At 43.2% G+C, this 72089-nt stretch overlaps 1 protein-coding gene and 1 pseudogene across 2 annotated transcripts; both read right to left on the reverse strand.

Moving 5' to 3' along the window:
* Positions 1-23793: 23793 nt before the first annotated feature.
* On the reverse strand, positions 23794-26577 carry LOC103649927 (chaperone protein dnaJ 20, chloroplastic). 2 transcript variants are annotated; one of them, XM_008675612.2, is made up of 2 exons: positions 26007-26577; positions 23794-24394 (listed from the first exon to the last, which is right to left on the reverse strand). In XM_008675612.2, the coding sequence occupies exons 1-2, from the start codon at positions 26478-26480 to the stop codon at positions 24248-24250; spliced, it is 621 nt and encodes a 206-aa protein (XP_008673834.1). In that variant the 5' UTR covers positions 26481-26577; the 3' UTR covers positions 23794-24247. The 2 variants fall into 2 exon arrangements, with proteins under 2 accessions (XP_008673834.1, XP_020405761.1); XM_020550172.3 differs by having other exon boundaries at positions 23794-24418; positions 26007-26541.
* Positions 26578-28669: 2092 nt separating this feature from the next.
* LOC103649928 (demethylmenaquinone methyltransferase-like) lies at positions 28670-30063 on the reverse strand (annotated as a pseudogene).
* Positions 30064-72089: the final 42026 nt, after the last annotated feature.

Below are 72089 nucleotides of genomic sequence, written 5' to 3' on the forward strand. Positions count from 1 at the left end.
TGGCTTGGGCGGCGCCGCCGTCCCGAGCTGGGGGTTGGGGGAACACGCGGTGGCCGTCGATCTCCCAGTGAACGGCTCAGATTAGAAGCAGGTGTACCCCTTCGTCTCGTTGCTCGGGTACCGTCGATCTCAGATCTAATGGATGGGGTTAGATCTAGCATAATTAAATCGCGACCGTTGAACTCAGATCTGACGGTGTAGATTATGTACCGTTTCGGCCGGGTGTGGATCTAATCGGGGCCGTTCGTTTGCGATCCATCGGCCGAGAATCGCCCGTAACCCTTCGCCGTGGCAATTTTTCTAAAGAGACCCTATAGTTTTAAGTATTCAACCCGCCGTCCTCCCCACTGTTTCCTGAGTCTTAGGAGTTTTACCCCGTAGCCCCTGACTTTTCTAGAAATCGAGGCCCAGTCCAGAGACAATTAAAACAGAGAATTTATTATAAAAATTTGTTTTTAATACAAAAACAAATCTAGAAACTTAGTTAATTCATAGAAAATTCATTTTAGCTCCAAATTGAGTCATTCCAATTTCTAAAATTTTGTAATAATATTCTTCATCATTTAGTGTCTCTGTTTTGACAAGAACTCTGTCAGAAAATTTATTTATCATCTAATCCTATTATAATCACCTTAAATCTTAGGAAATTCATAACTTAAATTCTAAAACTCCAAATTCAGTGATTCCAGTTTCTATGGTTTCATTTTAATGTGTAGATTTTTACTGTATATTTCATTCATCTGTTTGGTGTGATGTTGATTTTGGCTATACTATGTATGTATTGTGTTGATGCGAGTAGACGAGCAAGCTACTGTGGAAACTGAGGTTCAGCAAGTAGAGGTAGCTGAGCAGGAGCTCATTGAAGGCAAGTTGTGCCCTTGATCACTTACTTTCCCAGCCATGTTCTTATTAATTTTAATGATCTGCATAGGATAATTTTGATGGGAGCCTTTATGTTACCCCAGTTTTGATTACCTCTATACCTTGTTCACCCCTGAAATATTTTTGGGTAGTACTTGCTATTGCTTTATGTGGATTGGGTATGGAGATGCACTATTCATGACTATTCTGTTATTAACTTGTTATTATTATTGTTCATGTTAAGATCATTAAATTAATGGGAACATGGAGCGACCACCCGGGAAAACAGTGCTACCACAAGGGTATAATGGGACGCCCTTGGCTGACTAATTAGGAAAGCTAGTGGAAGACTACCTTACCTAAAAGGGGCAAGGGCAGTAGGGGAGAGGTCAGTGCGGGGAGGTCCCTGGTTGATTTTGCTGCGATGGCGGTCAGCCAGGAACCCTGTACTGGATCTTCCTATAAACTGTAGCGGGTTTTCGGAAGCTAGTGGAACTTTGTAAAGGCCTCGTAGTGGATCCCTAGCCATTCACCTCGGTAGTGTCTAAGGGCCTTGCAAACCCAGGCAACATGGGATACACGACTTGTGGGTAAAGATGCGCAACCTCTGCAGAGTGTAAAACTAGTATACTAGCCGTGCTCACGGTCATGAGCGGCTCGGACCCTCACATGATTAATTATGGAACTTAAGTTTAATTTGACATTTGCATCGCATTTGGGAGTATTTCATTATTACTGTTCTTTATTATTATTAAGGTTTGGTATTTACTTACACTTAGTAATTGCTAATAAAATTTTGACCAACTTATAAAAGCAATGCTCAGCCTTAACCCCTATTTCATTGATCAGCCTTACACTTCATGAACTCCCACCTTTGGTGAGTTCATGCCACATTATTCCCCACGACTTGTTGAGCTATGATCGTATGTGAGCTCACTCTTGCTGTCTCACACCCCCCCCCACAGGAGAAGAACAGGTTGTTGAAGAGGAGCTGCCTAACACTGAGGAGTTCGATCTGATCTAGGTGGCGTTTCTCAGTCGACATTGGCGCCATCGATCCTTAGTTCGTTTTATGTTTATCTTTATTTTGTAATAAGACTTCCGCTATGTAATAAATACTCTGATGATTTATGACATTTATCTCTATACACTCTGTTATTATATATGTTGTCTTCTTGGCGCATGTATGAGATGCACCCGGCTTTGTTCTTTAAAACCGGGTGTTACATGCTTCCTCAATGCCTTAGGCCAAGTCCACTTTGCATCTTGTGAACTGTAAACATAAACACTAGCAAACATATTAGTCCACATGATTATGTTGATCATCAAACACCAAAATCACTTGGCCAAATGGGCCGAGGTTCATTTTCCTTACAAAGGCTTCTTTAAGTTCCTTGTCCTCGACAGTATGGTGACTCCTTGTGTTCCCCTCCTTCCAGTCCTTGATGTTAGGTCAATATCTCGACCATGTCTAAGTTCAAACGACGTCAACATTAGGAATGAAAACAAATGAGATCGGTCGTGAGAACATATCTATTGTTTTTTTATTTATCATTTTATTTTTGAAATGAGGCCATCACAAATGAGGTCAAAAACAAGACTAGTAGGATGACAAAATGAACCAAAGCGAATGGAACATATCGATAATGGATTGGAATCAGACATAAAAAGAGAAAACATCATCATATAGAGTATAAAAATAAAGTAGTATTACAATCAATTGAAACATCTCATTTTGACATATAGAAGTAATATAGTATAATATACGTATGGGTACCAAATAAAATAACCAGTTATGGTTTAATTTGTTGGCATATGACATAGTCATCTATGATTTGTTCATTGTAGTATCTAAAATGAGATATTATATGTGGATGGAAATGGTATATCCCCGACTAAAAACTAAAAAGTGAAAATGGTCAGAAAGCACCCATATCATTTTCGTCCCATTTTCACATTTGTAAAAAATGAAAACAATTGGGATATCCATAAATACGAATTCGAACAGAAACAGAACGAGATATATCTCGACCGTTTTCACCCCTAGTCGATACTCTTCGATGATCCTGTCAATAAGACTAAATGTAGCTTCTGATGAAATTGTAGAGATAAGCATAGTTAGAACATCCTTAGCCGACACAAAAAGAGCAGGGTAAGTAAGTTTATGATCTTGCCACCAAGTCAAAAGATTAAAATCATCATCACATTTCTAGATAGTGTCATTATCCAAGTATGCTGACAACTTAGAACTGAGAGCACCTAGAGGGGGGGTGAATAGGTGATCCTGTAAAACTTGAACTTAATGCCACAAAAACTTGGTTAAGCGTTAGCACAATATTGCCAAGTGGCTAGAGAAGAGTCTTAGCGAAACACAATAACCACAAGAGAATCAACAAAGGTAGACACAGTGGTTTATCCCGTGGTGCGGCCAAGTACAACACTTGCCTACTTCCACGTTGTGGTGTCCCAACGGACGAGGGTTGCAATCAACCCCTCTCAAGCGGTCCAAAGACCCACTTGAATACCACGGTGTTTGCTTTTTCTTTTCTATATCCCGTTCGCGAGGAATCTCCACAACTTGGAGTCTCTCGCCCTTACAAAGATGTTCAAAAAGAAGCACGGAGTAAGGGAGGGATTAGCAACTCACACAAGACACAAAATCACAGCAAATACGCACACACAAGACCCAGACTTAAGCTCAAAAGACTAGCACACTAGAAAGGAGCTCAAATCACTAGAATGTCGAACAAGTGCGCAAGAATGGAGTGTGAGTGATCAAGAGTGCTCAAGGAATGCTTGGTGTTCTCCTCCATGCACCTAGGGGTCCCTTTTATAGCCCCAAGGCAGCTAGAAGCCGTTGAGAGCAATCTGGGAAGACAATTCTTGTCTTCTGTCGCCTGGCGCACCGGACAGTCCGGTGCACCACCGGACAGTCCGGTGCACCACCGGACACTGTCCGATGCAGATTTCCTTCCTTATTTGGCGAAGCTGACCGTTGGCAGCCTTGGAGCCGTTGGCGCACCAGACACTGTCTGGTGCCCCTACTAGTCGTTGGCTCGGCCACGTGTCCCACGCGGATCGCGCGGCCGACCGTTGGCCCGGCCGACCGTTGGCTCACCGGACAGTCCGGTGCACACCGGACAGTCCAGTGAATTATAGCCGTACGCCACCTATGAAATCCCGAGAGCAGCGAGTTCGCAAGAGCCAGTCTGGTGCACCGGACACTGTCCGGTGCACCAGCGGACAGTCCGGTGCACCCAGACCGAGCTGACTCTGGCAGAACATAGCCATCTCATTTCCAATTCAATCTTTCCTGTTTCCAGCACTTAGACACAATACATTAGTCCATAAAACAATGTACTAAATCTAGAAACGTACCTTTTGACATGATTTGCACTTTGTCTACCACATTGCATAGATCAACACAAAGGCGCTTGCGTTGGCACTCAATCACCAAAATACTTAGAAATGGCCCAAGGGCACATTTCCCTTTCAATCTCCCCCTTTTTGGTGATTTATGCCAACACAACATAAAGCAACTAGAACAAGTGCAATATCAATGCAAATGAAAACTCAATATAGTTTTGATTCATATTTGGCATATATGGATCACTCTTTGCCACCACTTGGTTTGTTTTTGCAAATCAAACTCAATTTCCTATCTCTAAGTCAAATTCACTTGTAGACATTGAAAGGGAAATGTGCCCTTGGGCCATTTCTAAGTGTTTTGGTGATTTAGTGTCCAACACAAGTGCCTAAGTGTCAAATGGTGGACAAAGTACAAATCAAGTATAAAGGTATGTTTCTCAGACTTAGTACATTGTTTTAGAGACTAATGTATTGTGTCTAAGTGCTGGAAACAGGAGAAAACAAATTGGAGAGAGATAGCTTTGTTTCAGCCAAAGCCAGCTCTGTCTGGGTGCACCGGACTGTCCGGTGGTGCACCGGACAGTGTCCGGTGCGCCAGGCTGGCTCAAGCAAACTAGCTGCTCTCGGGAAGGAATTAACGGCGTACGGCTATAGTTCACCAGACTGTCCGGTGTGCACCGGACTGTCCGGTGAGCCAACGGTCGGCCGGGCCAACGGTCGGCTGCGCGATCCGCGCGAGACACGTGGCCGAGCCAACGGTCGGGAGGGGGCACCGGACTGTCCGGTGTGCACCGGACAGTGTCCGGTGCGCCAACGGCTCCAAGGCTGCCAACGGTCGGCTTCGCCAAATAAGGAAGGAAATCTGCACCGGACAGTGTCCGGTGGTGCACCGAACTGTCCGGTGCGCCAGGCGACAGAAGGCAAGAATTGCCTTCCCGGATTGCTCTCAACGGCTCCTAGCTGCCTTGGGGCTATAAAAGGGACCCCTAGGCGCATGGAGGAGCACACCAAGCATTCCTTGAGCACTCTTGATCACTCACACTCCATTCTTGCGCACTTGTTCGACATTCTAGTGATTTGAGCTCCGTTCTAGTGTGCTAGTCTTTTGAGCTTAAGTCTGGGTCCTGTGTGTGTGTGTATTTGCTGTGATCTTTGTGTCTTGTGTGAGTTGCTAATTCCTCCTTTACTTCGTGCTTCTTTGTGAACATCTTTGTAAGGGTGAGAGACTCCAAGTTGTGGAGATTCCTCGCGAACGGGATATAGAAAAGAAAAGCAAACACTATGGTATTCAAGTGGGTCTTTGGACCGCTTGAGAGGGGTTGATTGCAACCCTCGTCCGTTGGGACGCCACAACGTGGACGTAGGCAAGTGTTGTACTTGGCCGAACCACGGGATAAACCACTGTGTCTACCTGTGTTGATTCTCTTGTGGTTATTGTGTTTCGCTAAGACTCCTCTCTAGCCACTTGGCAATACTGTGCTAACGTTTAACCAAGTTTTTGTGGCATTAAGTTTAAGTTTTACAGGATCACCTATTCACCCCCCCCCCTCTAGGTGCTCTCAATTGGTATCGGAGTCGTTCTCTTCAAGTAAGGGACTAACCGCCCAAAGAGATGGATCCTAAGGGCAAGGGGATTGTGATCAATGACAAGGAGAAGGAGTCATTCGTCAACGAGCCCAAGGATGACAAGCCTACCGACTCGGGCTCGGGCCACAAACGCAAAGATGGGAAGAAGAAGAAGACAAGACGCATCAAGGAGATCGTCTACTACGACGACAGCGATGAGTCCACTTCTTCCCAAAAGGACAACGACGACAACGACTACGAGAAAAGGAAACCGGTTAATTCGAACTTTTCTTTTGACTACTCTCGTATTCCGCAAAGTACAAATGCTCATTTGCTCTCCATTCCACTTGGCAAACCTCCTCACTTTGATGGAGAGGACTACGGATTTTGGAGCCACAAAATGCGTAGTCACCTATTCTCTCTCCATCCGAGCATATGGGAGATTGTGGAAAGTGGAATGAAATTTGATAGCTCGGATAGTCCTATGTTTATCAATGAATAGATTCATAGAAATGCACAAGCTACTACTGTGTTGTTAGCCTCTTTGTGCAGGGACGAGTATCATAAGGTGAGCGGCTTGGGCAATGCCAAGCAGATCTGGGACACCCTCAGGATCTCACATGAGGGGAACGACGTCACCTTACTCACAAAAATGGAGTTGGTGGAGGGCGAGCTTGGAAGATTCGCAATGATCAGGGGAGAGGAGCCAACCCAAACATACAACCGGCTCAAGACCCTTATCAACAAGATAAGGAGCTACGGAAGCACACGATGGACAGACCACGACGTCGTTCGTCTAATGCTAAGGTCCTTTACTGTACTTGATCCACATTTGGTGAACAATATTCGTGAAAATCCTAGGTACACCAAGATGTCGACCGAAGAAGTTCTTGGGAAATTCATAAGCGGGCGAATGATGATCAAGGAGGCAAGATATGTCGACAACGCGTTGAACGGTCCAATCCATGAGCCTCAACCCATTGCTCTCAAGGCAACGAGGAGCAAGGAGGTGCTACCTAGCAAGGTGGCGCAAGTTGAGGCAGCCGGGCTCAATGATGAAGAGATGGCCCTCATCATCAAGCGCTTCAAGACGACGCTAAAGGGTCGCAAGGGGCAGCCAAGCAAGACCAAGACAAAGGGGAAGCGCTCATGCTTCAAATGTGGTAAGGTTGGTCATTTTATTGCTAACTGTCCCGACAATGATAGTGACCAGTAAGAAGGGAACAAGAGGGAGAAGAAGAAGAATTATAAGAAGGCAAAAGGCGAGGCACATCTTGGCAAGGAGTGGGACTCGGATTGTTTGTCGTCCGACTCCGACAACGAAGGACTCGCCACCACTGCCTTCAACAAGTCATCCCTCTTCCCCAACGAGCATCACACTTGCCTCATGGCAAGGGAAAAGAAGGTTTATGCATCCGGGGGTTCAAGCTGGATTATCGACAGCGGATGCACAAACCATATGACGGGGGAGAAGAAGATGTTCACCTCCTACGTCAAAAACAAGGATTCCCAAGATTCAATAATATTCGGTGATGGAAATCAAGGCAAGGTAAAAGGGTTAGGTAAAATTGCTATTTCATCCGAGCACTCTATATCTAATGTGTTTTTAGTTGAGTCTCTTGGATATAATTTGTTATCTGTTAGTCAATTATGCAATATGGGACATAATTGTCTATTCACAAATGTAGATGTGTCTGTCTTTAGAAGAAGTGATGGTTCATTAGCTTTTAAGGGTGTATTAGACGACAAACTTTACTTATTTGATTTTGCAAAAGAGGAGGCCGGTCTAGATGAATGCTTAATTGCTAAGACTAGCATGGGCTGGCTGTGGCATCGCCGCTTAGCACATGTGGGGATGAAGAATCTTCACAAGCTTCTAAAGGGAGAACACGTGATAGGTTTAACTAATGTGCAATTCGAAAAAGATAGACCTTGTGCAGCATATCAAGCAGGCAAACAGGTGGGAAGCTCTCATCACACCAAAAATGTGATGACCACATCAAGACCTTTGGAGATGCTTCACATGGACCTCTTCGGACCAGTCGCCTATCTAAGTATAGGAGGAAGTAAGTATGGTCTTGTTATAGTGGATGACTTTTCCCGCTTCACTTGGGTATTCTTTTTGCAGGATAAATCTGAAACCCAAGGGACCCTCAAGCGCTTCCTAAGGAGAGCTCAAAACGAGTTTGAGCTCAAGGTGAAAAAGATAAGGAGCGACAATGGGTCCGAGTTCAAGAACCTTCAAGTGGAGGAGTATCTTGAGGAGGAAGGGATCAAGCACGAGTTCTCCGCTCCCTACACACCACAGCAAAATGGTGTGGTAGAGAGGAAGAACAGGACGCTTATAGACATGGCGATGACGATGCTTGGAGAGTTCAAGACCCCCGAGCGTTTTTGGTCGGAAGCCGTGAACACGGCTTGCCACGCCATCAACCGGGTCTACCTTCACCGCCTCCTCAAGAAGACTTCGTACGAGCTTCTAACCGGTAACAAACCCAATGTTTCGTATTTTCGAGTTTTTGGGAGTAAATGCTACATTCTAGTAAAGAAGGGTAGGAATTCCAAATTTGCTCCCAAAGCCGTAGAAGGGTTTTTGTTAGGTTATGACTCAAATATAAAGGCGTATAGAGTCTTCAACAAATCATCGGGTTTGGTTGAAGTCTCTAGCGACGTTGTATTTGATGAGACTAATGGCTCTCCAAGAGAGCAAGTTGTTGATTTTGATGATGTAGATGAAGAAGTTCCAACGGCCGCAATACGCACCATGGCGACTGGAGATGTGTGGCCATAGAAACAAGATGAGCAAGATTAACCTTCTTCCTCAACAATGGTGCATCCCCCAACTCAAGATGATGAACAGGAGGCGTGTGATCAAGGGGGAGCACAAGATGATCATGTAATGGAGGAAGAAGCACAACCAGCACCTCCAACCCAAGTTCGAGCAATGATTCAAAGGGATCATCCCGTCGACCAAATTTTGGGTGATATTAGCAAGAGAGTAACTACTCGATCTCGATTAGTTAATTTTTGTGAGCATTACTCCTTTGTCTCTTCTATTGAGCCTTTCAGGGTAGAAGAGGCCTTGCTAGATCCGGACTGGGTGTTGGCCATGTAGGAGGAGCTCAACAACTTCAAAAGAAATGAAGTTTGGACACTGGTGCCTCATCCCAAACAAAATGTTGTGGGAACCAAGTGGGTGTTCCGCAACAAACAAGACGAGCACGAGGTGGTGACAAGGAACAAGGCACGACTTGTGGCAAAAGGTTATGCCCAAGTCGTAGGTTTGGACTTTGAGGAGACTTTTGCTCCTGTGGCTAGGCTAGAGTCCATTCGTATCTTGCTAGCATATGCCGCTCACGATTCTTTCAGGTTGTTCCAAATGGATGTGAAGAGCGCTTTCCTCAACGCACCAATCAAGGAGGAGGTATACGTGGAGCAACCCCCTGGCTTCGAGGATGAACGGTACCCCGACCACGTGTGTAAGCTCTCTAAGACGCTCTATGGACTTAAGCAAGCCCCAAGAGCATGGTATGAATGCCTTAGAGACTTCTTAATTGCTAATGCTTTCAAGGTTGGGAAAGCCGATCCAACTCTTTTTACTAAGACTTGTGATGGTGATCTCTTTGTGTGTCAAATTTATGTCGATGACATAATATTTGGATCTACTAACCAAAAGTCTTGTGAAGAGTTTAGCAGGGTGATGACTCAGAAATTCGAGATGTCAATGATGGGCGAGTTAAGCTACTTCCTTGGGTTCCAAGTGAGGCAACTCAAGGATGGAACCTTCATCTCTCAAACCAAGTACACGCAAGACTTGATCAAGCGGTTTGGGATGAAGGACGCCAAGCCCGCAAAGACTCCAATGGGAACCGACGGACACACCGACCTCAACAAAGGAGGTAAGTCCGTTGATCAAAAGGCATACCGGTCTATGATAGGGTCTTTACTTTATTTATGTGCTAGTAGACCGGATATTATGCTTAGTGTATGCATGTGTGCTAGATTTCAATCCGATCCAAGGGAGTGTCACTTAGTGGCTGTGAAGCGAATTCTTAGATATTTAGTCGCTACGCCTTGTTTCGGGATCTGGTATCCAAAGGGGTCTACCTTTGACTTGATTGGATATTCAGACTCTGACTATGCTGGATGTAAGGTCGATAGGAAGAGTACATCGGGGACGTGCCAATTCTTAGGAAGGTCCCTGGTGTCATGGAGTTCTAAGAAACAAACCTCCGTTGCCCTATCCACCGCTGAGGCCGAGTATGTTGCCGCAGGGCAGTGTTGCGCGCAACTACTTTGGATGAGGCAAACCCTCAGGGACTTTGGCTACAATCTGAGCAAAGTCCCACTCCTATGTGATAATGAGAGTGCTATCCGTATGGCGGATAATCCGGTTGAACACAGCCGCACAAAGCACATAGACATCCGGCATCACTTTTTGAGAGACCACCAGCAAAAGGGAGATATCAAAGTGTTTCATGTTAGCTCTGAGAACCAGCTAGCCGATATCTTTACCAAGCCTTAAGATGAGCAGACCTTTTGCAAGTTGCGTAGTGAGCTAAATGTCTTAGATTCGCGGAACTTGGATTGAATTATAGCATACATGTGTTTATGCCTTTGATCATGTTCCTTATGCATTTTGTTGTTTATTTATGGTGCTCAAGTTGTACAAGCACTCCCCGGACCTTACAAGTCCATTTGCACGTGATGCACAAATTCAGGGGGAGATGTGTTACAACTTGACCCTTTGAGACTAACTGTGTGTTTAAGTTTGCTTAATTAAGTCTCAAAGGAGGTTTGAAAAAAAGGTGGACTTGGACCATGAAAGACTTCCACTGCACTCCGATGAGAGGGTAACTTATTCCAAGTTCATCTAATGTACTCTTATTGCCTTTATATTCTTACTTGAAGATTTTGGTGAGGCAATGGGGTTCGGGGGCCACAATTGATCCCGTTTTGGTGCTTGATGCCAAAGGGGGAGAAAATAAAGGCCAAAGCAATAAATGGATCAGCTACCACTTGAGAATTTTGAAAATAATAGAATAGAGCTTTTGTTTTGTCAAAATACTCTTATTGGCTCTTTTTGTCAAAAGTTGGCTTCTTGTGGGGAGAAGTGTTGATTATGGGAAAAAGGGGGAGTTTTTGAAATCTTGAATCAATTTCTCTTGGAATGACTCTATTTATGTCTTAACAAGTGTGTTTGACTTAGAGATAGAAATTTGAGTTTGATTTGCAAAAACAAACCAAGTGGTGGCAAAGAGTGATCCATATATGCCAAATATGAATCAAAACAATTTTGAGTTCTTATTTGAATTGATTTTGTACTTGTTCTACTTGCTTTATGTTGTGTTGGCATAAATCACCAAAAAGGGGGAGATTGAAAGGGAAATGTGCCCTTGGGCCATTTCTAAGTGTTTTGGTGATTTAGTGTCCAACACAAGTGCCTAAGTGTCAAATGGTGGACAAAGTACAAATCAAGTATAAAGGTATGTTTCTCAGACTTAGTACATTGTTTTAGAGACTAATGTATTGTGTCTAAGTGCTGGAAACATGAGAAAACAAATTGGAGAGAGATAGCTTTGTTTCAGCCAAAGCCAGCTCTGTCTGGGTGCACCGGACTGTCCGGTGGTGCACCGGACAGTGTCCGGTGCGCCAGGCTAGCTCAGGCAAACTAGCTGCTCTCAGGAAGGAATTAACAGCGTACGGCTATAATTCACCGGACTGTCCGGTGTGCACCGGACTGTCCGGTGTGCACCGGACTGTCCGGTGAGCCAACGGTCGGCCGGGCCAACGGTCGGCTGCGCAATCCGCGCGAGACACGTGGCCGAGCCAACGGTCGGGAGGGGGCACCGGACTGTCCGGTGTGCACCGGACAGTGTCCGGTGCGCCAACGGCTCCAAGGCTGCCAACGGTCGGCTTCGCCAAATAAGGAAGGAAATCCGCACCGGACAGTGTCCGGTGGTGCACCGGACTGTCCGGTGCGCCAGGCGACAGAAGGCAAGAATTGCCTTCCCGGATTGCTCTCAACGGCTCCTAGCTGCCTTGGGGCTATAAAAGGGACCCCTAGGCGCATGGAGGAGCACACCAAGCATTCCTTGAGCACTCTTGATCACTCACACTCCATTCTTGCGCACTTGTTCGACATTCTAGTGATTTGAGCTCCGTTCTAGTGTGCTAGTCTTTTGAGCTTAAGTCTGGGTCCTGTGTGTGTGCATATTTGCTGTGATCTTTGTGTCTTGTGTGAGTTGCTAATCCCTCCCTTACTTCGTGCTTCTTTGTGAACATCTTTGTAAGGGTGAGAGACTCCAAGTTGTGGAGATTCCTCGCGAACGGGATATAGAAAAGAAAAGCAAACACCGTGGTATTCAAGTGGGTCTTTGGACCGCTTGAGAGGGGTTGATTGCAACCCTCGTCCGTTGGGACGCCACAACGTGGAAGTAGGCAAGTGTTGTACTTGGCCGAACCACGGGATAAACCACTGTGTCTACCTGTGTTGATTCTCTTGTGGTTATTGTGTTTCGCTAAGACTCCTCTCTAGCCACTTGGCAATACTGTGCTAACGTTTAACCAAGTTTTTGTGGCATTAAGTTCAAGTTTTACAGGATCACCTATTCACCCCCCCTCTAGGTGCTCTCAGACATAAGGAGAGGTATTCCAAAAGAAATTGATCAAGGATTTCAAAAACTCCCCCTTTTTCCCATAATCAACACTTCTCCCCACAAGAGGCCAACTTTTGACAAAAGAGACAATAAAAGAGTTTTGACAAACCAAAAGCTCTATTCTACTATTTTCAAAATTTCTCAAGTGGTAGCTTATCCATTTATTGCTTTGGCCTTTATTTCCTCCCCCTTTGGCATCAAGCACCAAAGCGGGATCAATCTTGGCCCTAGAACCCCATTGCCTTACCAAAATCTTCAATAAGAATACAAAGGCAATAAGAGTACGTGAGATGAACTTGGAATAAGTTACCCTCTCATCGGAGTGCAGTGGAAGTCTTTCATGGTCCAAGTCCACCTTTTCCCTTTCAAACCTCCTTTGAGACTAAAACAAGCAAACTCAAGCACACGGTTAGTCTCAAAGGGTCAAGTTGTAGCACAGCTCCCTCTAAATATGTGCATCACTTGCAAAAAGGACTTGTGAGGTCCGGGGAGTGTTTGTACAACTTGAGCACCACAAGTGAGCAACAAAATGCCTAAGGAACATGATCAAAGGCATGAACACATGTATGCTATAAATCAATCCAAGTTCCACGAATCTAAGACATTTAGCTCACTACACAACTTGCAAAAGGTCTGCTCATCTAAAGGCTTGGTAAAGATATCGGCTAGCTGGTTCTCGGAGCTAACATGAAACACTTCGATATCTCCCTTTTGCTGGTGGTCTCTCAAAAAGTGATGCCGGATGTCAATGTGCTTTGTGCGGCTGTGTTCAACAGGATTATCCACAATGCGGATAGCACTCTCATTATCACATAGGAGTGGGACTTTGCTCAAATTATAGCCAAAGTCCCTGAGGGTTTGCCTCATCCATAGTAGTTGCGCGCAACACTGTCCTGCGGCAACGTACTCGGCCTCAGCGGTGGATAGGGCAACGGAAGTTTGTTTCTTAGAACTCCATGACACCAGGGACCTTCCTAAGAATTGGCACGTCCCCGATGTACTCTTCCTATCGACCTTACATCCAGCATAGTCGGAGTCTGAATATCCAATCAAGTCAAAGGTAGACCCCTTTGGATACCAGATCCCAAAACAAAGCGTAGCGACTAAATATCTAAGAATTCGCTTCACCGCCACTAAGTTACACTCCTTAGGATCGGATTGAAATCTAGCACACATGCATACACTAAGCATAATATCCGGTCTACTAGCACATAAATACAGTAAAGACCCTATCATTGACCGGTATGCCTTTTGATCAACGGACTTACCTCCTTTGTTGAGGTCGGTGTGCTCGTCGGTTCCCATTGGAGTCTTTGCGGGCTTGGCGTCCTTCATCCCAAACCGCTTGATCAAGTCTTGTGTGTACTTGGTTTGAGAGATGAAGGTTCCATCCTTGAGTTGCCTTACTTGAAACCCAAGGGAGTAGCTTAACTCGCCCATCATCGACATCTCGAACTTCTGAGTCATCACCCTGCTAAACTCTTCACAAGACTTTTGGTTAGTAGAACCAAATATTATGTCATCGACATAAATTTGGCACACAAAAAGATCACCATCACAAGTCTTAGTAAAAAGAGTTGGATCGGCTTTCCCAACCTTGAAAGCATTAGCAATTAAAAAGTCTCTAAGGCATTCATACCATGCTCTTGGGGCTTGCTTAAGTCCATAGAGCGCCTTAGAGAGCTTACACACGTGGTCGGGATACCGTTCATCCTCGAAGCTAGGGGGTTGCTCCACGTACACCTCCTCCTTAATTGGCCCGTTGAGGAAAGCACTCTTCACATCCATTTGGAACAACCTGAAAGAATGGTGAGCGGCATATGCTAACAATATACGAATGGACTCTAGCCTAGCCACAGGAGCAAAAGTCTCCTCAAAATCCAAACCTGCGACTTGGGCATAACCTTTTGCCACAAGTCGAGCCTTGTTCCATGTCACCACTCTGTGCTCGTCTTGTTTGTTGCGGAACACCCACTTGGTTCCCACAACATTTTGCTTGGGACGAGGCACCAGTGTCCAAACTTCATTTCTTTTGAAGTTGTTGAGCTCCTCCTGCATGGCCAACACCCAGTCTGGATCTAGCAAGGCCTCTTCTACCCTAAAAGGCTCAATAGAGGAGACAAAGGAGTAATGCTCACAAAAATTAACTAATCGAGATCGAGTAGTTACTCCCTTGCTAATGTCACCCAAAATTTGGTCGACGGGATGATCCCTTTGAATCATTGCTCGAACTTGGGTTGGAGGTGCCGGTTGTGCTTCTTCCTCCATTACATGATCATCTTGTGCTCCCCATTGATCACACGCCTCCTGTTCATCATCTTGAGTTGGGGGTTGCACCATTGTTGAGGAAGAAGGTTGATCTTGCTCATCTTGTTCCTGTGGCCGCACATCTCCAATTGTCATGGTGCATATTGCGGTCGTTGGAACTTCTTCTTCATCTACATCATCAAAATCAACAACTTGCTCTCTTGGAGAGCCATTAGTCATCAAATACAACGTCGCTAGAGACTTCAACTAAACCCGATGATTTGTTGAAGACCCTATACGCCTTTGTATTTGAGTCATAACCTAATAAAAACCCTTCTACGGCTTTGGGAGCAAATTTGGAAGTCCTACCTTTCTTCACTAGAATGTAGCATTTACTCCCAAAAACTCGAAAATACGAAACATTGGGTTTGTTACCGGTTAGTAGTTCATACGGCGTCTTCTTGAGGAGGCGATGAAGGTAGACCCTGTTGATGGTGTGGCAAGCCGTGTTCACGGCTTCTGACCAAAAGCGCTCGGGGGTCTTGAATTCTCCAAGCATCGTCCTCGCCATGTCAATGAGCGTCCTTTTCTTCCTCTCTACCACACCATTTTGTTGTGGTGTGTAGGGAGCGGAGAACTCGTGCTTGATCCCCTCCTCCTCAAGGAATTCCTCCACTTGAAGGTTCTTGAACTCGGACCCGTTGTCGCTCCTTATCTTCTTCACCTTGAGCTCAAACTCATTTTGAGCTCTCCTGAGGAAGCGCTTGAGGGTCCCCTGGGTTTCAGATTTATCCTGCAAAAAGAATACCCAAGTGAAGCGGGAAAAATCATCAACTATAACAAGACCATACTTACTTCCTCCTATACTTAGATAGGCGACTGGTCCGAAGAGGTCCATGTGAAGCATCTCCAAAGGTCTTGATGTGGTCATCACATTTTTGGTGTGATGAGAGCTTCCCACTTGTTTGCCTGCTTGACAAGCTGCACAAGGTCTATCTTTTTCGAATTGCACATTAGTTAGACCTGTCACGTGTTCTCCCTTTAGAAGCTTGTGAAGGTTCTTCATCCCCACATGTGCTAAGCGGCGATGCCACAACCAGCCCATGCTAGTCTTAGCAATTAAGCATGCATCTAGACCGGCCTCCTCTTTTGCAAAATCAACTAAGTAAAGTTTGCCGTCTAATACACCCTTAAAAGCTAGTGAACCATCACTTCTTCTAAAGACAGACACATCTACATTTGTGAATAGACAATTATATCCCATATTGCATAATTGACTAACAGATAACAAATTATATCCAAGAGACTCAACTAAAAACACATTAGAAATAGAGTGCTCATTTGAGATTGCAATTTTGCCTAAGCCTTTCACCTTGCCTTGATTCCCATCACCGAATATGATGGAATCTTGGGGATCCTTGTTTTTGATGTCTGAGGTGAACATCTTCTTCTCCCCCATCATATGGTTTGTGCATCCGCTGTCGATAATCCAGCTTGAACCCCCGGATGCATAAACCTGCAAGGCAAATTTAGGCTTGGGTCTTAGGTACCCAACTCTTGTTGGGTCCTACAAGGTTAGTCACAATTGTCTTAGGGACCCAAATGCAAGTTTTGTCTCCCTTGCATTTTGCCCCTAATTTTCTAGCAACTATCTTCCTATCCTTTCTACAAATAGCAAATGAAGCATTTAAAACATGATATATTGTAGAAGGTTCATTAACTTTCCTAGAAACATTAACACCATTTCTCCTAGGCACATTTCTACCATGCATACAGGAAGAACTAGAAGCAAACATAGCATATGAATCATAAACATGTGAATCAAAAGCATCATGACTTCTATTTGCATTTCTAGCATGTCTCCTATCATGATACGTAAAAGCATGGTTCTTTTTAGCACTACTAGCCATAGGGGCCTTCCCTTTCTCCTTGGCAGGGATGGGAGCCTTATGGCTTGTTAAGTTCTTGGCTTCCCTCTTGAAACCAAGTCCATCCTTAATTGAGGGGTGTCTACCAATCGTGTAGGCATCCCTTGCAAATTTTAACTTATCAAATTCGCTTTTGCTAGTCTTAAGTTGAGCATTAAGACTAGCTACTTCATCATTCAATTTAGAAATTGAAACTAGGTGTTCACTACAAGCATCAATATTAAAATCTTTACACCTAGTGCAAACCACAACATGTTCTACACAAGATGTTGATTTATTAGCTACTTCTAGTTTAGCATTTAAATCATTGTTAATTCTCTTTAAGCTAGAGATAGAGTCATGACAGGTAGACAATTCACTAGAAAGCATTTCATTTCTTTTAACTTCTAGAGCAAATTAATTTTGTGCACTAACAAATTTATCATGCTCTTCATATAAAAGGTCTTCTTGTTTCTCTAAGAGTCTATCCTTTTCATTCAAGGCATCAATCAATTCATTGACCTTATCTATTTTAGTTATATCCAATCCTTTGAACAAACTAGAGTAATCTATTTCTTCATCACTAGACTCATCATCACTAGAAGAATCATAAGTAGTACTGTCTCGAGTACATACCTTCTTCTCCCTTGCCATGAGGCATGTGTGACGCTCGTTGGGGAAGAGGGATGACTTGTTGAAGGCAGTGGCGGCGAGTCCTTCATTTTCGGAGTCGGATGACGAACAATCCGAGTCCCACTCCTTTCCAAGGTGTGCCTCGCCCTTAGCCTTCTTGTATGCCTTCTTTTTCTCCCTCTTGCTCCCTTGTTCCTGGTCACTTTCATTATCGGGACAATTAGCAATAAAATGACCAATCTTACCACATTTGAAGCATGAGCACTTCCCCTTTGTTTTGGTCTTGCTTGGCTGTCCCTTGCGACCCTTTAGTGCCGTCTTGAAGCGCTTGATGATGAGGGCCATCTCTTCATCATTGAGCCCGGCCGCCTCAACTTGTGCCACCTTGCTAGGTAGCGCCTCCTTGCTCCTCGTTGCCTTGAGAGCAATGGGTTGAGGCTCATGGATTGGACCATTCAACGCGTCGTCCACGTACCTCGCCTCCTTGATCATCATTCGCCCGCTTACGAATTTTCCAAGGACTTCTTCGGGTGACATCTTGGTGTACCTAGGATTTTCACGAATATTGTTCACCAAATGTGGATCAAGTACAGTAAAGGACTTTAGCATTAGGCGGACGACGTCGTGGTCCGTCCATCGCGTGCTTCCGTAGCTCCTTATTTTGTTGATAAGGGTCTTGAGCCGGTTGTGTGTTTGGGTTGGCTCCTCACCCCTTATCATCGCGAATCTTCCAAGCTCTCCCTCCACCAACTCCATCTTGGTGAGTAAGGTGACGTCGTTCCCCTCATGTGAGATCCTGAGGGTGTCCCAGATCTGCTTGGCATTGTCCAAGCCGCTCACCTTATGATACTCGTCCCTGCACAAAGAGGCTAACAACACAGTAGTAGCTTGTGCATTTCTATGAATCTGTTCATTGATAAACATAGGACTATCCGAGCTATCAAATTTCATTCCACTTTCCACAATCTCCCATATGCTCGGATGGAGAGAGAATAGGTGACTACGCATTTTGTGGCTCCAAAATCCGTAGTCCTCTCCATCAAAGTGAGGAGGTTTGCCAAGTGGAATGGAGAGCAAATGAGCATTTGTACTTTGCGGAATACGAGAGTAGTCAAAAGAAAAGTTCGAATTAACCGGTTTCCTTCTCTCGTAGTCGTTGTCGTCGTTGTCCTTTTTGGAAGAAGTGGACTCGTCGCTGTCGTCGTAGTAGACGATCTCCTTGATGCGCCTTGTCTTCTTCTTCTTCCCATCCTTTCGTTTGTGGCCCGAGCCCGAGTCGGTAGGCTTGTCATCCTTTGGCTCGTTGACGAAGGACTCCTTCTCCTTATCATTGATCACGATTCCCTTCCCCTTAGGATCCATCTCTTTGGGCGGTTAGTCCCCTTCTAGAAGAGAATGGCTCTGATACCAATTGAGAGCACCTAGAGGGGGGTGAATAGGTGATCCTGTAAAACTTGAACTTAATGCCACAAAAACTTGGTTAAGCGTTAGCACAGTATTGCCAAGTGGCTAGAGAAGAGTCTTAGCGAAACACAATAACCACAAGAGAATCAACACAGGTAGACACAGTGGTTTATCCCGTGGTTCGGCCAAGTACAACACTTGCCTACTTCCACGTTGTGGCGTCCCAACGGACGAGGGTTGCAATCAACCCCTCTCAAGCGGTCCAAAGACCCACTTGAATACCACAGTGTTTGCTTTTCTTTTCTATATCCCGTTCGCGAGGAATCTCCACAACTTGGAGTCTCTCGCCCTTACAAAGATGTTCACAAAGAAGCATGGAGTAAGGGAGGGATTAGCAACTCACACAAGACACAAAGATCACAGCAAATACGCACACACAAGACCCAGACTTAAGCTCAAAAGACTAGCACACTAGAACGGAGCTCAAATCACTAGAATGTCGAACAAGTGCGCAAGAATGGAGTGTGAGTGATCAAGAGTGCTCAAGGAATGCTTGGTGTTCTCCTCCATGCGCCTAGGGGTCCCTTTTATATCCCCAAGGCAGCTAGGAGCCGTTGAGAGCAATCCGGGAAGGCAATTCTTGCCTTCTGTCGCCTGGCGCACCGGACAGTCCAGTGCACCACCGGACACTGTCCGGTGTGGATTTCCTTCCTTATTTGGCGAAGCCGACCGTTGGCAGCCTTGGAGCCGTTGGCGCACCGGACACTGTTCGGTGCACACCGGATAGTCCGGTGCCCCTACTAGCCGTTGGCTCGGCCATGTGTCCCACGTGGATCGCGCGGCCGACCGTTGGCCCGACCGACCGTTGGCTCACCAGACAGTCCGGTGCACACCGGACAGTCCGGTGAATTATAGTCGTACGCCGCCGATGAAATCCCGAGAGCAGCGAGTTCGCAAGAGCCAGTCTGGCGCACCGGACACTGTCCGGTGCACCACCGGACAGTCCGGTGCACCCAGACCGAGCTGACTCTGGCAGAACATAGCCAGTCCGGTGCACCCAGATTTGCACTTTGTCTACCACATTGCATAGATCAACACAAAGGCGCTTGCGTTGGCACTCAATCACCAAAATACTTAGAAATGGCCCAAGGGCACATTTCCCTTTCAAGAACCAGTCCCAAGAGATGCATAATTGCTTGTTGCTTGTTGCAAAGCACTTGTAGAAGTAATTCTGTATATAGAAGCAGAGGAGCTTTGGTATAATAACATGTTCACAGGGTCTGACGCTCATGCCATCACTGGCATTCCATGTGAAGATGTCATGCTATTTGCATTGGTCTAGCAACCCTGTTTCTCAGGATTTGACACCTCTAAAACTTATCAAACGCTTCCAATTTTATCACTACTCATGATAGAAAAATAAACATCTATAGTAAGAGCATCAACTAAGATGTTGCAAGCATGGTGATTGAGAGATAAACATCTTAGTGCCTTTTTAGAGGGATTTTCACTATTCTTAGAAGGCAAAATACTCTTACTAAAAATCTTTCTCAATTTAGGATCAATACTCATGAAGACATTAAGAATAGAGACATACCAAGTTTTTTAATTAGAACCATTGCCTAGAAGAAGTTCTAGTGTTACCTCTTGTGACGACATCGTCTTCTCTGGACGGCTAAGCCCACGATGTGGAGGCCTTGCTTTGATACTAATTGAAAGTTCCCTTTGCTCGGGAACAAGATCTGGATGTCACCCAGAGGGGGTGAATAGACGAATAAAAAAATATCATAGAAAACTTAGAAATCTCACTCTACTCGAAGACTAGATTGTAGCAGAAATGTAGATCACTCTGAGTAGGATGCAACAGAATCTAAGTGTCTGTCTCAAAATATCCTGCACTTCAAAGATAGCTTATACCAAATATAAGTATTGAAGTGCCAAGAGAAAAGCAAACAAAACAGAGAGACAAAAAACAATACAAACAGAGCACACATGACATAATGATTTATCTCGTGGTTCGGGCAAGCCTGAAATGTTTGCCTAGTCCATGTTGGAGTTAGCCAAATCTAGATCTATCAAGGAGACAGATAGAGCCTTGCACAATGTCATTGAGTTGGTTACAACAGAGCCGTGACTGTTTACAATCTTCCTCAACAGCACTCTGGTAGAGTAACATATTTGCTTGGTCAAGATCTTGCTCTCACTTGCAGCAGCAGCCCTCTACTCTCTCTTGGCTTATAACTGCGACAACACACAACCTAGAGAGAAATACACATGAGATGGAGGTAGAAATGATTTGCAATATGTCTACACTTGTTTGCTACACTTGGGTGACTTGGACATCCGAATATGGGCTCCTAGGGGTCCTTTTATAGCCCCAAAAGAGTCGTTGCCTTCTTCCATAGAAAGTAGCAAAAACCTTCCCTATATGTGGGCGCACTGGACCGTCCGGTGAGCCACCAGACCGTGTAGAGTAATAGTTGGCTGAAGATCTGAATGGTGCCTTTCCTTAGCTAGGTGGCACCGGATCGTCCGGTGTGCCACTGGACCGTCCGGTGACGTCAGCTAGTCGTTGGGCGCCGAGCGAAGGCTGAAAGTAGCCGTTGGAGAAGTGCTCCGGTGCACATCGGACCGTCCGATGAATTCTACAATTAAAATTCCTGAGAGCATGCATAGTTAACCTTTTTTATCGTTTTACCCATTTTGGCATGTTTGAGGTCGATGTTGGACTCCAAACCATCAAGTTGACTTGACTTGATCTAGATTGTCATCTGTGAGCTCCAACACCCTATAGTGGTCACATAGAACATATCTAAACACGGGGAACAACCAAAACTAAAAGTTAAGATAAACTTATCTCTTTTGGGTTGCTTCCAGGTTCTAGCTTTGACACTACTCCTTCTTCTGGTGACCTTGTTCACTTCTTGAGCTTGATCTTGACATTATGAGTTACATCACATAACCATTGGTATTACCTCATTGGTCGTAAGTCATGTCCTTAAGTAGTGATCCTCTATGCACCATAGCTATTCTTAACTCGATCAACCTTGACTTTGCAAGTCTTCTTGTTCACCCGTGGCTTTGGATACCTTGGCCTCCTTGACCTTCTCCCGTGCACTCGTTACCTTAAAGCTCTTCTTGCCTCCATACTTGGCTTGACCAGTTGTCTCCAAGTTATGCACACTGAGTCTCACATAAGCAATGTGTATCCTTCACTTAGCGTGTGATGTATATTTTCCATAGTTATCTCAGCCTTTAGACCATCACACTTGAACACTTGTGTTGAACCCTATAAGTTTTGCACTAAGCACCTGTTCAACACTTAGCCACACAGGTCAGTCCTTTAATTGGGTTTTCATGCAAACCTCCAAAACCCACAAGAGAGCTTTCAATGATGAGCATTCTCTCTTGTTCTTACAGTCTCTACATGGACAACACATGAAACCTCTAGGCTTGTGTCTCTCGGTCGTCTTTAGAAAATAGTGAACACCTTCAATATATCCTTTAGAGCCTCGATCCATGTTGTACATCCATTGAAGGTCCATCTACATTATTTATATAAAACATTGTTAACATAATCTTTGTAGTAAATAGATGACACAATCAGCCACAAAATTGTGGAAATCTAAACAAAAAAAACTATACTATACGAGACGGTGAACTTGCTAATCATTTTCACACTTAAATGGGTGAAATTTTTAACAAATTCTTTGAAAATCTAGACATCACCTCCACTCTTACAAAGCATTATAATACCTTCACACATAATACAAAACATATGAGTGAGGATTAAGTCTAAATGATGTAACCAATTAACATGTCCTTAGTACCGATTGGTGGTTCCAACTGGTACTTGATTGTATTAATACCGGTTTGCATCTTCAACCGGTAAGCTTTGATATTATTACCGGTTGAAGCCACTAACTAGTACTAAATCTCCTAGCAGTTAAAATCATTACTGGAACTGTTAAGATGGTTCCTTCCTTCAATCTGACTTAGTACCGATTCTTAGAAAACTGGTACTAAAATTTATAGGTGCTTCCTATTGTGCTGCTTCGGTTGCGGTGGGCTTGATCGTAGCGGGCCAGGAGCCGGGAGGCCCGTATCCCCACACGCGTCCACGGTCAGTAACGGCCCATCTAATCCACATAGCAGGCCAGCAACCGCTCTGGCAGATCCAACAAACCGAGTATCTCAAATCCAACTCGTCATGTTACTTTTAATTTTATGGCCAGTTGATTGTACCATGGTCGCACAAAGCCAAATTTGACTGGTAAGTTGATTAGATCATTGTCTTGTCTACAAATCCACTGAAAGCTGGACAGGGGCGGAACGTGATTGCCATATTAATATTACAAAATGGGGTAGAGCATGATTGTTACTTATATCAGGTCACCGGTGAGAGTATACGACTTCACTCTGGCGTCTGGCCGGGTCACTGCAGTGAACAATTATTGAGTGGAGAAAAGAGTGGCGGCTGAGAAGTGAGAACACACAAGACAAACCAGCAGCTTCCCAAGCATGGACAAAACCTGCGTTTCTCTGTCCGGATAGAGACGCCGCGCAGTCGCGCACCACCGTAGCAGCCATCGTTACCGATCTTTCCAGGTCAGGAAAACCGAGAGACATCGTCATAAGTACACCGCCATCACCTGACACTACACTACATAATCACAACTTCCACCAATTCTATCGTCACCGCCACTCCACACACGTAGCGAGCAGGAACAGCAGCGCAGCTCCCTGTCCACAACTTTCACCGTCTATCTCTAGCTAGCTCATAATCATCACAATAAATTCCTAGGCGACAGTGACAGGAAAAATACCATGCTAAATTGCTAACGCTATATGGTGGAGCATGCTAGTCGCAGAAACTTCGGAAAACAGAGGGGAAAAAAAGCAATAACGTGTTGATTTTTTTCTCTAAGGCTGTCTCCAACAACTTACTTATCTTATCGTCATCTCTCATTTCAAGCTTACACTCTATAAGCAGTGCACTCTATTTTGCACGGCCATTTGTATGGCCATAGCCTAAGCAAAGGTCATGCTCCTAAAGATATGAATAATTGCCTCTCCCGCATAAGCCCACAACCTCAATATTGATGCTTGAGAAAGGAAAACAAAACAAAAGAAGGAAACACCCTGAATATTGGAAGAACAACTGGCTTGCTCCTTCGTTATTGATGCTTGTAGTATTTACATTTACACTGGACCTGCCACAGATGTAACAGGAGTCTCAAGGAGTAACATAGTTGAGTCGTTTACATACAGCCAGCCAGGCCCAGGTGGCCAGGCAGGAACTCAACTATTATGTAGCCAGGGCCAAGGGTGTTGGTCTGCAGCCAGCAGCCACCACACTCCATCCAGGTGCTGCTGTTCCTCCTCAATCCTGGCCAGATGCCACCGCTACAGCTACTACTGCTACACGTCCAATTCTCGTAACAGGTCTGTCTCTGAAGGTTTCCATCTGGACATCTTTAGATCCACGCCTTAAAAACCTTGCAGACCAAATTGTACCCACCAGAAAAATATATTCCGTTTCGCTTCGCTCCACATGCTACGTACGAGTACAGCTGCATTTGGAAGGCTCGCTTGTCGCAGCTACTCCGCTGCTGACGCCTCGGCCCTTCTCCGCATGCGAGCGCCCCACGACAGGTTCTCTTCTGAATCCTTCGCCACGCTCCTCCTCTTCAGCTCGGCGATCTGGTCCTCCCAGGACCTTCTCCACCCAGATCCCTCTTCCTGTTCCTGTGGCCCACATGGATAACAGATCTGTGAGGAAGATTACTTCTCAGATAATCTTACGCATGACATGCATGAAAACGACTCCCCCACGCTCTTCTGCAAGTTGCTATTTCACTCGTTATCCGTGACCTATTTTTGTGAAGCTCTTCGACCACAGAAAATTCCTAGCCGTTCCCTATTCGCAAGTACATCACATCAACGCGAAACTTATATCCATTGATTTATCGTATGTCACGAAACGAAACGGTAAATTTCAGCCGCTCCTGGCTCGAATCTAAATTTTTTTGTATGTATTAGTAAGTTCATCAATCTTCAAAGCACTGTAAAGTTAAAAGGCAGCTTTGAACACCCAATATCCACAGCTGAGTCACAAACCATAAGAGATCTTCGTAAAAATCCAAAACAACAAAAAAAAACGAGAGACCTATGCTGATGGCTCCCACAAGAATGGAGTCGGGAGACGGAATAAGCGAGGCAAGCCTTATCCCTGTATTTTTTCGAAAGCCATGCTTCGGCGAACACATTAATTAGAGCATCTCAAAGAGTCATTCTAAAACCAACTCTCTAAATCATCATTTGGAGTGTCATTTGCATATAAATCATTTTCTATATCTTTCCACTCTCCAACAGTTTTTCTATATATCATGTGCACTCTAGAGTCATTCTTGTTCTATCTTTGACTAGTGAGAAATCCAAAATAAAAGATGGCTATATTTGGATAACCAGATAAACAAGCTGTCGGAGGACATTATTCATCAAAATCTCCAATCCCTAGAAAGATGTGTAAAGTCTCTTGGAGTTGCTTGGGGGGGGGGGGGGGGGGGGGGGGGGGGGTGGGCATCCAGATCCACTGTTGTCACCAACAAAGAAGACTACATGGGAGAACACCAGAAGGGCGCGGGCAAGGATGGAGGACAGAAGGAGCTGCAAGGACATTGTTCTGGGCCGTCGTGTGTCCAAGCCCAGTGGGCGATACCCGTCGGACATATGGTCCGTGTAAGGAGAGAGCAAGGGAGATATTTAGACTATGGTTATCTCTGTGAACGTCAAGAAATAAGAAATACAGAAACCCTCCTATCTTCTTCCTTCCCGAGCTGTTCTCTCATCTCCTCCGTAGCCGTCGTAGTTGGTCGTTAACAACTGTTTTGTAAAGGTTGCAGTTCACTCATGATGCATATGTTTGAACTCCTATCAAGGACTGTAGCTGAAACAACTAGATTTCTTCAAATGACAGATTAAGTACTTAAAGGAGCCAGATCGTACAGCCCAGAAGAACTGATGGATCCCCTCAGTTACAGATCAATGATCTGAAGTCTGCAAACGCCCTCTTGCCTCCATTAGAATACCAACAAATTCCAGACTGGGACACTAAGTTCAGCAAATTCGCTTCACGTATAATTAGGAAGAATTTAGCACATGTTTTTCCATTGACAATCTATAAACAATAGAAGTTAAAGATCACAGCATGAACCCAACAACCAATCGTAATCCTGACTAGAAGATTGCACCTCTACCAATCGGATTGGAACCAAACACAACGCAATGCAACCAAGCGCCAACGCCATGAAAAGCACCAAGTACCCAAGTAACAAGTGAGGAGAGCAGTGATCCAAACCTGGTAATGGTAGTAGGCGTGGTGGGATTGGGAACGGCGCCCGGAGAAGGCGAGGCGGCAGACGCCGCGGGCGAGTGCACGGTCGTAGCTGGCGCGGCGGCTTGGGTCGGAGAGCGTCTCGTAGGCCTCCTGCACCTCGATGAAGCGGCGCGTGTTCTCGGCCGCGGCGCCCGGAGGGGACACGTCTGGGTGGTACTTTAGCGCCAGCCGCCTGTAGGACGCCCGAACATCATCGGGGCTCCCATCCGCTGAGATCCCGAGCAGGTCGTAGAACGTCCGCGGTGCTGTCTGCTCCTGCTCCTCCGTGCGCACGCCGCCGCCGTCCTCACGCCGGACGCCCCGCGCGCGCAGGCGGAGGCGCAGGCGCAGCGCTTCCGGCTGTGGCGTGTTCCACGGGCGCCGGAACGCGATGCGGCCCGCGGCGGGGACGGCGGCGGCGGAGGAAGTGGGGGGAGTGGCGGCGAGGTGGGGCATGTGGTTTTCTTGCTGGGCTTCGCTTGCTGGTTTGGTTTCTCAGTGCGGTTTGCTTTCCGCAGATCTTAAGCGCCAACCGCCAATAAATATTATATATATAATACTGTTCTAAATTAATTTTGCTTTAAAAAATAATGGATTCATATACACGTGTCTAGATTTTGGCTCCATCCCCGATATAGTTATCCATTATTAAAAAAGAATGTGTTTAGATTTATTATCATTTATTTAAATATGAACATAAAAATTAAGAGTTAAAACGGGTACTCTCTATCCTAATATGCTATTTGGTTTAGGCTTTTGTTTTTGTTCATATTCAAACGGATGAAATTGAATATAGACACCTAGTGTTTATATAATATTATATAAATCTATTAAAATCCTAACACAAACTAATCAGCGACAAATAAAAAAACAGAGAAAGTATCTATTAACACTATAAAACAAATACTATTTTAAGACAAAATAAGTACTATTTTTGAACATAGGGCCTATATAGTAAGTTCAATTTTGTACGAAACAGACGTGGTACCACAACAGCAGCGTAGACCATGTAAAAGATACGACGATATTTTCTGATCAAATCTTGTCGCGTGAAAATTATTGTTTCACATGGTGTAAGCGTAGTATTCATATTCATGTAAAACTAGGTGAGTGCCCGTGCGTTGCAACGGAAATATATAATACTACAATAACTTATGTACAACTGTTTTAACGAGAATATATAATATTACGATAATCTCTACTACTCTACAAGACTCTAACGTAGACCATCTGTGCACCGTAATTCTGCCTCCCTCCTTCTCGCCCCCTCACACAAGCCTCACTGCCTCCGAAATGTCGCCCACGCCTCGGCCGCCACACGCAGCCCCGAAACCTCGTCGTCTCCCCGGTCCTCGGCGTCCCCGGTCCTCGGCGTCCAGACATAGAATTGAAAAAACATGAAACAGTTACCCCGAGAAACATTAGGCACTCATCAGCTCCTTCATGTGCATGAGAGTTAGTTGTCTCGTCCACATTTACCTTTTCAAGCTTTGATCAAAGATTTAATGCCAATAATTAACTCTACTTTCTGCGGGTGATACCAGATACAAACATGCATCAATTAATAATTAATAAAAAAAGAATAAGGAAGAGTTAGTTGTCTCGTCCACATTTACCTCTGGAGCTTCTTCATGTAGAACTCGAGCTCTTTACCCTCAAGGATGTAGCTGGCCAATAAAAGGAAATGCCACTGTAGTTAGCCTCGAGGATGTAGCTGGACAATAAAAAGAAATGCCCAGCAACTGCCAGGAAATTTAAGCTACTGAAGCGAGGTGAAATGGTCCAGTAGTCCTTACCCATCAGCTCGGCCACACTGCCCAGGACGAGCAGAAATGTAGGCCAACAATCTCCCACTGCCAAATTGCTCTTCAAATACAACATGCTGATCATAGAGAAGAGATTCGTTGAAAAACTAAGCCACAAAACTGCACGTGTTAAAAACAATGCATTAATAAGATATCTATCAATCAGCTATTCACCAAATACAATACTTCATGAACCATTAAGTCAACCTATTCTAAGGGCATGCTTTGATAAACCAGTTTTGAAGGTTGTTGGAGATGCTCCAACAACAAACTAAAGGTGACATCGAAGTAGCTAACTCATAGTTGAGTTGAAGAAAAACATATTACTATCAGAATTGTTATGTCATGGCCTCATGGGTAACCACGATGACACGATTGATTCGATCAGCTAAATTCCATTGCACAATATTTACTTAAGACCTCTGTTCCAGCCTTCTGAGAATTATTAACCCAAAATCACATATACGCTTGGCAGCACCAGCTCTTGTGCAATTTGAGATAAGTCTCGTATGTTTTATTTTCGATTTATACAACAATGCTGATTGGTTGGGTACCAGCTGATAAATATTTTAGAGTTAATTAAGGTTCATGAAAGTGATTCCTGGCTACAGTATCACATGAATTTTTTTAGATTGGTTCCCTGAATCATCTGATCATAACAGTCCTAGTGTTGGACTTCATAATGTCCATGCGTGGAAGGTAAATTGGTGTACTTTGATTTGTTGTTTCACTCAGATTGCTCTACTTTATACAAGTGCAACCATCCTAGTAAGGATACAAAATTTCAAATAATCAATTGTTGTACACCGGCCGGGCTTGGGATTTGATGGTCTGACCCAATTAGTAAGGCACAGTTGCAGTGATTGTTCTGTACCTGGGGTCTGTCAGGACGGAGCAAACGTTAACAAAGCCCCACTTTTCTCATCGTCTCCTCCAAATCCAGCATGTAGTACTCGTCCAGGAAAAGGCTCGGTACTCTTCATCAGAGTGAACAAAACTGGGGATAGTTCCTGAAATACATGGAAATAAATGTCACCATCTAAGGTGTGTCGTTGAAACATGGTGCTGCTGATGGCTACTGAAGCTTACCTCAAGTACTTTACTTCGGCTGCAAAGGATTTTATAATGAAAAATGGAGTTTTGTACGTTACAGTCGATTCTTGAACAAGTTTGCACACTTGTACTCTATGAAAAGCGAGACAAAAGAAACTCCTACCGAATTGTCTGTTAAGGCGATTGTTCCTCCTGGGCGAAGGACCCTGAATGCTTCCTTCACCAATCGGGTTATCGCTCGTGCTGGGCACTCATGGCACTGCAGGTTTTTTTTAGAATTATGGTACTCCATAGAATCTCGAATATAGCCATAAATTTGTGGTAACCGCTACTACAGATTTTAAATCCATGTAATAAAGAAGAATATTTTGAATCTGGTAGAAATTTACCACATAAGCAAGGGAGACAAGGTCAAATGAATCTGAAGACAGCCCGGTCGCTTCACCATTGGCATGAACCCAGCGAATAGGCTTTGGCCGTGACAGTTTTTCTTCCTTTTGTGCCTCCACAGCAAGAAAGTACGGTGATAGGTCGAGCCCCTGCATCATTCAGAAACACTACTACAGTTTACTCTTTTGGTGAACATTGGTTGCTTGTGAATGATCCATGCACAGAAGGAGATTTTGGGGCTTACAACAGCTTGAGCTGATGGGAACTTCTCGACGAGGTATCTGGTGCTTACTCCAACAGAGCAGCCAATGTCCAGGATGTCATTTACCTGAGAGCTCCCCAAGTACTTCAGATGATGCTCCTCAATTACATTCAGCCAGTTGCCGCGGACGATTTGGTTGGCCTCTTCGATTGATGTAGCCTCAGGTATGGCCCTCTTTGCGATCGACATTGTTGCAGGCTTGGCCTCTGCTGCAGCCTAGCTCATTCAACATCAAATTGTCAGTATGAGCGTGCACAAAATATGATATCCTTCAGCTGTTTTTTTCAACGGCGTCACATTCTCAAGATTTTAGAGAAAGAACGGTAACCTAGGATTGTTACGAAAAGTTGAGCTGCAGATTATCAGAGTACATAAGAAAACAATGAGAAGCTGACAACAACAAATAAAAAGTGAATTACCAGCCATGATAGATTCCCTTTGTCATAGGCATGAAACGGGTTGAGATAGTCTGATCAAGAGAAATGAGGCGTTAGCAATATGTCACTCCAGTTTACTTTACTTCGTCATCTCCCTCCACGGGATGTTCGACTTCTCCGTTGTCCTACACGCATGCATTCTCTCACCGACATCTCTGCCATCCCCAAGGAGAACAAGTGAAGAACTGCATAAATGTCTAGAAAGAGCGGCAGAGGTTTCTATTTTGTACGACTACCTGATGATGACCTCGCGGGAGGCGAGCTTCAATACCGAGTAGAGCGGCTTGAACGTGATGAGCGCGCCAACCAGACGCGACATCATGGCCTCGTCGGACAACACCGGCTGTTCCAGTGCCCCCTCAGGTAAAACCTCAAACGGAAAGATACAAATTTTCACTACAGTGACCCTTCTAATAATTCATTAAAATACATACATAATTTCCATAATTTAAGTAGCTTGCTGTTCAATTAGAAGCATCACGCTACGGTTTCAGGATTGAAGGGGTAATCGATAAGGCTGAACCTCATAAAGCAGTGGAGGTAAATGTAATCTACCAACCTAAGGCCCTGGCCCAGCAAAGCACTAAACAAATCTAGAGATATACAGAAAACCCATATGTCGAAATAGTGAGTGTCAAAAAACCTTTCTCATATTCTACAATTTTAAATACAAACTAAGTAATGAAAAAAACCTTGCTCATATTCTTGCAATCTACCGTCAACCTCCTCCACTTCTAGAGCGCAAAATTCCTTCCACCGTTATTCCTACAAGAAAATATTCATATTTCAAAATTGTCATCCATATAAATACATATTATAGTACGCTCTTAGCCGGGTTGAGCGTGCGCTCGTCGACCCAGCCCTTGTAGACCCAGAGAGTTTGCCTATTGTGATTTCAATTACCGTGCAACCAACACTCCATATATCAGCAAAACTGTACCAATGGATAATAAGTATTAATTCAAATTTATTTGGAAGAAACAGAATGTATTGTAAGGTGTTCTGAGTTTGCCATTATCACCATGTTATAAAAGACCTATCTACTGCAAATCCAATAAATAGCACAAACAACTTGTTAGTCAAGGGCTTACTTGAGGCACCCAGATAACGCACCGAACAGGAAATGCAGATAACCATGACCTACATTTGTCGATAGAGAGGAACTGAGGTTGCTGAACTAAGTACAGGTCTTGCACATCTGTTGTAATTACTGAAAATTTCTGTTTCAGAAACACCACAACATGTAGACAACTTCAGAGAGGGACATACAGAGAGAGCAAACAGAAACATGTTGCTGCTGCTGGCTAACAGATGCAAAGCAAGAATGTCTCATTATTTCTCCTACAATTAAAAAATTAATTGGGCATAAGCTTTACTGTTTCTAGGACAATGTAATGGTGAAGTGATTAGGCTGCAAGCAAACTCTAGTGCCGCACTGGCACTCTCTACAAACATGCATGAAGACAGTACACTGCTACAACTCAAAATTAGGCATAAGAGAAGGGATTTAGAACTGATTCAGCATAGAAACTTGGAACTCAAATAAATGAATGGATCAGAATTATTGAGGAGCTGCAGCTTTTCTAAGCGTATGATACAGTCATGGATCACAAAGTTATGAAGCATACAGTACAAGTAGTGACCTATTTTCTTGCTTAAATGGATTGCAAGTATCTAACCATATAAACTTAATTTTAACAGCAAAATGCTAAACATACAACATGAATTGTGGCCGTGGCTCGCTGCCGCTTGGTGCTTGGAGCTCGCTCTAAATTCGTCACCAAACACCATCCGCCCCCACAACACATCACCCCACCACCGTCGCATGTGAACGTATGACGACATACAGCCAGAGCCCAGCCTAGAGGCTGAATGGTGTGAGCAAAGTGCAATGCTCGGTGTTTCTCAGCCGGCCCTCTGCAAGGCAAATTTGGCCGTTATCATTGCTGCCTCCCGGATGTCCAGGAAAAGGGCTCTCTAGGCATTATGAGCGACAGAACACAGCGCAGTCGGCGAAAGAATCGCGTCACCTGTGGTTCTGCTGTGTGAACACATGTATTTATTTTCCCCAAACTTTCCCCCTTTATTATTCTCGAAAAAATACTACTACTAACCATGTCTCTGTGCTCGAGAAGCACATGGTGTTGCATTGGAGACGGCATGTGCTTACATGCCCCGATGTTGGAGTCTTTGGATAGTTTCATCAGTCTATGGGCACAGTGCAGCTAGCGTCGCAGAAAAGACTCTATTGTCGTATCCTTTGAATGCACAAGCATAAACATGAACCTATCACCGCTTAGAAACTGAATCTAGATCTAGATTTATCATAGAGCAGTTCTACTGATGAATCTAAAAATTATCATAAAAAGTGTTCAGCTAGCTATCATCTTCAGGTCCACGCAAGAGTATTTTAGTTAAAAATGGGTATTACTCTTGTGGTAAGGTAATAGTGTTATTAAATAACTGCATAAAACACACAGATGAGAATGGCACAAATCAGTAGCAAAAAATACAGTATCAAAATACATAAATGAATGCATTTTAAACATTCAAAACAGCACAGCAGAAGCAGCTAACATCACAGTAAAAAAATCAAGTAATACCAGTCCAAATACAGGAAGAGAAATCTTACACAGAGGAATGCCGAGGGAAGACGGGAAGGAAGGCGGTGCGGTGGATCTCGTCGCCGGCGAGATGAGGCTAGTGGATAGATGAAGAAGACATGGTGGCATCGACAGCGACCTCACCTGGGTCAAGTGTCGTGGCGTCGACGCAGGTGCACCTCTAATTGCCGGCGACATTATTATCACCTCTAATTATAAAAGACTCTTTGTTATGATCACTGACAAGAGGATCTGAAACAACAGTCTTTTTACAAATTATCCGATAAAATGGCAAGATCATCTTTTATATCCATGCGCCACCAGTGGTCTGCCTGTGTGGGTGCGTATGTTTCCATCAGCTCAGCTGTGTCATCGGCTTGCTGGCACCTGCATCATATGCAGCTTTGTAAGATATTTACAGTAACCAACTGCAGTAGATCAAAGAAAACAAGATATTTTTTACAACACACCAAATACTATATGCTGGTAGAACCCAAGTTTCAATATGGACATGTGTTTCAGTATGAACAAGCTGCCGATGCACAATATTTTTTGGCGTGTTCAATGATATTCATAGTAAATACCTCATCTCAAATTAAAGGCTATTTTCGCATTTCTAGGTACAATAGCTTTAGGACAGAGGGTGAGATAAAAAAGAAGAGAAAACAGTCAACAGAGTAGCAAGTACTTCATCCTAGAAAGAATGCAATTCTAGTACAACTTCCCATGGGCCATGGGTAGAAAGATCCGGTGGCTAGAATGGCTAGATCCAGACCGCTCTGCCTTCCACAAACCAACATGTGACAACGGAGCCAGAAACGCATCTACCTAGAAAACAAAAACATGCTTTGAAGTCAGGCTGAGGTATCACACAGACCCAAGAAGAAAATGGAGAAAACACAACACAAGTAACAAAACCATTTTTTCCTACATGATTATCCTAGATTATGCAGCCATGAACAGAGTTAACAGTTATCTTTGTAGATTGAGCTTAATAACCTAGGTCCATGGTTTGAGACATGTGGCAATATGCCATTCATATATAAGGGCTACCTTAACATGATATCAAATGCAATCCAAAAGGGTATGTAATTACTTCTGATGCAACAACAGGATGCCCCATGTACCATAAGCAGGAAAAATTGTGACTGAATTAACGAGACACTTATTGCAAGAACTAAATAAAAATTACATACCCTTGATAGAAAACAAGTTAAGTCATGCTATGAAGAACTTCTCAAATAGGAATCTTAAACATGTGGAACAGGTGCTCAACACATTTAGCAACCAGTTGTTGATGACTCGTAACTTTGCAGCCTTCATAATGCGCACAATTGATGCATCAATTGCATACCTCCTGTCTTTGTCAACATTTTCAACACCTTTTTTCTTCTCATCAACAGGAGGCGATGGAATCCGAAAAGAGTGACAACAAAATATTAGTATAATAACTAAACTCTAAGTCTACCGAACAGTGAAAGAATAGTGAAACAGGAAATACCTTAATTCTTATCATTCTGTTAGTAAATTTAAAATTGAACTAAAAACATCATTAGGCGAAATTGAACTAAAAAACCTCATCTAGCCTTATCTCCAAGATTTTAAATCGTCGATCATCATAAGCGATCAGATGGAGGCCAGTTCACATCGATCGACAGGACTGAAACTAACAGGACCATCCACACTTGCACATAATACAAAGATTAATAAGAGATTACATAAGAACTAAGTAGTGAATCAGACACCCATTGCTGACCTTGTTAATCAACCCATTGCCAATGAAGGTGTTGCCAATCTTCTTGAACAACCTGTACAATGCCTCGACCTCGTTCACGCTAACTTCAAGAATGACAAGCAGAGGAAACCCAACCAGGCAGGAAAATGATGACTAACACTGAATAGAAAAGGTAAAGGAACACCTCCAGCTATCAAAATTTTAAAGCAATGTGAAGTCCTCAAAGAACCAGGACAACACTCATGATTTTTTATAACTAAGGGAATTGTATATCATCAATTCATTCTAAAAGACAAGACAATCAAATGAACTAAGCAAAGCACGAGATACGAAAATTCAAAGCACATAGTACGATACCCGTGCGTTGTGACGACACACAATTATTAGATAAAATATTAGAGTGCAGCAATTAACTAAAAACAAACAACATATATATTATCATCGACCTCAATATCTCAAATTTTTTTACCAACAACAAATACTGCACTAAACTGGTACAAATCAAAATACACTACAGTATGAATATCACAAAAAGTCTAACAACATATATATTATCATTGACCAAACATCAAAAAAAATCTTCTTTATAGTTGTTTTACTAATTTTCATGTAGAAACTACAATTAAGAAAACATATGCAGAAACTACAATTAAGAAAACATCCTACCAGATGCATCTATTGCAGCTTTTTTGCATCTTCATAAGTAATTCTGTATTGATCAGATATATCTTGCATAATTTATCATTATATCTTTCATAATTTATCTGTACCTTAAAGATACAGCTGCAATCTTCACTGTCAAAGGGCATAAAAAACCAATGCAACAATTTGCACTAATGCTGAAGATAAATATATGAAGTGTGTGCAACATCTCTGCACCATATAGTTAGGACATCTTTTGAATGATATTTAAAATAACTCATATCATGTTTCTAGGATGTTCAAATCAAATGCATACTAATGGAACACAGTATACGAGCACATCCACTCACCTTGGATGTCAATTCATCCAAAGCTGGGTAAGCATTCGTCTCAAGCTCAATAGTGCGCGCGTCAAGGAAACTGCAGATTGCTTCCAGAGTAACCTCCATTACACAGAACTCAAAAGGAGATTCTATAGAGTTTATGAAATCAGATTAAGACTGAGCACGGCAATATGTCAGTTGTGTTAGCATGAGGTTATTGCTACATCAGTAATTATACTTTCATATGTTTCTACTGAATAGGGAGAGCACCAAAGAACAATACAATGGTTTCAGATCGAACTGATAAGTGAAAGAATGAACCATCAAAACAACATAAATTATCACTGAAACCTGATTTAAGATTTAAAATCATATAAACCCACGAGTAGCCCGATGGAGCTCACCCATTTGACATCACAACACGATGACTTCCACCGGATTCAGTTGAATCGTCCTCCACAAGGCCACCGGTAGTGCTTGTGCGTGCGACACAGGAGCGAGTCCTCCACGAGGTGGGCAGGGGCTGCATCTCGTCGCGTCCGTACATGTATTGTTGAGTAGGGCCACACCCGGCTAGGTGGATCTGTGCAGCATGGAGACGACGGTGGTGGCCGCAGGCTCGCGAACGCTCAGGGAGTGGGGCAAGGAGAAGGTGCGGGGATTGAGATGTTAGAGTTGATAGTAGCGACGACCCTCCACTTGTGTCGCGCCCTTGACCCTACGAGCTCCTAAAGGAGGCGGCCTAGGTGGGGGTGGGGTGGGTGTTGAGGAGGCAGAGGAAGGAGGTGGACTCTGCTGCGGCGAGTCTTTCGCCACTAGGCGACAACGCGCGACGCAGGGAGACCTTCCTGGTCGGACGCCAGAGTGGTCTTGACCCCGCGAGGTCCTCAAGGAGGTGGTCCAAGTGGGGGTGGCATTAAGGAGGCGGAGGAAGGAGGTGGACACCGTTGCAATGAGGCTGAGGAAGGAGGCGAGGGAAGGAGATGTGTTAGGGTTTAGCACCTGCATCTCGCGGTAGGTCGCTGGGTGAGGACGCGGGCTGTCGCGTCGGGGCATCAATTCGCTGGCGGGCATCACGCGACGGGGGTGGGGGGCACCGTGGTCGGGGAGGACAATGTCGGGGGCACGACCTCGCGCTGGCGATGGTTTCGGGGAGGAAGAAGCGCGCAGCAGCGACAGTGGTGAGGGCGAGCGTGGGAGAGCTAAACACGCGGTGAGGGAGTGGGAGGTTGGGGCGGGGTCTGGGGCACGGGCCACGGGCGGGGGCACGACGGGGGTGTGGACGCCCTCGTTGCACGCTTATAGAGTAGTAAAGATTGTTACGGTGGTGCCTCCGCAAGAAAAATAGATGACATTTTCCATTGCATTCTCTAGTAAGACAATATAATAAAATCATTTGTTAAGTGTTTGGTTTGAGGAATAGTTGTGACTATCCATCGTGAATCTATTTATCCAACTTTACGTGTCAGTATTGGTTATTATGGTAGTTTGCAAAAAATAAGTTGGCAATAAATCAACTCATTTTATTGTTTATTGTCTCAAGCGGAGGATCAAGACAAATCGCTCCGTGCTGATGGTTGTCTTCACAAGGCCGTGCCGTCACTTTTTATTTGGTCGGTAGGTTAGAACTTATTTATTGTATATTAGCTTTTCGGGTTTGTTTTCTTTTAGGACATGCAAAATCCAATGAAAATAAGTGTCTCTTACGGCATGTACACCCTAATTAAATGATAGGTCTTTTGAGGGATCTTTAAAAAGGCTAAGTGAAGAAAATTAAGAGACGAGATATTTGCGAATAGTTCATTTTTCGAAGGAAAAATAGAAACTCCTTAGAAAATTAGGTTTCAAGCTAGTCCTAAATTGTTATTCACTGCATTCCTTTTTGTTAACGTTTTGCTTGTTTTCACTCGCGGATTATGGATTTCACCTTTGCAAGCTGAAAGGACATGTGTTGTTGCATGACTTGGCTACAATTAACGTGACGTGGGTTATTGCAATCTGGTTGCAATCAGAGACTTTAACTTGCTCGTTTGGTTTTAATTCATATCAGCTTCTACTGCTTGTATAGTTTTTTTTTGTTTTTATAAAGTATTTTTTTTCTATGGATTGCAGCTGCAGCAGTTCAAAAAGTCAGCTTTAATCCGAAGCGAACTCTGGTGAGAGATGTTTCAGCTTGCAGATTTGTAACATGTTGCAAGCTAGTTAGATTTCATATTCTAAGCTAAAATAAATAGATCCAGCTTGGAGTATGGAAACTGTTGGATCTTTTATGGGCTTGGCCCATTTATTGAATAAACTCTAAGGTGTGTAATGGTGGAGAATACCAATAGTACCACATTGGAAGTCCAAGGGTCTTTTTGCTTGACTTATATGGTGGGATTTATTCCACTTAACTTGAGAAGTCAAGAAATGGACAAGGGCGTGCCACACGCGCGCGCGCCGCCGCCGGCCGGGCGTGGCGGGCGGACGTGCGGGGTGTGGTTGTGTTAATTTTTAGCACTCACTAACCGCGTTAACCTTTCAGTTGCCTGTCGAGAGCTGACCAACCCTTGGCGTGACTCGGCGACCTTTCTCCTTCAGCTTCCCTCTGCAAGCGGTTAAATAGAGGAGCACCCCTGTCACTCGGTACACGCGAGAACACACTTTCAGAATCATAGTCCAGCCGCCGAGTGAAGGTATTTCCATCTCGTGACTCTGCGCGCACAGAGAAGCGAGAGGGCAGGTGCCTCCGAAGCCGGTGCCGTTCGAGACCTTGCACGGGGGATCGGCAATTAGGTTTTTGGGGAGCGACTACGCGACTGCCCAAAACATCTTCAACATGACAAAAGAAGCTGGCCAAGGATCTGGATCATCAGAGCGCATCGGAGGGTATGATCAATTTATTTACTTACTGTTTTGCGTTCTGGAGATTACATATGTTTCATATATTCATCTATGCTGTTTCATATGTAGGAATGATTTTATCTTATCTGTTCTGTCTTATTATAATATGATAGATCCGTCTGTTTTAATTTTACAGTCATGCTGTTTATGTTTCTATCTGTTTATTTTCAATTGTTCATTCAGTCTACATGTTTATCGTATTTATATGATTTATATAATTCATATGCTTTATGTTCTCATGATCCATATTGTTATGGATATATTTGGTGTCATAATTAATTATCTTTTATATGTCATCATCATAATATTAATTTATGGAATTAAAATGATACGAAAAATGCCTATAAATCTAACAATCCAAAAACCTAATGTTAGGCATTTTTCTATCAGAGGTTTTGCTGCTGTGCTAGAGCCTGATCCTTTTGATGGTAAAAACTTCTTGATATGGAAAGCTAAGATGGAATTGTGGCTAACTGCAATGTCTTGTTTCCATGCCGCTGAGGGCAAGCCTGCCAACTTACCTCCTGAGAATGTGGCTAAGTTTAAGGCTGAAGACAACCTCTTTCGAGGAGCAGTAATTAGCGCACTGGACACAAAATTCCAGAAAAGCTATATCATCCTTCCCACAGGGAAAGAGCTGTGGGATGCACTTGTCGGAAAGTTTGGAGTAACTGACGCTGGTAGCGAGCTGTACCTCATGGAGCAGCTGTATGACTACAAGATGGTTGAGAACCGATCTGTAGTGGAACAGGCTCATGAGTTTCAGGCACTAGCTAAGGAACTCGAACTTTTTCCTTGTCCTTTGCCTGACAAGTTTGTGGCTAGCGGTATAATCACAAAGTTGCCACCATCTTGGAAGGACTTTGCTACCTCTCTCAAACATAAGAGACAAGAGTTCAATGTGGAAGAGCTCATTGGTACTCTTGATGTTGAGGAAAGGGCTAGAACAAAGGACAGTGGGAAAGCTGTTGAGACCTCTACTGCTAATGTGGTGCAGAAGAGAAACTTCCGCAAGTTTAACAAGAAGAAAAACCAGAACAAACCAGAGAACGCGAATAAACCTGTTCAACCAGCACAGTTTTAAAAGAAGAATAACAATAACAAGGGAAAGGGAGGATGCTTTGTCTGTGGCAGTGATCAACATTGGGCAAGAGAGTACCCTGATCGCAAGTTCACACATGACAAGAAATCAGCTAATGTTGTAACCACTGAAACTGGAGAAGGAACATCTGGGTATGGTAATTCTTTACCATTTGTTCTCTCAGATTGTAATTCACCTGAGTGGTGGATGGACAGTGGTGCAAATATTCATGTGTGTGCTGATGCCTCTATGTTCTCCTCCTATCAGGTCGGGAGGTCTGGCGCCTTGTTAATGGGAAATGGGTCGCGTGCTCATGTTCTTGGTGTTGGTACGGTCATTCTGAAGTTTACTTCGGGAAAGACGGTGCCATTGAAGAGCGTGCAGCATGTGCCCTCTATCAAGAAGAATCTCGTTAGCGCTTCTATGCTATGTCGAGATGGATACAAAGTTGTTCTTGAGTCTAATAAATGTGTTGTGTCGAAACATGGTACTTTTGTTGGTAAAGGATATGACTGCGGAGGCTTGTTCCGCTTATCATTGCATGATGTGTGTAATAAACTGGTGAATTCTGTCAATTTTTCTGATGAGTCAGATTTATGGCATTCACGTTTTTGTCATGCAAGCTTTGGCTGTCTTATGCGGTTAGCAAATATAAATTTAATTCCTAAATTTAACTTGGTCAAAAAGTCTAAGTGCCATGTGTGTGTTGAATCAAAACAACCCCGCAAGCCTCACAAGGCTGCTGAGACGAGGAGTTTGGCACCTCTAGAACTTGTTCATTCTGATCTGTGCGAGATGAATGGAATTTTGACCAAAGGTGGTAAAAGATACTTTCTCACGTTTATAGATGACTCCACTAGATTTTGTTATGTGTATCTCTTAAAAACAAAAGATGAAGCGTTCAATTATTTTAAGGCCTATAAAGCTGAAGTTGAGAACCAACTTGAGAGGAAAATAAAACGGTTAAGGTCTGATCGAGGTGGAGAATATTTCTCTAATGTGTTCAATGAGTTCTGCGTGGAACATGGTATTATTCATGAGAGGACACCGCCATTCTCACCACAATCCAATGGGATTGCTGAAAGGAAAAACCGCACTCTAACAGATTTGGTGAATGCCATGTTGAGTACAGCGGGATTATCCAAGGCATGGTGGGGTGAGGCGATTTTGACAGCATGTCATGTCCTGAATAGAATTCCAACAAAGAACAAAGAGATCACTCCATTCGAGGAATGGGAAAAGAGAAGATTAAATCTCTCATATTTGCGCACTTGGGGTTGCTTGGCTAAAGTGAATGTGCAAATCAACAAAAAGCGTAAACTTGGGCCTAAAACTGTTGACTGTATATTCCTTGGGTACTCTTTTCACAGCACTGGGTATAGGTTCTTAATTATAAAATCTGATGTGCCTGATATGTATGTTGATACTATCATGGAATCAAGAGACGCAACATTTTTTGAGAATGAGTTTCCCATGAAGAATACACCTAGTGATACAAGTCATGAGACTATAATTCCCCATGAGCACGAACTGTCGATTCCTATAGATCATGCTGAGGATTCTCACGTGCACATCCCTGAGGAGGATGACACTATAGTCACTCGAAAGAGCAAGAGACAGAGGGTTGCAAAATCCTTTGGTAATGACTTTATAGTGTACCTTGTGGAAGACACACCAACTACCATTAGTGAGGCATATTCCTCTCCTGATGCTGCCTTATGGAAGGAAGCAGTAAGGAGTGAGATGGAATCTATTATGTCTAATGGAACTTGGGAGGTCGTTGACCGTCCTTATGGTTGTCAACCTATAGGTTGCAAATGGATCTTCAAGAAAAAGCTTAGGCCTGATGGTACAATTGAGAGGTACAAGGCAAGGCTTGTGGCCAAAGGATATACCCAAAAGGAGGGTGAAGATTTCTTTGACACCTACTCACCAGTGGCTCGATTGACTACAATTCGCACATTAATAGCCGTGGCAGCCTCTTATGGTCTTATCATTCATCAGATGGATGTTAAGACAGCTTTCCTAAATGGAGAGTTGGATGAGGAGATCTATATGGATCAGCCAGAAGGGTTCATTGCGGATGGTCAAGAGAACAAGGTGTGCAGGTTGATAAAATCATTGTATGGCCTAAAACAAGCACCTAAGCAATGGCATGAAAAGTTTGATAATACTCTTACAGTTGCTGGTTTTGCTGTAAATGAATCTGACACGTGTGTATATTATCGGTATGGTGGAGGTGAGTCTGTTATGTTGTGCCTTTATGTTGATGACATCTTGATCTTTGGATCAAATCTCAATGTGATTGAGGAAGTTAAAAGTCTTCTATTCAGCAATTTCGAGATGAAAGATTTGGGAGAGGCTGATGTCATTCTAAACATCAAGCTTGTTAGAGAAGCTGATGGTGGGGTAACTTTGTTACAATCCCATTATGTGGAAAAGGTATTGAGTCGCTTTGGTTTTAGTGACTGTGATCCTGCTCCAACACCTTATGACCCCAGTGTGCTATTAAGAAAGAATCGGAGAATAGCAAGGGATCAATTGACATACTCCCAAATCATTGGCTCGCTCATGTACCTTGCAAGTGCAACAAGGCCAGACATCTCTTATGCTGTGAGTAAGCTAAGTCGGTTTGTGTCGAAACCAGGAGATGATCACTGGCGTGCTCTTGAGAGAGTGTTGCGGTATTTGAAAGGTACTATGACATACGATATTCATTATACCGGAAACCCAAAAGTGCTGGAAGGCTATTGTGATGCCAACTGGATTTCTGATGCTGATGAGCTTTATGCCACAAGCGGATATGTGTTTCTGTTTGGAGGCGGCGCTGTTTCCTGGAAGTCTTGCAAGCAGACTATCTTAACAAAGTCTACAATGGAAGCAGAACTCGCAGCATTAGACACTGCTGGGGCTGAGGCCGAGTGGCTTCGTGATTTCCTATTGGACTTACCGGTAGTTGAAAAACCGATACCGGCTATTTCCATGAACTGTGACAACCAAACGGTGATTACAAAGGTTAACAGTTCTAGGAATAACATGAAGACTACAAGGCATGTTAAGAGGAGATTGAAATCTGTCAGAAAGTTGAAAAACTCCGGAGTTATAACTGTGGATTATGTCCACACATCGAATAATCTGGCAGATCAATTCACTAAGGGTCTATCACGCAATGTGATAGAAAGTGCATCGAGGGAAATGGGTATGAGACCCATGTGAAATCTACTCTAGTGGTAACCTGCTCTATGTGATCGGAGATCCCGTGAAGTAGAGTGGAGAAACAAGCTAGGAGTAGGTTGTGAGGAAAGATCCCTTGCTTAACTCATTTCTGATGCACATCTTTCCTATCTGTAAGGCAGGATGGTTTTTACCTTAATGTATTCCAAGAGTCTTATAAAGGTGAGATGTTGTCCTACAGAACATCTTTTGAGGAATACACCTATATGAGTCAGACTGCTGGTCACAGTCTATGGGACTTGGGTAATCCCTAAATACTCATGAAAGGCACTGAAGTGTGACTTATATGCTTCTAAACAGCGGGAATACCCTTCTGCAGCCTAGTATCAGCAAAGGATTTGAGTGAATCTTATTTCGCACAAAACTGTCAATTCAAGGCATAGTCCATTGTTCAGTTGTGAATGAGTGAAACTCTTATTCTAGATGGATGTTCAACTTAACAGTCTCCATCGAAACACTGGTATATCAAAGGATTGTGATTCTGATACTTCATCATTACAAACCCTAGAGTTTGGTGGGGATTGTTGGATCTTTTATGGGCTTGGCCCATTTATTGAATAAACTCTAAGGTGTGTAATGGTGGAGAATACCAATAGTACCACATTGGAAGTCCAAGGGTCTTTTTGCTTGACTTATATGGTGGGATTTATTCCACTTAACTTGAGAAGTCAAGAAATGGACAAGTGCGTGCCACACGCGCGCGCGCGCCGCCGCCGCCGCCGGCCGGGCGTGGCGTGGTGAGGCGTGGCGAGGCAGACAGGCGAGCGGGCGTGGTGTGGTTGTGTTAATTTTTAGCACTCACTAACCGCGTTAACCTTTCAGTTGCCTGTCTCTTCGTTAGCCGAGTGACTCTGTCTCTTCGACCCTTCTCCTTCAGCTGGCCGACTCATGGCGTGACTCGGCGAGTGCTGGCCGACTCATGGCATGACTCGGCGAGAGCTGACCAACCCTTGGCGTGACTCGACGACCTTTCTCCTTCAGCTTCCCTCTGCGAGCGGTTAAATAGAGGAGCACCCCTGTCACTCGGTACACGCGAGAACACACTTTCAGAATCACAGTCCAGCCGCCGAGTGAAGGTATTTCCATCTCGTGACTCTGCGCGCACAGAGAAGCGAGAGGGCAGGTGCCTCCGAAGCCGGTGCCGTTCGAGACCTTGCACGGGGGATCGGCAATTAGGTTTTTGGGGAGCGACTACGCGACTGCCCAAAACATCTTCAACATGACAAAAGAAGCTGGCCAAGGATCTGGATCATCAGAGCGCATCGGAGGGTATGATTAATTTATTTACTTACTGTTTTGCGTTCTGGAGATTACATATGTTTCATATATTCATCTATGCTGTTTCATATGTAGGAATGATTTTATCTTATCTGTTCTGTCTTATTATAATATGATAGATCCGCCTGTTTTAATTTTACATTCATGCTGTTTATGTTTCTATCTGTTTATTTTCAATTGTTCATTCAGTCTACATGTTTATCGTATTTATATGATTTATATAATTCATATGCTTTATGTTCTCGTGATCCATATTGTTATGGATATATTTGGTGTCATAATTAATTATCTTTTATATGTCATCATCATAATATTAATTTATGGAATTAAAATGATACGAAAAATGCCTATAAATCTAACAGAAACTAGCTTGTACCTTATGGACTGTTAAAAGTTGGACCATATATAACCTTGATTGTACGGACCATAGATTGGATTATTGTAAGGAGAAGCTAGCTGGGGCCGAAGGATAAGGCAGAGCATAATCTTGGATGTTTTGGTAATAAAACTAGGGTAGCATGGATCCAAAGATGACATGAGTATTGCCGTGAAGGATAAGACTGATACCACATTGTTTATGTTGACTTTTAAAGAGATAACTGTTGTCACACACTAACACGCATGATTTCACTTGAAAGTTATCCGAATTAAGACACACATACTAGCAGACGTTTGGTCGGAAACATAAAGTCAACGCTATTTTTTTTGAGAAGTAAGATTTTATTAATTTCAAGAACATTACATCGAGTGGATACAAGTCCTTGAAACTTCTCCTAGCCTCTGCTAATGAAAGCACACAACTCTTAGAAGAACGACCACACGCATTTACCCACACTCTAGGGACTATCAATCCAAAGACTAGACCGCCACACATATTCCCGGGAAAAAAGTCCTTGGCCACTTGCATCAAACGTTGCGTAGCCTCCACCATAAAAAGGTGAGAATCTGGCTTCTATAGCACAACCCACGTGCGAAGCCAATGAGAGATAGTATGAATAACCTACAAAGGAGATTAATTGATATTTTTTTCAAAATTAGACCATTTCTGCTTAGCCAAATCGTCCAACAAACAGTTACAGCTCCTAACAAGGATAAATCTCTAAGATCTTTTCCAAAACCCCCCAAGCCAGCTCCCAAACATATTAGAAACACTAGAGGGCTTATAAATGCCAAAAGCTAAGTGAATTAAACTCCAAACCATGCGAGCAAAACGACAGTTAAAGAACAAGTGCCTAATTGTTTCTGACTCATGGCAAAAGCAATATGTCAAACTGCCTTTCCAATTTCATTTGGCTAGGTTATCTTTGGTTAGGATAACTCCCCTCCTCAGATACAACAAGAAGACCTTAATTTTTAAAGGTGCTTTGATCTTCCAAAGTCGTTTGTTTAAATTTAGAATTATGTTTTTAATCAGGGCTTGATAGTGTGATCTCAGTATGAATTTTTAGCCTGGTTCAGATTCCAATAGAATTCATCATAAGCCTGCTCTAATTGAATGGTCTCGATTCGTGAAAGTAAATCATTCCACGTTGTTATGCCCTATTACAGAACGTCGCCATGACATATTTGATGATAAGGTTTTCGCTATTGTTGTAAATTTCCTTCTCACAATATTATAGAGCCTAGGGTACTGTTGTTTTAGAGGACAGTTTCCAAGCCAGGTATCTTCCTAGAATCTCACCTGCGTACCATTTCTGATTTTGAAGGTACAAAATCGAAGAAAATCATTCTTCACCTTCATCAGACTAGCCCAAAAATGTGAGTCCCCTGGTTTCCAAACTGCATGTACTAAAGGTTTAGATGACAATGACAAATACTTGTTTCTCAGTAATTGTTGCCAAGTACCATCCGAAGTTAAAAGTTTGCTTAACCACTTACTTAGAAGGTGAAAGTTGCCTAGAGGGGGGGTGAATAGGCAAGTTAAATCTTTTTCAACAAAAACTAGAAGCAAACTGGGTAAAATTGAATTGATCTCGAAATTCACCCAGTTAACTTTGGAAATGAGATGTTCTAAATGATCCACAGGGTTCAAAGTAGTAGATCTGAGAAGGGCACTTCTCAAAATCCACACACCAAAAAGATATAAACAAATCTTTCACGGAACCGTGAGAGAACGAAGAACATGAATAAGCACAATGAACAAGAACACAAGAGACACAAGATTTATTCCGAGGTTCGGTCACGCCACCAAGGTGCCCTACTTCCTCATTGAGGCGCCCACAAAGAGCCGGGTCTCTTTCAACCCTAATCCTCCCTTTGCCGACCACAAATGTCAAGCTCACACACTAATCTTTGCTCCAACGAGCGGGTAATACAAACTTTCTTGTGGTCTTCCACAAGATTTGTAGACTCACAAGAGACACCTAGTCGTCTAGGAGCTAGAAGCTCCAAGAGTAATGAATCCACAAAGAACTCGATGTAGTACCAAAGCTCGAATGAAGAAGAGCAAGAGAGATTTGGAGATGAAGCACAAAAACCGTAGCTCTCAAACTCACTCAAAGATTTCTCTCCAAAGATTTGAAATGGGAGAGGCAAGAGATGTGTGAGAGAGAGTGGGAGGTGTTTCTCAAGTTAGAAATGGAGTTTGGGTCGTGCTCACTTGTGTGGGGGAGAAAGGTAAGAGTGAGTATATATAGGTGGATCTCAAAACTAGCCGTTGGATAGATTTTTCTATCTGAGACCGGTTGAATCGCCCCTGGCAGGTGAGGTATACTGTCTGCCAGTTTGACTGTCAGATTGACCTGCAGGCTGACCAGGGTTGACCAGACTGGTTGAACCGCCCCTGACAGCTCTGGCGACATGTTTGCCAGTCTGACTGGCAGACTGTTGGTCAGAGGCCAGAGGGATCAGAGACCAGCTGAACTGCCCCTCAGGACCAGTTCAACTAGTCTTGACCAGAGAGTTTAGGAGAGAAAACCCCAGCTCAACTGCCCGGAGGCAAGTTCAGCTAGTGTATGGTCAAAGAGGTTCACAACTGAAGTTGAGTTCAGCTGGAGTTGAGAAAGCTCAACTCAGCTGAAGTTCAGCTCAGCTGAAAAGCTCAGCTGCAGTTTAAGAAGTTCAGCTGCTTTTTAACAAGAACACTCTAGGTTTTTCAAACCTAACCACGGTCAACCATAGAATTTTAAAGAGATTTTTTGTTTTCAAAAAATAGCTTTTGAATATAGAGGCTTGAGCTTTGGCAAACACCAACCTTCTTTTTGGATCCCCTTTATAGTACGACGATTCCTATACTCAAATTAAATAAAATTAATTCAGTAAACTCCTTTAGTAATTGGCGTCTCATGTGTGATTTCTCCATGGTGTTGCTTCATAAGGATCACAAACATCTTTGTCTCACCTTTTGAAGCAAACACAAATCAAACCCTGTGACTTGTACCATATCACCATATATGAGTTCAAATCATGGCTTCAAGTCATCTTACTGATGCATCAACATGTTATAACTCTTCATAGCTGATTAGTTCATCGACTTAGTGCAAGTACTCTCTTCTTCACCTTAGCCATGGTACCTCGGTCCACAAGCCGTCGCTTGGCCTTCACCTTCGCTTAGTTCCTCGAAGCCTTTTCCTTGCTATCTTCACCCTATCAAGCCATTCTTGAGTCACATCATATTGAGCATCCATTGAGAGAATCATTTCTTCAATATTGTGAACCTTGCTTGAATGTCTTCTAGATATAAATGTTAAGATCAATCAAGCTCTAGTTTGATTCTCATAGAAGCATATATGGACTGATAGTAATATGGTCAAGCCAATTCACGATTCCTCATATCTTATTCACTTTGGCTTGACCAATCCTGTTGGGGACTTGTTCTCAAATGCTATTAATTAAGAACAAGGCAACACAAAAATAGGTTAAAAAGGCTAATGCCCTTCATCCTTCGAAACATTATTTCCATAAGAATATAATGATCTTTGGATAAAGGTTATGAAGGACGTACCTTCATCATCACAGCATATATCAATGAAAGACGAAGCATATGAAACATGAGAAATAACATGGATAATCATATGACATCATAATATATTTTTCATTATATAATTATGAATGAATGAGAATAACACATGATTACATTTGTACCATCGGCTTGATAGAAGGTAAGAGTACAAGCGTGATGCACGAACGAGCACAAATCAGCGTGAATAGTACGGGGATACTGTTCATCTATTTATATGCACAGGGTGTATCCTGTGTGAAATTACATTTATACCCTTTACAATCGATTACAATCATAACACAAATTATCATGGGTCGATCTGTCTTTTCATCTTTAAGTCGGTGCATCCCTTCGTCTCAAGGTATGTTGTTATGCCGAAGTTCCCTGGAAGGTAGCTTCGACGTTATTTCTGTGCTGACCTTCCGAAGGTGTTTCTTCTTACAGGACCTTCGGCGACGAAGCAGACCCCCAACAGTAGCCCCTTCGCGGTGCTAGATCATTTTTCGTAACGAGCTTGATCCGTGAAAAATTGTCCTAGGCTTCAGAATGTCGAAGGTCCGAAAAACACCTTCCCTGAGCTCGTTGCCGAGAAACGATTAAAATATTCCGAGCGTGAGGTGGCCCCACCATGCGGCGGGTACGCGCAATCTGGCGATTCATCTCCCACGCGCCGTGGTCCACCGTTCAGTGGGTGCGGGTGACTGTTGAGTGGGTGCGGGCGACTTGTTGATTTACCTTCACACCTGCAGCACTATATAAACAGACGGGTAGGTGTGAAGTTACCACAACATTCATTGCCATTGCACTGTTGTGCGCTGAAAAATTTAACCATCCCGAAGCTTTCTCATCACATTCTCAAGCAAAGCATTATTTTAATCTAGCTTCGGCATAAGAGGGAGCTTCGTCAAAACTGTAAAAATCATCAACATTCGTAAGAACTGCAAGGAATTCAACACCTGATGGCCAGAGTACGTTCAAAACTGCTAGGGTGACTCATGACGGAGAGGAAACCGAAGCTACAGAGACTGCCCTAATATCTGAAGTGATGAGACAATTGGGACTGGTTGTGACAGAGGGAGCTACTGACGAAGGTGCACCTGCTGCCTAAGCTGAATAGGCTGTCGTCAAAGAAGATGATGTTGATGAAGAAGAGGAAGATTATAACACTCTCATGCCTGCCAAACCTAGTCACTTGGACTTTGGAGAATCTACTGTTTCTGAGGCTGATATGCCGATGATGATAAAACTAGGCTACTTCGGAGAAGCTGAGAAGAAGCTCATTCGTTTTGCCGGGGAAGAAACCACTCCGACACCGAAAAACGATGAGGTGGTAGTTTTCAGGAGTTTCTTCAGAGCGGGATTGATGTTTCCTTTGAACGAGATGATTGGGGAAGTTTTGGAAAATTTTGAAATCTATCTTCATCAGCTGACTCCTAACGCTATCGTTAGGCTCAGCGTCTTCATTTGGGCTCTTAAGCCAAGGGATGGATCCAAATGTCGAAGCTTTCTGCCGAGTACATGAGCTGCATTATCAGACGAAGGCTAGAGAAGATGGGCTTCATGAAAATTTTGGCTGTTACAATTTTGCCTACCGCAAGGATATGAAGGCCCCGATGCTAAGTTATCGCACCAAGTGGCCAACTGGCTGGAAAAGTGAGTGGTTCTATGTTAAAGCTGATGAGAAGAAAAGGGAGAAGCTGAAGACGTTAGTGCTGAGCCCGCTGAGTTTGAGCTACGGGTTGACTAGGCCGCTATGCCGTATGATGCCGGGGTCACCATGCCGACAAGCTCTGGTAGAATTCAGGGTGGTAGCCGAGCAGATCAGCACCAGAGATCTAGTCGAAGAATATCTGGCCTATAAAGTGTTCCCTACGCTGAGTGAATGGAATATGCCAAAGCTAAAGGGAACAAAGGAAAAGAATGAACTTGTGCGACTGCCTTATCGGTTCAAATTTGAGAAACAGTTCAAAGGGCCATGCTAAGAATGGTTAGAAATGATAGAAACTATGTGCAACAAAATTTTCGGTAATTACACTAAGAAAGAAGATCAGCTGATGACTGCGACCTTTGGCACCCGACCAAAACGAAGGTTGAATCGGGTGATGGATGCCTTGAACTTTGAATATCCTGACAATGAGCGATTGAACAAGGGTGCCAAAGGGCAAAAGAGAAAAATGATTGTTAGTGTTCTGAGCAGACAAGCTGCTAGAATAGTGAAAGAAGATGAGGAATCTCTGAAAAAGAAAAACTCCAGCCCTGAGCCGAAGGTGGCTGCTCTGAAGAAGAGAAAGGTTGCGGCTCTGAAGCCAAAAACAATCGAGATAGAGGAAGAGACTCCTTCAACACCTTCTGCTGCTGACGTAGAAGAAATTCTAAAGGTAATGACCGAATCCTTACCTATCAAGCTACGAAGCTTTTACAGAAGAAGGAGGAGCCTTCGGCAGCCAAGAAGTCTGCTGGACCAAAAAGGCGGAGGATTATTACTGTAATTGAAGCAATTGAAGAAACGCCACCGGCGGCCTCAGTGTCAAAAATAACGACGTCTGCTGAAGCTGCTCCCACCGAAGCTGCAACTGCCGAAGTTACAATGGCCGAAGCCACAAATCTGGAGAGCACATTATCTGATATTGATAAAATACTCTTGGATATGGCCGCAGAAGAAGCTGTTGCAGCTGCTGAAGAAACCCTGGCCACAGTGTCTGGAAAAGGGAAGGAGATCGCCAAAGATATTTCAAAGGAAAAGGACTTCAATTTTCAAAATTTAATTGGTCAAGAGTTATCTAAGGCTGAGAAAGAGGAGCTGCAGGATTACGCTATATCCTGTGGCTACAAACCAGGAGCGTTGCTCTTCGGCGGCATTAACGAAGAAAGCTTAGGATGCATCCGAGACCGAACTGGAGCGAAGATTATCAGCACTTTGTCGAAGAGTGTTGGTTTCCCGAAGCTTGAGGCTGACATCAGCCGCTACCGACGGCTGCATATCGTTAGTAGTTTATTCTATTCTAATTTCAAGGTAAAATTTTTTTCTTCGACTTTTCATTGTTTTTACGACGAAGGTGTGTTCTGATGAAGGTTGTTTTGTACAGAGTATGCTACTAAGTAAAGCCTTGAGGATGCAACAGGACCTCAAAGATAAAAACATGAGGTTATAATTGAAGGCTTAGAGAGCAAAATAAAAGACAATGAAAGCTGCTCTTGAAAAGAAAGATTTTAAACTTCAAACAATGGAGGGTTCACTAGCAAAAGCCCAAGTCGAAATTGCCAGATTAAACAGTGAACTCCTCACAAAGTCAAAAAGCTTCGAACAAGAAAAGAAGAATTTTGATGCAAAGTTTGAAGCTGAAGTCAAAAAGAGTTCGAATTTGCAGAAATCATTGAAGGAGCTTCAGGATAAATGTCTAGACTTCGGCAACCGGTGCGTGCAACTGCTGAAGCAGGTCTTCAATTCCGTTGGAGCCAGTTCTAAAAAATTTGAACCTTCAGTTGAAAACCTGCCAGATACCTTCGAACACATTGAGGGCGAAGTTGATGCCCTTGACGAAGTTATACCTGAGCACGATGACTTCTGTGCCCTGCTAGCTTCTCGGGGCACAGCTGTTGCTTTCATGAAGACTGGTTGCACGCACGGGAAGATCGTGAGCAGACCAAACTTCAGCCTGTCACCAGCGGATTTAACTGACATGCCTAGTCTAGCCCGAAGCATTGGAAATAGATTCATAACTCAAATCTGGACGAAGGGTGGGCGACACTTAGCTGGTGACGAAGCTCGAAGTCATCTCAAGCCGGTAATACACTTGTACCTTATTGCTTACCTTGTCCTTGAGATTTGTATTTACCTTACACTGCTTTGTTATGTACAGGATGTCGAAGCCGAAGAGCAATGATCCGAAGCTTGACAGATAATGATGAAATGATGAAGCTGAAGACACTGCTGTGAAAAAGCTCTAGAGAAATTTTTGAATTAACCTTGTAAAAGATACTGTAATTTAGGAATCAAACATTACTCTGTAAATTTGTCCATACCTTGTAATATATTTTTACCTTTCCATCCATATATGAACTGCTTTGATGTGGACGAAACTTGTATTTTTTGAGCCAAAGGCAAAAAACACCTTCCCTTCTTTTCGTACACAACGAAGCATAAATTTGCTTCTTTTGTACTCATCGAAGCCTTGTCATTAGAGCCGAAGCACCTGTCTGTACACTATGATATGATGATGATCCTACGAATGTCTAAATGAATGTGTATGAATGCAATGAATGATGTGATGTAATGTGCAAATGAATGTCCAATCACACGCTTACGAAGCCATACCCAGACTCTGCATCCCCTTAGGAACGACTTTGGAGTCTTCTTCACCGTTTATTTTTTGGTGTTCACCGTTGACTTTTCGGTGTAAGTTCTGCATCCCCTTAGGAACATCTTTGGAACTTCTTCGCCTTCTATTTCGGCGGTATAAGTTCTGCATCCCCTTAGGAACGTCTTTTAAACTTCTTCGCCTTATATTTCGGTGGTATTTGGCTCTGCATTCCCTTAGGAACGACTTTTGAGCAGAAAACTTACGTTGCGCTCCCTTGGGAACGACTTTTTGTAGCTTTGTCATGCTCTGCATCCCCTTAGGGACAACTTTTGAGCTTCTCCCTATTTTTTTCTCTCTCTGCACTTGATGGTGCATGCTCAGATTTTACATTTTACATTCTTTTTGGGGGTTTTTGCTCTCGCAGAGCTGAATAAAAAAAATAAAAATTACAAGCTATGGCCCCATTAAAAATCTTTCTCCCCCTTTGGAAAGGAAAAGGGTGCCATAGGAAAAAAAATGAAAAAAGATTACATCAAATTACACATAATATCGTCGAAGCTCATCCGCATTCCAAGATCTAGGAATGTCGTTGCCGTCCATGTCCTTCAATCTGTAAGAACCGGGCCTTGACGAAGATACCACCAGAAAAGGTCCTTCCCACTTCAGCTGTAGTTTGCCTATTGTGTCCGGATTAGCCACTCTCCGAAGCACCAAATGCCCTGGCTTAATATTTTTCAACCGAACTTTTCTATCGCGCCATTTTATTGTTTTGGCTTTATATTTATTTATATTCTCCACAGCCTGAAGTCTGGTCCCTTCTATAGTATCTTTTGCCACGCGATAATCAGCTTCATCTTCTGCCGAAGCTAATGTTCTTATTGACCCAGATTTAGCTTCTTCTAGGGTTATAGCTTCGTCGCCAAATAATAATTTGAACGGTGTAAAACTTGTTGATCTTGATATGGTTGTATTGTGGCTCCACACCACTTTAATCAACTCATCTGGCCACTTTCCTCTGGGCTGATTGAAGATTAGCTTCATTATTCCCGTCATTATAATGTCATTTGCTCTTTCGACCAGCCCATTTGACTCTGGGTGCCTAACTGATGCAAAATGAATCTTCGAGCCAATCTGATCACAAAAATCCTTGAAAGTTTCGGCATCAAACTGTGTTCCATTGTCCACAGTTATAGCCTTCGGCACGCCGAAGCGATAAACAATATTCTGCCAGAAGAATTTCTGGACTGTAACCGAAGTTATTATTGCTAAAGGCTTCGCTTCAATCCACTTAGAAAAATATTCTACAACCACCACAACATATCTCAAATTGCCTTGCGCTGGTGGAAGTGGGCCTAGCAAATCCAGGCCCCATCTTTGCAACGGCCAGGTGGGCTATATTAACTGAGTGAGAGATGAAGGTTGTTTCTGGTCTCTTGCATATTTTTGACAATTTTCACACTTTTGAACTAACTCTGCTGCATCCGAAGCTGCCTTCGGCCAGTAGAATCCTTGTCTAAACACTTTTCCCAGCAATGGCCTAGACCCAATATGAGATCCACACAGACCTGCATGTATCTCCTTCATTAATTCAACACCTTCAGCTCTCGATAAACACTTGAGAAGTGGGGAACAGACTCCATGTTTATATAATTCCTCTTCTATTATCACATACGGTCTTGTCCTTGCCTCCATCCTTTTATTATAAGCTTCGTCATCTGAAAGGCAATTACCTTAGAGGAAAGATATAATTTCAGTCCTCTAATCTTCACTATGTAATGAAGAAATGGCAAGCACTGCTCTCTCCATGAGTTCAACCGAAGGTGCCTTTATTGTTTCAAAAATACTTCCGAAGGTAGAGGAAGCCCCTGAGCTGCTGATTTGGCTAGCAGATCTGCATGCTCATTTGCACCCCTTGGAATATTCTTGATAGAAAAACCTTCGAAAGAAGCCTCCAACCTTCGAACTGTATCCAGATATTTTTCAAGCTTTGGATCTCTTGCCTTGCTACTTTTGTCTACATGGCCGAAAATGACTTGAGAATCAGTTTTTAGGATGGCCCTTCTTATTCTCATTGCCCTTAATTTTCGAAGCCCCAACAGAAGTGCTTCGTACTCAGCAATATTATTTGTGCAACTAAAGTCAAGCTTGGCTGCATAACATGTTCTGACTTTCGAAGGTGCCACTAGGACAGCAGCCGCTCCTGCACCGAAGGTTCCCCAGGATCCATCGCAGAACATCGTCCAAGCTTCGGCGTCTTTGTTTATTTCTTCTTCGTGAGCCCCTGGCGTCCAATCAGCAATGAAGTCTGCTAACGCCTGGGACTGAATTGAGGATCTATGCACATAGTCAATGGTGAATTCACTAAGTTCTGTAGCCCATTTCCCAATCCTTCCAGTAGCTTCTCTATTCCTCATAATGTCCTTCAGAGGCTGCGACGAAGGAACAATTATGCAATATGCTTGAAAATAATGTCGAAGCTTTCTGGAGGCCATTGACACAGCATATAGCACCTTCTCTAATTATGTATAATTTTTCTTTGACAGACTTAGAACTTCAGAGACAAAATACACTGGAGCTTGCTTTTTTGACTTGGCCATCTAGCTTCTCCTACACAAGTGCCGCACTTACTGCAGAATGCGAAGCTGCAACATATAAGAGCAATGGAGCCCCTGGCAAAGGTGGAGTTAATGTTGTTAAATCAATCTAATATTGCTTCAATTCTTCGAAGGCTTTTTGCTGAGCCGGGCCCCATTGAAAGACTTTGGCTGACTTCAGTATTTCAAAGAATGACAAATTTCTTTTTGCTGATCTGGATATAAATCTGTTTAATGATGCTAATCTGCCTGCCAGCCGTTGAGCCCCTTTCTTTGTACTTGGCGGTTCCATCCAAAGGATAGCTTCAATCTTGCTTGGGTTAGCTTCAATTCCCTTCATTGATACTAGACAACCAAGGAACTTGCCCTTCTTTACCCCCAAAACACACTTTTCTGGATTTAACTTCAAACCAGCTTGCCTGAAATTGGCGAATGTTTCTTGCAAATCAGCAATGTGATTTTCTTGCTTCATGCTTTTAACTATGATATCATCAACATAGGTCAGCACATTCCTGCCTATTTGAGAATGAAGGACTCTAGCTGTCATTCTGCTGAAACTTCCTCCAGCATTTTTAAGCCCCTCAGGCATCCGAACGTAGCAATATGTACCACTGGGGGTTATGAAGCTAGTCTTCGGCCCATCTTCCTTCTTCATCCAGATTTGGTGGTAGCCTGAGTAACAATCTAGTAGACTCATGAGCTCTAACGAAGCTGCTGCATCTACTAGAGAATCTATTCTTGGCAATGGGAACTCATCCTTTGGACAAGCCTTGTTAAGATCTATAAAATTAATGCACATTCTCCATTTACCGTTGGCCTTCTTCACCATAACAGTGTTGGCTAGCCACTCTGGGTATTTGACCTCTCTGATAACGCCAGCACTAAGAAGCCTCTTCACTTTGTTCCGAGCACCTTCAGCTTTGTCATCAGACATTTTCTAAAGCCTTTGTTTTCTTGGCCTGAAAGATGGATCCACATTGAGTGAATGCTCAATGACATCTCTGTTGACACCGCAAAGATCATTGGCTGACCAAGCAAAGACATCTTTGTTGTTGAATAGAAATCTTAGCAAATTCTTTTCCTGCTCTTCAGATAACTCAGACCCCAGCAGTACCTTTTGTTCTGCTATATCTTCACATAGAAGCATAGGCTTCGGCTGATCCGCCGAAGCAACCTTCTCTCTTTTGTATCTATACTGCTCACAGGCTTCGACTCCATCTATGTTATGGATTGCCTTTGAATCTGTCTAGTTTCCTTCAGCCTTCCTGACAGCTTCTTGACTCCCATGAACAGCAATGTGCCCTTGTTCCGAAGGTATCTTCATGCATAGATATGCTGAATGAAGTATTGCTTCGAAAGCATTAAGTGTCCCACGATCAATGATTGCATTATAGGGATATTCTATGTCAACAATGTCAAAGACAACTTGTTCAGTCCTTGTGTTATGAACAAAGCCGAAGGTCACTGGCATTATGATTTTGCCGAGTGCTACAATCTGCCTTCCTCTGAAGCCACATAGAGGATGTGTAGCATCATGAATCTTATCCTCTGGTTCTTGCATCTGTCTGAAGGCCTTAGCAAATATGATATCCGCTGCACTGCCTGTATCAACCAGAACATTATGGACCAGAAATCCCTTGATGACACAAGATATGACCATAGCATCATTGTGAGGGTAATCTTTGAGCTGAAGGTCCTCCTGGGAGAAGGTGATTGGGATGTGGGACCATTTTGACTTGATGAAGGGTCCCTGCACCCCAACATGTTGTACCCTTCTCTGTGCTTCCTTCTTCTGCTTCTTGTTAGCTGGCTCTGAACCTGAGCCACCTGTTATCGGAAGCACCAGCTTCGTAGCTGTAGATGCTTCGGCTTGGTTGCTGAACGAAGCCATCAGCTCAAAAGTGGAAGTGAGTTCACCGGAGGTGGGCGCCAATGTTGGGGACTTGTTCTTAAATGCTATGAATTAAGAACAAGGCAACACAAAAATAGGTTAAAGGCTAATGCCCTTCGTCCTTCGAAACATTATTTCCATAAGGATATAATGATCTTCGGACAAAGGTTATGAAGGACGTACCTTCATCATCACAACATATATCAATGAAAGACGAAGCATATGAAACATGAGAAATAACATGGATAATCATATGACATCATAATATATTTTTCATTATATAATTATGAATGAATGAGAATAACACAGGACTACATTTGTACCTTCGGCTTGACAGAAGGTAAGAGTACAAGCATGACACACGAACGAGCACAAATCAGCGTGAACAGTACGGGGGGTACTGTTCATCTATTTATAGGCACAGGGCGCAACCAGTGTGAAATTATATTTATACCCTTTACAATCGATTACAATCATAACACAAATTATCATGGGCCGATCTATCTTTTCATCTTTAAGTCGGTGCATCCCTTCGTCTCAAGGTATGTCGTTATGCCGAAGTTCCCTGGAAGGTAGCTTCGGCGCTATTTCTGTGCTGACCTTCCGAAGGTGTTTCTTCTTACAGGACCTTCGGCGACGAAGCAGACCCCCAACAAATCCTCTTAATCACTTCATCCTCTATTTTGGTCATATGTATGTAGTGATTTCTCAGGTCTTGTCCATATATTCAAACCAATATAGAGATCATATTATATCCATTTGCATTGTCTCACTGGTTATTTAACCTTGTGTTGAACCATTGTTCAATGATCATTATACACTATTCAAGTATGTTAATCATACTGAATTTCCTGCTCAACACTTAGCAAACTTGTTAGACCTTTAAATGTGTTGTTATCCAAATCACCAAAACTCACAAAAGGGATGAATGCACTTTCAATCTCCCCCTTTTTGGTGATTGATGACAACACATTTAAAGCTTACATAAGATTTGATAAATAAGATTTTGAATCCTATGATATAGTTTCCCCCCCTAAATATGTGCATTTTAGAAAATACCAATTTTGTACTCAAATGCCAAAAGCACATATTTGGATCACAGTATGGAGATAAATTATATCATACTATTCATGGGGTGCAGTGTGTCATAAAATAAATGTGATGCTCATGACATAGTATGCACTCATCAACTTTCTACATCTTATGTTTTTCTAATGACTTCCCCTTTTGTTAATTATTTCTCCCCTTTTTAAAGTCTTTGTAACACTTAGTTACATAAGACTAAAGGTAAGTTTTAATGCAAAATTTCTCCCCTTTTGTCATAAATCTCCAAAAAGGATACAAAGAATATAAAGGGTAGAAATTATGATTAAGCAAGATGGGAACACACTATTATGAAAAGGGTCCTTAGATGGCACAAAGGTAATGGAGAAGTGACATAAAGTGATGTACCTTTGCATTTTACCTTTTCAAGGGGAGTTCCAAACTTTTGTTGGATTTACAATTCATTTGCAAGCTCTTGTTGGTATAGTTGTGACATAGGTCCAAGATATTAAATGAAGATTGTCATACTAAATCGAACGTGAAACTTGATACCTGGAGTCTAGATGTCACCTAGCATTTTTTATCATAACAAGAGGCAACATGAAAATTGCACAAATATGGATTCTACATCTAGTGATCATGTACGAAAAATATCAATTGAAAACCACCGATTGATACGATTTGTTAGATAACCAGATCACTAATTGCATATCACACTAAGTTCTCCTCAAGTTTTAGTGCACACATATATGTATTCTATTGGGGACTTGTCCTTAAATGCTATGAATTAAGAACAAGGCAACACAGAAATTGTTAAACGTTAAAGTCCTTCGTCCTTCGAAGCATTACTTCCCTCGGGATATAATGAGTCTTGGACGAAGGTTATGAAGGACATACCTTCATAAGTACAACAAATAATGAAGAAGGATTCATACAAAGTATGAATAATAACATAAACACTTAAATATCTTTATTAACTCATTTCTATTTTTTATTATTATGGAAAAATAGAAATGATAACAAATTACAAATATACCTTCGGCTTGAAAGAAGGCAAAAGTACAAGCGCGACGCAAAAGCAAATGCCAAGTCAACGTGAACAGTACGAGAGCACTGTTCATCTATTTATAGGCACGGGACACAGCCATGTAAAATTACACTCATGCCCTTTACATTTGCTAATAATTCTATAGTAATCCATCGGGGCCTAAATAGCCTTTTCCCCTTTAAGTCGGTTTCCTTTTCTACTGTCACGCTGAAGCTCCCATGCGCATAGCTTCGGCTCTGCGCCATCCTTCGTATTCTTTGTGCTTCTTCATATTGTGGTTATGACCTAAGTCCGAAGGTACCTGTTCATGTATCATACTCCAGAAACATTGTTAACTCATGTTTTTGAGGACCTTCGGAAGCCGAAGGCCCCCAACAGTAGCCCCTCGCAATATTAATTTGTTAGAATGATAAATTCATATTGCGATATGGACGAAGGCCTTAAGCCGAAGGTCCGAAAAAACACCTTCCCTTTGCTAGAATAGCAACAGTCAATGACAAGCGGAGCCCTCCCACTTGCAACGCACTAGGCGTATAAATAAGAACACATCGCGAGCTCATTTGGCACGCTTTTTGCCATCTGCTCTGCCTGCTCAATTTTTAGATCTTGCCTACAAACGCTTTGCCTGGCTTCTTAGATTTTTTTAGCTTCAGCCTTAAGAGCACATTTTCAACATTTCCAAAGATGTCTCAAGATAAAAAAGCTGTTGCCGAAACAAAGCTGAGCCTTTCTGAGGAGAAGAATCTTGGGTTTCTTGAATCAATAACAAAGACTAATACAGAGAAGATCACTAGGGAGATTTTAGAAGGTTTATCTGAAGACATCGATGATAGTGACAGTTATGACGTGGAGAGTCGGGGTGAAGACTCCGAAGATCGACCGTGGCGACCAAGTCACACAGTCTTCGGAAAATCGAGTATTAAACAGAGTCATCTCGATAACATGAGGGGAAGATATTTTCGAGACATGTCTACTTTGAGGGCAGATGACAGAGAGAGGACTGTGCCTACTCCCGAAGAGAATGAAGTTGTGATCTTCCGAAGCTTTTTTAAAGCTGGGCTTCGGTTCCCCTTAAGCAAATTTGTGGTTGAGGTTTTAAAGATCTATCAGGTCTACCTTCATCAAATTACTCCCGAAGCAATCATAAGAATGGGAATCTTCGTCTGGGCTGTGAAGAGCCAGGGCTTGGAGCCAAATGCAAAAAGTTTCTGCAGTATGCACGAACTGTTATATGAGACGAAACCCTGGGGCAAAGAGCAATATCATAACAATTTTGGCTGCTATAGCTTCGTCGCTCGCTCTGGCTCGAGCTGCCCCGTGCCAACCTTCTGGAAAAGATGGCCTGGGGACTGGATGAAGGAATGGTTTTACGTGAAAAACGATTTAAAGGCACGAGAAGACATTAAAGATATTATCATGCGTCCTATCTGGCAGCGCTTCGGCCTTCGGAAATCGAAGGTGGAAATTGATGAAGCAGCCGAAGAATGCCAAAAGGCCTTTGGCATAGTCTGCTCTTTCATCGGGACAAGGGATTTAGTCCAGGAGCACATATCCTTCAGAGTGTGGCCGCTAGTAGAGCAATGGGAAATGCCAAAGGAAACTATCAGCAAGTCTGACGAAGGTGGGCTGGTTAGGTTGAAATACACCTTCAGATATGAAGGTAAGTTTATTGAGCCAGATGATGATTGGCTGAAGTGCATCGAAGCTACAAGCGACGAACTGCTTGGACCATATTCAAAAGAAGAAGATAACGCGTTATTTGCGGCCTTCGGAGGCCGGAAGAAGAAGAGGCTGAATAGAGTTTTCGATGCTATTGGGTTTATGTACCCTGATTACCGCTACCCGCTGAAAGGGCAGAAGAGAAAAAGTGCAACTTCTGGAAAAGGTGATGCTTCAGTTGCTCTAAGTGAGCCTGCGCCAAAGAGGAAAAAGGTGAAGGTTCTTACAAACCGACCACGCTTCATTCAGTGCCCGAATTTGGTGGTGAGACCTCTACGGCTACTGAAGCCAAAGGACCTGCTCTTACATAGAAGAATGTAGAGCCGGCTATGATGCCGAAGGCTGGTAACATCGAAGAAATAGAGGCCGAGAAAACAAAGATATTAGAAGTTACAAGCCCTTTGGCAGGAATGACAGTGCCGAAGGCACAAAAAGATCTCACGGCAACTCCTAAGAGAAAAAGGATGGTCAATGTACTAGATGTGCTGGAGACAATAAAGTCTTCAAGCACCACTCCGAAGAAAACTGCCGAAGCGTCGAAAACACAAATTGAGACAAAACCATCCGAAGACGAAGCTGCAAAGAGCCAGACCGAGGCCGAAGCTGGGCCTTCAGAGCCCGGCAAGGAGAAATCCTTGGAAACCGGAGAAGAAGCGAAAAAAGAGGCTACAAAGCAAATTTTGCCTGAAAAAACTCTCTCTTCAACTCCCGAAGCATCTTCCAGAGTACCTGATTATATTGTACGACATGCTTCGGGCAAAAGGCTATCTGAAGAGGAAAAACGAGAAGCTCAATATTATGCCCAGAAAATAAAATATCCAAAAGGGGCGTTGATATTCAACGGCAGCGGAGAAGAAGACTTCTTGTATTGTCTCCCAGGCAGCAAGGAGATCTCTGTCTGCCGGGAGATGGGCAGAAGCTTCGGATTCCCGACGCTAGAAGACGGGCTCTCAGTGCTATCAAAAGATGAATTGGCCGACAACTTAGCATACAACAGCTTAAAGGTGAGGGAATAAGATTTTTGTACTTAAAAACAAAATTTTTCCATTTGCTTATACTTAATACCGCACTCCTTTTGCAGGGCCTTATTCTTAGCAACGCCCTCAGGGCGCAAAAAAGCGCTGAAGACGAGGGATGTACCATGGCCTTGAATAACCTTCGTTCCGAAGTGATTGAGCTAAGGAACGAAGGTCTTGAAAAAGATAAAATATTAAACTCATTGGTGAGCAAGATAAAAGAAGACGAAGCTACTTCAAAAGCCCAAGCTGAGGCCCAGAGATGCGAAATTGAAGATCTTCGGAAACAGCTGGCAGAAGAAAAATTAAAATGTGCAATTGCCGAAGCTGACCGAGACGCCAGTGACTACTGGAAAAATTACTGGGAAAAAACAGTTGTGGAGCTTCGTTCTTCAAAAGAAAGATGCTATGAAAAATCTGTAGCATGTGTACAAAGGATAAAAACCAGCTTCGCCAATATTGGCGCATATTCGAATGAAGACAACTTCGTACTGGGCGATCCCGAAGGTCCAATCGACTGGATCAACGGCGAAGCCGAAGCCTTTGAGGAAGTTTTGAGTGGTCGTGGAGATGTCTGCGCCTTCTCAGGTGCCAGGGGAATTGCGGTCATTTTGGAGAAGACAGGATGCGAACATGTGAAAATTCTGGCCCAAGCCGAAGCCGCGTTCTCTATTGAAGATACAGAAGACCCCTCGACCGAGGCAAGCTTAGTTGGCGGAAAGTTTTTTTACCGACATCTGGGAAGATGGTGGCCGAATGATGGCTCACGAAATTATAAAAAAAAGTGAAAAAGATACTCACGATGCTAGAGAAGCAGCAAAGGCAGCTGAAAAAACTGCAGAGCTTGAAAGGCGGATAGGTATTACCTAATTGCTTTTGACTTTATGTTTTATTTCTGTGACTTCGAACTTATTTATGTTTTGTATCGCAGCTGAACTATCTCCTCCCCCGGAGCTTTTCGAGTCACTGGCCGACCCCGAAGCAAAAAAGGAAGATGAAATTACAAAGATGGCCGAAGCTATTATGGATGAAGCTATGACTCAACTACTAAACGAAGCTGCAGAAGCAGTTTTAAAAGAAGAATAGCTATTGTTGTAGAAACATTCGGAATATTGATGTAATATTTGCTGAACAAAGTGTGTAATATTTTACAGTTTTGAATGTAATATATAAGCTGTTTGTAATCCAGTTCTTTACGATGCATGAAACTTTACGTACATACCGTTTTTGAGCCTTCGGCGAAAAAACACCTTCCCTTCTTTTCATGCTTCGTGAAGAATACCCGTATTCCATGAAAATATTATGCTTCGTAAGCAATAGATCTTCTTTGATATTAGAGTTGACGAAGCTGTACTTATTTTGTGCCTTGCCACAACTTCTTCGAAACAATTTCCGAAGATCAATATTGTATCCCCTTCTTGTGCCATTGATGCAGTATGATGTATGATGTCATGTTATGCGAATGATGAGATGATGTTATGCTATGCAAAATGCTATTTGTGCCGATAATACACACACATTCCCACAGTAAAATACACAATCTTTTTGCCATTTATTTTTCGGCTTCACCGCTTATTTTTCGGTGTATCAGCGCTGACTTTTCGCTGTAAGCCTCCCTTAGGAGCTTCTTCGCCTTCTATTTCGGCGGTATCAGCGTTGACTTTTTGCCGTAAGCCTCCCTTAGGAGCTTCTTCGCCTTATATTTTGGCGGAATCAGCATTTATTTTTCGCTGTAAGCTCTGCATTCCCTTTGGAACGACTTTTGAGCAGAAAACTTACGCTGTGCTCCCTTAGGAACGACTTTTTGTTGCTTCGGTCAAACTTACGCTGCGTTCCTTAGAACGACTTTTTGTTGCTTCGGCACAACTTGTAATATGATTGTGAACCCCACGCTCTTGAGAACGATTTTCGTGATTCATCAACTTTTGGAACTTTGTGAGTCTGTGAAAAAGGTTTATTATATCATGACAATTACGAAGCTATTACAAGGGATTGAAAACAACAAAAGAACTAGGCTTTCAATGATTATTCTTTATTAAAAAAGAAAATGATGACGAATGCAAAAACTGTTTTAGAGGTAGGATATCTCCTAGTAGATGTGCTTCGATTCTGGCACAGTACTGTTGACTATGCGAGCTTCGGACTGTTCCCTGAGGTCTCGCTGCTGTTGAGTGTGCTGGCTCCCTTCTGGCTGCTGGCCTTGGGGATATGCGGGTTGCATTGGTGGTGGAGGTGGAGGTTGTTGCCAAGATGCCTGAGATAGGCTTGCCGAAGCAACAGAAACTGCAGGATGGTTACCCACGTACTCTGGTATGTACGGTGAATGATACGAAGCAGTATGCATAACTTGCTTCGGCTGGTTCTGTTAAGCTGCAGCTTCTGCTATCTCCTTCTGTTTCTAGATGGTGACATGGCACATCCTTGTAGTATGGCCTTTGTCCTCACCGCAAAATAGGCAATAAATTTTCCTGGGCTGATCCCCAAATCTTCCACCGAAGCCCCTGGCGCCTCTGCCCATTGGAGCTGGAGGCCGAGGATAGCTTTGTTGCTGCCTCGAAGCCTGAGAGGAATATTGCGGCCTCTGCTGCTGACCTCCTCTGTCGTCATTCTGAGTAGAGTGGATTGATATGACGTGCCTTGGGTGGACTCTTCCTCCGAAGCCCCTGGTCATTTTGGAGAACCTGTAAGCTCCCTCCCTTCTTTACTGAAAGTCATTATCAGCGCGGATGTATTCATCCATCTTCTGAAGCAATTTCTCCAGGGTCTGAGGTGGCTTCCTGGCGAAGTATTGGGCCACAGGTCCTGGCCGAAGCCCCTTGATCATGGCCTCAATGACAATTTCATTGGGCACTGTTGGCGCTTGTGCTCTCAGACGCAAGAACCTTCGGACATACACCTAGAGGTATTCTTCGTGATCTTGCGTGCACTAGAACAAAGCTTGAGCAGTAACCGGCTTCGTCTGAAACCCTTGGAAACTGGTGATCAGCATGTCCTTCAGTTTCTGCCATGATGTGATTGTTCCTGGCCGAAGAGAGGAGTACCAGGTTTGTGCAACATTCTTGACTGCCATGACGAAGGATTTCGCCATGACTGCAGTATTGCCACCATATGAAGATATGGTAGCTTCGTAGCTCATCAGAAATTGCTTCGGATCTGAGTGTCCGTCCTACATGGGGAGCTGGTGTGGCTTGTAAGACGGGGGCCAAGGTGTTGCCTGCAATTCTGCTAACAGAGGAGAAGCATCATCAAAAGCAAAATTTTCATGATGGAAATCCTCATACCAATCATCCTCGTTGAAGAAGCCCTCTTGGTGAAGCTCTCTGTGTTGGGGCCTTCGGTTTTGCTCATCTTGAGTAAGATGACGTACTTCTTCAGTGGCTTCGTCAATCTGCCTTTGTAAGTCAGCTAGCCGAGCCATTTTTTCCTTCTTCTTCTGCACTTGCTGATGAAGCATCTCCATATTCCTGATCTCTTGGTCCAGCTCATCCTCTTGGGGTGTTGGACTGGTGGCTTTCCTCTTCTGGCTTCAGGCCTCTCGAAGAGAAAGGGTCTCCTGGTTCGGGTCTAGCGGCTGCAGAGCGGCAGTCCCTGTCGCTGAAGCTTTCTTTGGCGGCATGACGAAGGTCGATGCTTGCCGAAGGTGGTCGAAAAGGGTTCACCGGAGGTGGGCGCCAATGTTGGGGACTTGTCCTTAAATGCTATGAATTAAGAACAAGGCAACACAAAATTTGTTAAACGTTAAAGTCCTTCGTCCTTCGAAACATTACTTCCCTCGGGATATAATGAGTCTTGGACAAAGGTTATGAAGGACATACCTTCATAATTACAACAAATAATGAAGAAGGATTCATACAAAGTATGAATAATAACATAAACACTTAAATATCTTCATTAACTCATTTCTATTTTTTATTATTATGGAAAAATAGAAATGATAACAAATTACAAATATACCTTCGGCTTGAAAGAAGGCAAAAGTACAAGCGCGACACAAAAGCAAATGCCAAGTCAGCGTGAACAGTACGAGAGCACTGTTCATCTATTTATAGGCACGAGACACAGCCCATGTAAAATTACACCCATGCCCTTTACATTTGCTAATAATTCTATAGTAATCCATCGAGGCCTAAATAGTCTTTTTCCCCTTTAAGTCGGTTTCCTTTTCTACTGTCACGCCGAAGCTCCCCTGCGCATAGCTTCGGCTCTGCGCCATCCTTCGTATTCTTTGTGCTTCTTCATATTGTGGTTATGACCTAAGTCCGAAGGTACCTGTTCATGTATCATACTCCAGAAACATTGTTAAATCATGTTTTTGAGGACCTTCGGAAGCCGAAGGCCCCCAACATATTCAATTGATACCTATTGAGAGTACTGATTTGCAATTTAAAGTACCATTGGCATAAAAGGAGTATCAATTGAATATAATCATGCAACAAATGGAACATGTGCAGTATTTAATCAATTAAGTTCTAGATAGGAGAATTTATAAGCTATGCTACTTTAGACATTTGCAATCCAAAAGGATGTGATACATATTTACCGATTTTAGATGACGTTGGAGTAGCATATACAAGAGAAACTCATTCTCTTATGAAATGTATAGAAGATACATTTATTGGAGCAAAGAATCTTTAATACCCATAAAAATTTGCAGTGGAAGCGATTGTCTTTGCCCGAAAATTCCTTTATAATTTGAGACTACACACATAATAGACTTGAAAATGAAGTTAGTCTCAAAGATTCAAATTATAGACCATTTTCTCCCTAAATGTATGCATACAAGTGATGAATACTTGTTTAGCTTATGCATTTGGACTTGTGAGGCCCATGGATTAAGTTCTACAATTTGAACCTTGATACAAATAAAGTATGAAAATTTGAAATTGTACCAATTGAAGGAATTACTCATAATCAAAAGGTATACTAATAGACATGATATGCGATATTTTAAGCCAAGATTCTTGAGAAGTTAGCATGTTTGACTCATACCTCACTAAGATGACTTAAGACTAACTTATGACATCACCACAAGAGGTATTAATCAAATATCTAGAGATTCTTTAATCGTCACCACAAGTGCAACCTTATGGGTGACTTAAGATATTGCATATATATGCACACACTAGCATGTAAGAGCCTAGATACAAAAATGTAATACAATAGTTCATGGAGTGACACACCTTTGTTCTACACCACATGGTCTCCATTATAATCATAAATTTCCATCTTAGCTTTTTATAGGCTTGACATTTCAAAGAGAAACTTATCCTCTTCAAACGATCAAGAGAAACTCATTTTCATTTCTATGGAATCATTCATCCTCATTTGATGTTCTCCAAGGTGTGAGACTACACAACATGAACTTGAAAGAAATCATTAGTCTCATAAGATATAGGCTAAACTCTCCCTCAATTTGTGCATGCAAGAGTATACAAAGTACACTTATGCACATCAACAATACGAGGTTAAAGAACATGTTTGCACTATATCTTGGTTTAACATAAAATGCTTTACATAGATGATGAAAATTAAACCAATTAAAAGTTTAAAAACTGAAAGTATATCAATTGAAATCCTGAAGGATAAAGCATGCTAATATGAACCTCAAACCTCATAATGAAGGATATTATATGATTATATCACTACTTCTTCATTATTTGGTTTATAGGATAGTTCAACTTCCTTCTTGATTCACTGTGCTTTCTTTTCTTTTATGATTTCATCCAACCAAGTGATCTTGAACTTTATTCATCTTTGCTTGGTTCAATTATACTTGATATGAGACCCATTGAAACTCAATGATTGAAAGAACCAAGACTCTTATATTTGTAGATTTTGAATCCATCTTGAAAGCACTTGGAAGGACCTTGTTGAAACACTTAGAAAAGAGAGCATTAAAATCACAAGGGAGGGTTTCACAAATGATGATCCTTATATGTGGATGGCAAATGAATCATCATTCTTGAAAGCCAAAAGGATAGACTAAATTCCTTTAAATTAGTGCACACATATAGTTGATGTCAAAGTTATATGCACTATTGAAAATTTTATATTGCAAGTAATTTAACCTATACTATGGTACATCCCACTAAGGATAGAATGCTAAAACAACTGAAGGAGAGGAAGTTTTCATACCTTGGCCTCTTATCAACTTCATCTTACTTTAGTTGAATAGTATCCTTTAAGCTTGTGGTTTATCCAATTTAAAACAAGCACCATCTCTTAACATAGATTTCCTATGGATAAACTCAACACAAGAGATGGCATTAGTAGCACAAGCACTAGTTCCTTATTTTGCAACCCTTTATATGTGGAAGGCAAGCGAGTTGCTAAAATAGAGAAACCTCATAATATGGACTAAATTTCCCTTGAGCCCTCTGTTGGGGACTTGTTCTCAAAAGCTATGAGTTAAGAACAAGGCAACACAGAAAATGTTAAACGTTAAAGCCCTTCGTCCTTCGAGGCATTATTTCCCTTAGGGTATAATGATCTTCGGACGAAGGTTATGAAGGACATACCTTCATCAGTGCAACGTACAATAATAAAAAGAGAATCATATGAAATATATGAGATAACAAGAACAATTATGTATTGTTATCAGCTCATTTCTATTTTGTTATTATGGAAAAATAGAAATGATATTAAGTTACAAATGTACCTTCGGCTTGAAAGAAGGTAAGGGTACAAGCGTGACGCCAAAGCAAATGCCAAGTCAGCCTGAACAGTACGGGAGCACTGTTCATCTATTTATAGGCACGGGACGCAGCCCATGTATAATTACACTCATGCCCTTTACATTTGCTAATGACTCTATAGTAATCCATCGAGGTCTAAATAGCCTTTTCCCTTTTAAGTCGGTTCCCCTTTCTGCTATCATGCCGAAGCTCCCCTGCGCACAGCTTCGGCTCTGCACCAACCTTCGTATTCTTTGTACTTCTTCACATTGTGGTTCTGATCCGAGTCCGAAGGTACCTGTTCATGTATTATACTCCAGAAACATTGTTAAATCATGTTTTTGAGGACCTTCGAAAGACGAAGGCCCCCAACAGTAGCCCCTCGCAAGGTTAATTTGCTAGAATAACAAATTCAGATTGCGATATGGACGAAGGCCCTAAGCCGAAGGTCCAAAAAAACACCTTCCCTTTGCTAGAATAGCAACAGTCAATGACAGACGGGGCCCTCCAACTTGGAGCGCGCTGGGCGTATAAATAAGAACTCACCCCGAGCACATTTAGTACGCCTGCTTTGCTTTGCTTGATTTCTTAGCTCTTGCTTTCCAACAGTTGCTTAGTTTCTTAAATTTTCTAAGCTTCGGATTTAAGGACATATTTTTGTCAGTTTCGAAGATAAGATGTCTCAAGACAAGAAAACAGTTGCTGAAGCGAAGCTAACCGAAGAGGAGAAGCTTCTTGAGGAAAAGACTGTTGGATTCATTGAGTCAATTGCAAAGACAAATACAGAAAATATTACAAAAGAAATTCTAGAAGGCTTATCTGAAGATACCGATGACAGCGATAGTTATGATGCGGAAAGTGGGGGCGAAGACTCCGAAGATCGGCCCTGGCGGCCAAGTCACTCAGTCTTCGGGAAATCGTCTATCAGACAGAGTCATCTTGATAACATGAGAGGAAGGTATTTTTGAGACATATCTATTGTGAGGGCTGACAACGGAGACAGGACTGTTCCTGTTCCTGAAGAGATTGAAGTCGTAATCTACCGAAGCTTCTTCAAGGCTGGGCTTCGGTTCCCCTTAAGCAGATTTGTTGTTGAAGTTTTAAAGATATATGAGATTTTCCTTCACCAGATTACTCCCGAAGCAATTATCAGAATGGGGATCTTCGTCTGGGCCGTGAGGAGTCAAGGTTTGGAGCCAAGTGCAAAATGTTTCTGCAGCATGCACGAACTTTTATGTGAGACGAAGCCGTGGGGTAAGGAACAGTATCATAACAATTTTGGTTGCTATAGCTTTGTTGCTCGCTCTAGCTCAAGCTGCCCAGTGCCAACATTTCAGAAAAGATGGCCCGGAGACTGGATGAAAGAATGGTTCTATGTGAAGAATGATTTAAAGGCAAGAGAAGATATTACAGAGATTATTATGCGCCCCATTTGGTCCCGCTTCGGCCTTCGGAAACCGAAGGTAGAAATTGATGAAGCAGTCGAAGAATGTCGAAGGGCCTTCGGCATAGTTTGCTCTTTCATCGGGACACGAGATTTAGTCCAAGAACATGTGGCCTACAGGATATGGCCATTGGTAGACAACTGTGAGATGTCAAAAGAGACCATCAGCAACCCTAACAAAGGTGGTTTGGTTCGATTGAAATATACCTTCAGGTTTAGAGACCAATTTATCGAACCAGATGATGACTGGCTGAAGTGTGTTGAAAACACTAGTGATGAACTACTTGGAGTCTACTCGAAATCTGAAGATAACTCACTATCCACGGCCTTCGGGAGCCAAAAAAAGAAGAGGCTAAATAGAGTTTTTGATGCTATTGGATTTATGTACCCTGACTACCGCTACCCGCCACGGGGGCAGAAGAGAAAAATTGCAACTTCTGGGAAGGATGTTGCTTCAGCTGCTCCAAGCGAGCCCGCGCCAAAGAGGAAAAAGGTGAAGGTTCTTACTCACCGACCGCGCTATATTGAACCGGCCATAGTGCCTGAATTTGGTGGTGAGACCTCTTCGGCTACTGAAGCGAAAGAACCTGCTCTCCCCACGCAAAAGATTGAAGAGCCGGCTGGAGTGCCGAAGGCACCCTCAGCCAAATTAGCTGAGCCAAAGGTGGTTAATATTGAAGAAACAAGAGTTGAAGGGACAAAAATATTAGAAGTTCTAAGCCCTTCGACAGAAGTGACAGTGCCGAAAGCACAAAAAGGTCTTACATCGACCCCCAAGAGGAAAAGGATGGCCAGTGTACTGGATGTGCTGGAGACGATAAAAACTTCAAGTTCTACTCCAGGGAAATCAGCCGAGGCTTCACAAGCGCAGACTGAGACAAAGTTGACCGAAGCCGAAGCTACAAAGAGCCAGGCCGAGACCAAAGCTGGGCCTTCAGAGCCCGCCAAGGAGAAATCCCTGGAAACTGGAGAAAAGGCAACAAAAAAAGAAGTTGTAGAACAAATTCTGCCTGAAGAAGCTACCACTCCTACTCCCGAAACACCTTCCAAAATTCTTGATTATATTATACGACATGCTTCGGGAAAAAGATTGTCTGAAGAAGAGATTTTTGAAGCTAAACACTATGCCCAAGAACTGAAGTATCCGAAGGGGGCCTTAGTGTTCAATGGCACAGATTGTCAGTGTTTTGGGTCCGACCGCACACCCGGGGTTGCCCCTCAAGGTGTTTTAGGAGTAGGACGGTGTCGCCGACTGTAGCTAAATGGTTCGTGCCAGATGCACGAAGAATAATGGACAGTGTTTATAGGTTCGGGCCGCTTTGAGATGCGTAACACCCTACGTCCTGGCGAGTATGCTTTGTGTATGGGTTACAAGGTAGCTCTCTAAAGTGAGAACGCAGAGAGTTGAGGTGGATGGCTGAGTAGTGGGATCGATCGTTCTGAAGGGGTGCCCCCTAGGCCTTATATATTCGAGCGTGAGGCAATACATGTGGATATGATAACAATGTGCACGTAAAAGATGGTGAACCGTTTTAGACTATCTTCCTATGATTCTGCCGACTTATCCTCGCTTGGTTCCGTCGTACGGGGCTCCAGCACGGGAAAGTCGGATCTTCTGTTGCGGTCGCTTGCTCAACGCTGTGGGGCCGTCCGGGTTTGCGCCAACCCGGCCTTATGTCGATCTGCTTCACTGGTCGTTCCTCCCCAGGCCCATGAAGGAGTGACCTCATGGGTTATTGGGCCCTTGGGCCTTTCGTGAGGTCTTTCATCCTTCTAGTGGACCCGGGGGATATCTGTCCCCCACAAGCCCCCGATCTTCGGGCTGATTTTGAGATAATCAGCCCAAAGATCCTAGGTCTAGCTTACGATCTTTGTTTATGATAAGAAATGCTTTCCAAGCAGTCTGGTAAAAATGATTTTTTACTATCTCCTTCTGCTTTGATCACTCGTAAACTGGAGCCTTGTTTCATGCTTGTGCCTTAGAGGTCGGCATTTCATTTTGTAGGACCCTGAACTTCATTGGGTGCACCGGAGGTGCACCCAATGGGTGTAGCCCCCGAGCTTCGAGTGGATTTTGGAAAATAATCCTCTCGAAGGTCTTCATCAGAGATTATTTTTATTTTCCACTTGCACTTTGGTTGAGGGTCAATCTTGCCTTCAATCTTGCCTTATGCCTTAAAAATTGGTGTTGTCTTCTCTTGAAATGGTGATTCATTGGGTGCACCGGAGGTGCACCCAATGGGTGTAGCCCCCGAGCTTCGAGTGGATTTTTGAAGATAATCCATTCGAAGGTCTTCATTTCGTGTCTTTTTGCTGAGGGTCATCTTTTCTTTTTTCGGGTGCCTTAGAAGTCGGCATTATGTCATCCATATTATGCTTTAGAGGTCAGCATTATGTCATCAATATTATGCTTCAGAAGTCAGCATGTATTTTGTCTTTTGTAGCCGAGTTCGTGATCCGCCCATATCTTGCTAGGTGGTGCAATTTATTTGCTCTGCGACTGATTGGACATTTGATGGACGTTCCCTGGCTAGTCTTCACATCGCTTCTGTCGGTCAGATTTTGTACTTCACCGGCTATATTTGGCTTTCCTTTGATCCTTACTGATATCTCATTTTTGTCTTGAGGTATTCATTGCATGCCCTGCACGGTTGTGACAGTTTTGAAA

Source organism: Zea mays, chromosome 3 (genome assembly GCF_902167145.1).
Source record: "Zea mays cultivar B73 chromosome 3, Zm-B73-REFERENCE-NAM-5.0, whole genome shotgun sequence".
Taxonomy (NCBI): Eukaryota; Viridiplantae; Streptophyta; class Magnoliopsida; order Poales; family Poaceae; genus Zea; species Zea mays.

Bases quoted from the DNA above. Each gene is read 5' to 3' on its own strand.
- LOC103649927 (XM_020550172.3), bottom strand. From the start codon at position 26,480: ATGCCCCACCTCGCCGCCACTCCCCCCACTTCCTCCGCCGCCGCCGTC. The intron at 24,419-26,006 runs GTTTGGATCACT...TCTTCCTCACAG, and splicing joins ACGCCTACTACCATTACCAG to ATCTGTTATCCATGTGGGCC.